The 68,221-nt window shown below is 41.1% G+C and overlaps 2 long non-coding RNA genes across 3 annotated transcripts; one reads left to right on the forward strand and one right to left on the reverse strand.

The window, feature by feature from the left end:
* Nucleotides 1–4,065: 4,065 nt before the first annotated feature.
* Nucleotides 4,066–5,486, forward strand: LOC111272272 (uncharacterized). Of its 2 annotated transcripts, none has more exons than XR_002687418.2 (4): nt 4,066–4,182; nt 4,501–4,620; nt 4,873–5,135; nt 5,260–5,486. It is a non-coding gene; the product is annotated as an uncharacterized LOC111272272 (long non-coding RNA). The 2 variants fall into 2 exon arrangements; XR_002687419.2 differs by having other exon boundaries at nt 4,075–4,225.
* Nucleotides 5,487–10,258: 4,772 nt separating this feature from the next.
* Nucleotides 10,259–18,511, reverse strand: LOC111272271 (uncharacterized). The gene is made up of 3 exons (XR_002687416.2): nt 18,396–18,511; nt 16,759–17,106; nt 10,259–10,538 (listed from the first exon to the last, which is right to left on the reverse strand). It is a non-coding gene; the product is annotated as an uncharacterized LOC111272271 (long non-coding RNA).
* Between the last annotated feature and the right edge of the window lie 49,710 nt (nt 18,512–68,221).

Genomic DNA, 68,221 nt, shown 5'->3' on the forward strand with positions numbered 1-68,221 from the left:
TATATATATATTTTTTTTTTTTTTTTAATAGTTCTTTTATTTATCAGAGAGATAGAATTTGTCTTTAGTGCTCTTTTCTTGCGACTGCATTAAATCACTACACTATAGCAGTAGTTTAGGATGTAGTGTTATCCGTCTAGCCAACTTATAATCTATTTGAGTAATTAACATGCTGGACCAATAATACGATTATTTTATACGTATATAATATTTTCATTTTATGTAAATTTTAGGCAAAATTAGAATCAATAGAATAAAATAGGCGATAAAAAAAGCACTGATTTTACCAAAAAGTCTGTAGAAAACCTAAAAACTACATGGTTACCACGAATTTTAATTTTCTCACAATGCTGGCCTTCACACATACTAGCGTCTGATCTCACTGCAATCGTTCGGTATATTGAACACCCGTCCAACTTGTCTACTCACTGATTTGAATTTTTCGTCTTTTTAAGGCCACCAGATGGAGCAATGACGACGCAGTACGGACAGAAGGCTGCAATTCATTAGCTTTGTCAGCGCATCTCGGTGATGGCTTAAAACTTAAAGGACATTTAAAAGATCTGGGTCCAAATGTGAACATACATTGGTTTGTGTTTGGAGTTAGCCGTATGATAGAATGCCTGGCAGCGGTATCGAATGTAAAACTCAATTGATTTAGCTTTGTCGACGAGAGTTGGCATAAAGGTCATTACGTCACGTCACTACATTATCACGTAATGCATTGTCACCTCTTACGTGGTCTGTCGGATTGACGAAATGAAGTCAGCAAAGGGCTCGGAACGAACTTTAAATTAGTCCTCGAATGTCACAAATCTAAGGTCTAGTGGCAGTTGGGTTGGGAGTCGTTCATGCGTAGCGTTCCTCTACTGCTGTTGCTGCTGCTAGTGAGCTCTTGGTAGCGCCCAAGTGGCGTCGATGCCCAGACGAGATACGGGAGAGCCAGTCTAGAAATCCAAGATAATTCCATTTGACTTTTTTAAGATACCAACAGAAAGCAGGAAACCAAGGCTTGAAACAATGATCGTAGCTTGTGTATTAGACTGAAGAGACTTCTCTACTGGAATGACTGGAGGTGCTAATAAGGCACAAGGTTGCCGCTTGGACCTAGCACGGAGCTTATTAAAACTAGCAGACTGCAGAACCCCTTCCGCCACTTCCCCCGTCACTGGCTCGCGTCGAAGTCGACGAAGAAACGCGCTCTGGCGAACACATCACAGCCCTACGGGAAAAGTTGCTTTTTCCATAGGACATTTTTACTGCTCCTGAAAAGGATATACAGCGGCAGAGCGAACGAGAGTAACGGCTGAGAAAACAAGCTGAGTTGCATATGCATTTCGTTAGCGATTTCTACCAATATAACTACGGGGTAAGAGAGGTTTCGTTAGGTCGTCCGTACCGTCACTGGAGTGGTGGTAAACGATGCTGAGTACGTTTAGCGTATACGAAGACGATGGTAATATTATTTTCATTATAATATAGTGGTTTATGGGTACGCAAAACGAACATTTATGGGAAAAGGATGGGGGAAGGTAAACGATAATTGGTTTTACACTGCTTATTGGTGAGACCGTACGTAAGTACATTAGCATAAGGTATTATTATTATTGTTAATTAATTACTATCCCCTAGCGCCATGTTGTCCTTCGGTCAACACCTTCTGTGCACGTTTAACATGACTTAGTCTTTTCTATCTTTTGTGTGAGTTAATCCTTACTTCATGTCGGAAAAATCTAGGTCCGACCCGGGCACGCAGAGTTCGTTTCGTACTGGGAAGAGCTAGCAAGCTCAATAGCACTTGAGAAACTCGAAACATTAAATATTTAGTAATACTGACACTAACTTAGACTTACTACAGCGTCCCTGTGGGGGCTTTATGGGTATCCGTCATCCCCTCTATAGTTTTGTGGGTAACGCATTTGTCTGCTAGTCCGGATATATAGGCATGCTTCGTTTTGTGCTGGAGCCAACCGTCTAATGGAATTCTATACCAAACATAAAACTGAAAACATTTGCCCTTTGGTGGCGGCAAAGGATTTGGTGTGACTTATATAATAGGATAGGGAATAGGTTTTCTAGTTAAAAAAATGAACATACATTAACAGTGTCTTTTAACGGAACTTTTGTGCAAAGATTTCACGCTGCCTTCATTAACTGTGTTCTGAAATCGACTATAGGGGCAACACAGTCATTAATAACGCAGTTTCAGTGATGAACCATTGAGGGCATCCAGGTACTCTAATATGTCATGTAGTTTTTTTTCTTATTAATTTTGTAGTTTTATTGCAGGCTTCAAGATACCGTGAGGTTCAGCCACATTATTATAAATTTATCAGTTCCCGATATTCAGCAGATATCCAATATTGCATTGGCTCTTCAATCAGTGAACATCTCAACTGGGTGGAATTGTGATACGGTAAGCACTATGGATTGGATGCATCAGTCAATCCGGTATATTTTATCACTATTCTAAATAGGAACCGTTGTCACTTAACACCTTCGAGCAAAAACATCTGCCGAAATCTTTTCCACTTGGTACTGGACAGTGTTTTGACATTTCCGTCCAGAACCGTCGTTTTCGAAATGCCTCTCTCCAAGTTTACCTAAATGACTTAGCGTCAGGCAAGCGATAATAAGATAACGGTACTCATTGGTATCTCAATAGCCGTAGGGAGTACTTATTACTATTATTATCAAATATTCAAATCGGGGTTTCTGAACCTGAAAAAAGCTGTTTTTTTTAAGGAACCTTCAAAGACTCGGTTTTGAAGTAAATGGCTGTTTGAAGCTGCCCAGGCTTCTATTCTGCCCGAGAACGAATAGCCTTTTCTCATATAGTGGCGAGCAGTACTTCCACCATGGTTTATGGAGCATCTAGCATACCGGATTCCGATCCTGGTGCTTTCGACTTGACATTCGACATTATTTAGACATTTTTAACGGAAGCGTTTTCGGTGTAGCGTTAAAGCCAGATAATGATTCGTTACGAACCATCAATTATTCATTCGACATAGCGTCGTGATAAAGACATCAACGGCATATTTGAAACATCCGAAGGTCCTTCGGCTTCTGTAGGTAGAAGTCAAGCTGATTGCATTTGATGGCGACGACGGTACGACTTTTCACACGTTTACTTTCAACGAAACCATTTGTTATTGGATCCTACTTTCGAATCGGGATATTCGCGAAAATGTGTATCTGACGTAGAGCACCGTATCTGATGGAACAGGGTTACGTTTGCACCAGTTCGTCGGCGGCCGGTGCATTTCTTTACGGCGGCGGTTTTTATTTGAGGATTGTAAGACCTAGCTGTTACAACGCGGTGTAATTGTAGAGGGTTGATTATCAGTGATAGTGGCCGATTCGAATAGCATTGATGATTCTCTGACGGATTTTGGTGGTTTTTAATTATTTCGTCTCAGAAATAGAAATCTTTGACTTCTTAGAGTTTATCTAGCAGGTAACCATTCGCAATTTGGTCGCCATCCGATAAATTCTGGTTTCTATATAATTAACTTGATCGTCCTTACTGAACCTATTGTTTGTTTTCGGCAGGTCACGACTGGAACGGAGGTACATCTCTAGAATAGTATGCGCGTTAGTGTGCGCATGTATCGGCGAGGTATCTGTGGTTGTGTATCCTTATATTAAGTCCCACCTAGGTGTAGGCAGTCTGCTATATATATGTATATATATATATTTCATTAACAAGTGTGGACAGACCTATTGTTTGCAGAAGGGGAAACACTTATTTCTTTAGGCCCTCGGACACTAATCGACGAGAGTACAAGTAATTCTACTTTTGTCCCATCTATTGGCCTTGTTCCATCGGCGTCTAAAGAATGTTGACCCGTGATTATTCCATCGTTTCATGGAAATGAAACAACTAGAACCAATTCAGCTTTGAGTAGATTAGTTGATAACAAACGCAATGATTGCTTCGGTTATTAATGACTATTCTCTATGGAACGACGATGAGAGACGAAAACAAATCGTTCACAGCTAAAAACGTCACGAGTAAATAGGATCAGCGTCTTTTATAAATATGAGGTATCTCAGATAGTAGACATAAGCCATCGCCACTATCTCGGTGATGGTTTTGTGCTTTGTGTATGTGTATATATGGATATATATATGTGTGTACTTTTTTGAATGTGATTTAAGGAAAGGTGCACTTGAAAGGTTTGAGTTTGTGCTTCTATGATTTACAACGATGCACACATAGGTGACGATAAATTTTCGTGAAATTATAATCGTTTCAGCCTTCGTAGGAACAGCTCTGCTGTCTCCTTGAGCCCCCCATACTACTATTAGTCCAGTGTTGTCCTAAGGCAACATATTTCTGTTAATTTGCAATGCAACTGGTCTATACAAGTACTAAATTTTTTCTGGAAGTTGGAACACAGTACTTTTGTAGAGGTAATAGGGACAGCTCAAATGAAGTGCTAGAAGTCAAAAAGTAATTTAGATTTTCTCCCCCCCCCCTCTCTCTCTTTTAAGGAAACGGAGTAATGCGACCTGACATTTTGCGATATGCCCTCGTGCTTTTGGTTCTATTGGAGATGATTCTGCCATCCACAATGGGCGCTCTTGAAAGATACCAAAGAGCTCGTCGCCGAGGTACGTTTGATACTTAAAACCCCATCTGTGGCTTTAATAGAAGCTCGACAGAATAAATAAAAAAAAAAAAAAAAAAAAAAAAAGCTATGCTATTCCATTTCTCCATAGAAAGGTCGTTGAGCAACTAGACGGTAGTTAGGCAATACTTTAACTATTATCTAAGTAAAGTTGAAAGTTTGGTGTAAAGGTCTATGGAGCCGTAGATTCTCACCATTCGTTTATTTTCCGATATCGTTCCTGTATTCCTTTCAGGAAAGCGCAAGCGTTCATAAAACAATTGAGGATGCCCTTTTCTTTCGCATGGAATTTTCGGAGAATACTTCCGTGCCTGTTGTTGAAAATTAGGCTGCGGTCCTGTTCTCTACAATCGAATCGTAACGAATACCTTTTGAACAAAATTAGCCCTAAAATGATTGGTAATGCATTAGCAGTGGGGCTGAGCGCAGGGACAGATCTCTTCGTCATTTACATTATATTTAGTGTTAGCGTTCGTTATTGACTCGCGCCGGATTCAAGTAAGTTCTACAACAATATTAGTAACTTTAAGAAGTTATAAACCTACTTTAAAATTCAATTTCAAAAAATTCTATGCCAAATGTCTCGGACTATATAATTATGAAAATGTCCTTACCGTTTCAGATGAATTTGTCGTCTGTGACCGGCCTCTTAATAAAAGACCATTCTCGGCTTAATTTCTTTAGTGAACTGCAACGCCAAAACCGGTCGATGGGTCTGAGTTTCTCTATGAGGGACGTGGAGGTTTCACTCACTTTGGGAACGGCGGGAGGATATGTTTACCTCACCGTTAATGATATGATACTACAAATCGTTTTGGAAATCTATAATAAATAGTGAAATGACAGTTTTAGCAATTTCTTTTATGGAATATATGTATATATATATATATATATATATATATATATATTATGGAAAGCAGGCGTAATACGATCAATGATGAAGACGCGGCATGTTCCTCTTTGTTACGTTATTTTTGAAAAATTTTTATTCTATATTGATCCACATCAACTCTGCACTAAGCTCTCCAGTAAAAACGCCCATATTGCCATTTGAGCAGTATTGGCTTTAATTGAAATAGAATTTAAGATCATCATTCTCTATCGGTATCAGTAGCATTTCAGTGACTCTGCCTTAATATATATATATATATAGTAATGTTAAATGTGTATATATATATATATATAAAACTGAGAGCAGAGCAAACTAATACATGGTTTGGGAAATTGTTTTCTAAAAGGCTGAAACAGTATATATTTTTTCATCAGTATACATAGTGGCAATTACGAAATAATGCAGCCTAGATCTGACTCTATTCTATTGGATAAAATAATGTTAATTTTTTCAGAAATCGAAGAAATTAACAGTGTATTAAATGACATTTCGACGTATAGCCGTTTTTGTACGATTTTACTGTTGATAAAATTTGGCATTTGGAACGAACCAAATTTACCTATCTGACCCAGGCATAAAAGTATTAACGACAAGCTGATTTTCGAAAAAAAAAAAAAAACAAACGAGAATGTTTCATCTGTTGGAATTCAGACGTTCACTCTCGAAGGGGCTACAAAGTAAAGATAGTTCGCGTGAATACCTTTCTCATTGATGGAGTACGTCAAACGGACTCGTGAAAATTTGATTGCTTTGCTAGTATTGGCAGTGTGTGAAAATACCCGCTGAGCTTCGACGTGCTCTGTGATCATAATAACATTAAGCTACGTAAAATTCGCTAGATAAACGATGATAGTCGATCCGATTGGGCGGGCCTGATCCCGATTTGTCGGTCGAACTTTCAGTGAGATTTTTTTCTAACTATCAACGTGAGTTCAGCGTGAAGTTACGTTTGAGCAATGCGAATAAAGCTATACTTTTCTTGTATGCATCCACATCGTGCAAAGAACAATCGATTGTTATCGAACATGTTACTATGGACAGTTTTGGGTACTACGCAGAAAAGGCACGGATCCGATATAAGCGAAAGGACCACTGATTTGCCTAACTAGCAGTTAGGCCAATTGAATTTCTGCTTTCATCTTGCATGCTGTAGCGACTGGTTAACGATGCGTTGATCTGCAATCGCATCTATTCATGGTCAAAGAGCTGCCATGACAACAATTGACCGATAATTTGCATTGCGTTGGTGAAGGACAACGTTGTACGGATCAAAGTAAAATACTAAAGCACTAAGTATCTTATAGTGAATATAATATACAGTAAAGTTACGGATCGATATGATTTGAAAAGGGCCAGACAGTGGATCAGATAGCGAACGACAGCATATTATCCTTCCGTATGAAATACGGTTTTAATACGCTAAACGTTATTTAAGACACGTATTGGTAAAGGAGTTAACGTTTATAGCAATCGACACAAGCCTTTCCTCTTAGACGGTATCGTATATTTTACATCTTGAGGTAGATAGTGCCCTTCAAGAAGCGAACATTTATATCCCAGACTTTATTTTCCGCTGAACTGCGTTCGCGTTACGTCAGGCATAGGTCTCCAGCATTGACACACGTATCTATTCGCACCTAAGATATAGATATACATATATATATAGTGCTGTGTGCACATCCTGAACTTCTTTAGTTAGGTGCAATTTATGTGTCGCAGGCGGGTCTCGAACCAGGGATTCGGTTTCTGATTTTCACCTGATCCATTAGTGGTGCCAAGTTTAGCAGGCCACCGCATTCTTCATGCTGCTACTGTATCAGAGGGATGTCCTCGGACCTGTCGATCAAGGTATCATTCGCCTTGGGGTGTCGTTGACTGTACCGCATATGGCTCAGTGTAGTGGGAAGTGACTTTCTGCTAAGCAGGTCTTCAATGCTATTTATCAACATCATCTGCATGTATAAACGCGTTCAAACAAAGGCCACTGGCACCTATCAACGCAGCAAAATGTCCCATGTTCAAATTCCGCGCTTAGCCTCTACAGGGCTAACGACCAATCATGTTTTTTTACAATGCAATTCATATTAGATGATTTATTGAGAATTATATTATTTCAATTTTCAGATAATTAATTTCTCTCTACCCAGTTTCATTTGAACAAACCCATTCTATACAGAGGTCTCTTTACCGGTTCAATAAAAATAAAAAAAAAAATTGTATTTGTATAGAATTACGGTATCAGACGGCTTCTCGGGCAATTACTAATCATCGAGCAGAATTGAAGTACCCTTGATTCGTATAAATCAAAAAGGCTTTCCATTTAGCTATCGCTATACCTTATTCCCATCGTAAACGATCAAAAAACAAATAAAAGCAATTAATAATTTCCTATAAAATGTCGGTGGTCTATCATCAGGTTGTCCGTAGGATTTGAAGCATGACCCGTACGTATCATACGTCTGTAGACTAGAGCTGACATTTCAATGTCAATAGACCGCTCCAGAATTTCGAAGAAATGCTTGGAGTACGAAACAATGTTCTTCCAAGCGCCATCAAGTGCATAACCATTTGTTGAATTTTCTTAAGCAAGGATATGTTTCGATAAACGTTCAGTGTTAAGCATCAGTCGCCGAATAGATTTAATTAGCCAGATTCAATGGCAAGCCGGATAAAAAAAATCGTGTAACATTGGATCTCACGAACGCATCAATCCTAAAGCCGGTGAGCGGTAAACAAAAATGGATATTCGGAATAAATCTCGCGGTCGACATGCTTTCCTTTTGATACTATCGCACCCGATTACAGATCCCTTCATGCACATATATACACCCATATAGAAATGACAGCGGGGTGAACACTTGAGCTGTCGTCACAGAAAGCAATGACGATAATTGGTTTCCATGCGATTTCTACTTTTCAGAACGCTAACGCGATTCGTTCAGACACTCTTTCCAGCAGCGTATGGCGGGAAGGTTTGAAAATGGAGGAGATTTGGAGGCAGAACGAATGGCAAAAGAAGCCATTTTCTACCTTGGAGTAGATCGACTTTACCATAGTAGAGGGTTGAAGAATACGACATCTGAGCTATACAGTCCTATGCGACGGCTATGTATGACTAATCTTTGGGGATCACAGTTACACCGTACGTCACAATGGTGAGACGGACATACCGACACATCTGGTCCTGTGATGGAGCGGTCTCTTTAAACAGGATAGGTATTATTGATAATTTAAGAGCGCTTCTAATCAGTATAGGCTTTTCCGATGCCCTGCTATTCCCCCCGTCCAAGTCTAACTAGACACGTGTACGTCGACCAATCCTGCACCTTCATTTGTACTGCGCGATGAAACGCATCAACACTGGCTACCAGTTGGCATCTTTCCAGTGTCAACGACAATTTCTAGATTGGACACGTTGTCTGACTCTACGTACATGAATATTTATTATGATGTAATTCTCGCCACGGTATTATCACATGATTATCGTAACGCATCAACCATCATGTCATTAGTCCAGCACCCCTTAGTGTGGTTTGACGTTCGGTTGCCGTGCCCCACGCGGTATTAGCGGCCGGAAGGGAACGGGAGATTATTTCGAGGAAATTGACTTCAGTAGATTGTTATTTCTAGCCATGTAGAATGGAATACATAAGGGCAGTACCTACAACTATGGTAATAAAAAAACGGCAAATGGGTCGAAGTTGGTTTTCACTGCGTTTTGTCGGCCATTTTATTCATTGAGCAGCTTTCTGGCAAATGACCAAGCTTCGTCTCGCTACTTGTTCCACTATGTGCTTACTAATAATTTATCAGTAAATATTACCTGCTTTACGGCACTGCCTCCTGCTGTTACTGCTATTTAATGATTGTCGAACGGCTGCCACCCGGGCTGCCGACTAATATATCTCTGTACGTATGCATTGTACGATATACATACAATCACGTGCACAGATCGACGAGCCATATAGAAAAAACAATATTAGCCTTTCATACAAACTGAGCAGTATCGGATTCGATTACGTGTTCTTGCCTTGAGAAGATCCTTGCTGCTAGGACACTTCTACCGCCCATTGCTAGTTACTTGCGCGATGCCTTCCTGGCAGTGTCTTACTACGTACTAATATGTATGTGTATATACATAGAGATGCGAATACCTGTTCGGCCTTTGGCCTAATGCGAAGTTACGCCGGACCGAGTCGGCAAACCCGACAAGATGGCCCTGTCTGCCCCTATGCAACCATAACGGCTTTCTTCGGTTGTTGAACGTCTGTAGACAGGTAGCGATGTACACAGAGCATGCGTAACGAAGTAGTCCATAGGGGTGGGCAGATTGATGCAATAGTCATGCAGCTGCAGGGTCGAGGTCGACGATAAGTAGTAGAGTCGCTGGAGTTATAAAGAGGGCATGGGTAAGTATGTAGCCGAAGAACATGTCTGATTGACATCAGATGATTGGGAGAAAGGAAGACAACTCAAAAAGTAGTCACATTTTCGATTGCATGCTGTATGTAAACATGCATGATTACGTCGCTTTGTGATTTTCTATCTGTGAAGGATCTAAGGAGCAAGTACGATCGTAATATTAACTGCATGGTGATAAATTAATTTGTCGCTTATGACTACGTGGACCATTAGCTTGCCCTAAGCTTACGAGGCTATAAGCTGGAAATGTTGCAGTAGTGACATAACTACTTATCGGCGTTCTTTTATGACAGTCTACTCCTAAAAATAAAAATCTCTCGACGTGCAGAGTAATTGATTCATCACTCGGTAGATGAATTTATTATTAAACATGTGTTATTATTAAACACTTAACGATTAAGATTCGGGAGGCGGCTCAAAAAGTTACCCGAAATTAACTACTGGCCCTTCGGAAGGAGACCATGTGGCCCAAGAGCAGGTCATAAAGTACAACGTATTTTCATAGTATGACACGTCGACTAAAAAGGCAGCTATGAGATTCGCCTGAGTCACAGCCGGGAGACGCCCAAACACGCTGTTAATTTTACCTGTAAAAGAAAACCAATTAAAAAGAGAGATTTCCAGAAAAATTCAATTTTGGGTGGAAAATAATATTGGCAGAACCAAAATTTCGTGAGACACGATAATATTTGAACATCATTCCGACCTAAGGAAGTAGGGAAACAGGATTAGTCTGAGCCACTATAAGACCTGTAAGTGTTCAAAGCAAAACATTTAGCTTTTTCTATAAATTAGGAAATATTAGCTTTAATTAAGTATGGCTATTGTAAGGTTTAAACCAAAGCTTCCGTTGTGTAATCGATCGTTAAATCGTTGTAAAATATATCGAGTCACTATACACACAAACGGTTTCCTGTAGCTCCACTTGTACGGCCGATTACTGTGAATTGCCATTAGTGAAAAGCAAGAAGACTAAACATTTCAGTACAATCTTGTGGAAGGATCTAATTCTTTGGACTTTTAAACCTAACATCTTGAGCCTGTATAAGATAGGACTTGCGGTCTCTTCTGTACACGTCTAAGATTCCCTTGGCTTATTTTTATTTCGAATTCAATGAACAAGTAACACACGGTGTTATACCGAGCCAAACTGATTGATAGAACTACTATGATGTGCCCTGAAACAGTCAAGGTCAATATCATCAAGTTCCTAAGCCCCGTTGTGAAAGTTCTGACTGAAAACTCTCTCATAATGTATTCAACACGTATAATACGCCAATAAAATACTGTTTTCCTACAGCTCCCATCGCCAATCAGAATTATTCCGTCATATGGGTGCCACCGCCCAATATCAAACGAATACTCGAGGCATTGTATTGTAAGGAACACAGCAAAAAACATATCGGCTGTCCTACACGGAGCAGATTCGAATGCTCTGAAAGAATTTCACCTTAGTTCTTCTGTGAGTGGACGGTTCGCTATGGCCGTCGAATGCCTTGAGCTATACAGGCGAGCCTGAGGTAGTTAAGGCTGATCGCATGCGCTCGATATAACACAGTATATTCCACAGCTGTTCTCGTGGCGTATGTTTCTGTCATCTGCGACCGCTGTCATGTCTCAGATCTCGAGCCGAGTTGAAGGCGTACACCCGATGTTAGTACAACAGACACGATCCATTCGGACCGTCGACCTCATGAATGCAGGGCTCGTTTGAGTGATAGCAGTCTAACGAGTTAAGCGTCAGTAATACGATGTACAATGAAGTCAAGGAAGGAAAATGAGCAAGAAGTTGGATCGAGAAGAAGGCTCCATTCACATACTGCGAACATAATACGATCAGACTAGATAAATATTTCGTGCAGTCCTGAAAGAGGTCATTTGTGATGCATCATAGCAGTGGGCGGCTGTGAAAGGCTGCGACAGATGACAGGGTTAGGCAGGAAAAGAGATTTATGTCCAAGGACATCCAATCGCCCTCCTAGACCATAGATGAGAAATTATTTAATAGGGTAAAGGGTCTATTTAGGAACATCTGTGCCGGCTTATTTTAGATTTGTCGAGAGAGTTTAGCTCCTAAAATATAGGCGACAGTGTTGTCTAGGTGACTTATGCGTATCTCGTTAAATGCGTTTCCATGATAGCCATGAACATGTGACCTTGCTGGCCCAAACTTCAGCGCTGGTAAATGATTACTGTGGCATATTATTTATCATGCCGCTTTATAGGTCTATTGGAAAAAAAAACCTAGGTAAGTCCAATATAACATCTTGCAGGTAGTACCTAACGGCTTAAGTAGCGCGCGTTAAAAAGCTCAAGAACCTCGAAATGTAGATAGCTTTTTCCGAGCTCCAACTAAATTATGAAGTCTTGAAGATCAATTTTACATTTTTCAGCCTTCTAATTATTACAAGGAACCGCAGAAAGAATATTTGCATTTGATTATAAGAAATCAGCCAGAGTCTCGCAAATAAATGATACCTCTTCAAGGTCCAAGTTTCGTTTATATAGTTTATACTATTCCTATACACACTCAACTGCAATACTATGATTTGGTGTTCTCCTTGCAAACAACTGATTACCACGGACCGTCTTTGTATCGAAGCTCTGTTACAACATTTGCGTCGAACCATCACTGATACAACCCTCGCCAAACCAGAGAGCTATTCATAATGTTTTTTTGCATCTCAGGAAGTGTTCCTCATTAGAGTTACGGGTGTGGCCTATTCGGCAACTTGTCCAAATCGCTTCTTCACTGCTTCAAGCTTTTATCTCTGTAAAAGACTTTTTCGCACTTCCTTCGGCCCAGTTTGCCGTTGTTGAATAAAGTCCTATAAAAAAAAACATATTTTGTATGTGTGGGGTGACGACAGGAAATGCGTAGTGTGATAACGGACAGTGAAGCGGATGATTTCATGGTGGGGTTAAATGTCATAGAACCTAAGCGTTGAAAACAGACCGCATGGGACAGTAATTGACTATGGATAGAGGACAAATATCCTCAGTCGGTGGCATCGAAATCAAGGGATAACGCCGAGATACTTTTGACGCGTTGCACGATGATTTTATGTGCGCTATTGCTACCACTTTACAAGCTAGCAACGTAAACTATTCTCTCGTCAATTGATGTGAAGCTATTCGCGTTCATCTCCCTGTCCTATTCTAGGAATAAACGGTTTCAATAATCAGGTCTTGTCACTCGACCCTGCTAGACTGATTCACAGGACAAACTGACTAGAGCACAAAGCAGCCATACTATAAACAGCCTGCAGACTCAAAGGGTCGCTCAGCGTCCATCCCTCAGATCGCTGCGGCTTGTCTTATGGAAACGTTGCTCATAAGTTCATATCCTTCAGGACACTCACCTATGCACTTATGTCTTACCGGTATCTTACATCCCTCAGAACACCCAGCCACTCGACGGTTTCCATCTCTTTGTCTCTATTAGGACTCCTTTCATTCGCGTTTTCTGTTTTACATCTATTCTGGTGTCAAACGATTTTCATTTTGCGTGGCCTATGGGCATCGACGTTTTGTCCAAAATAACTGATACCTGCTGAGACGTTTGCAATTTCGTCTGCTCGCTTCTAGTGGCTGGTGATTTTTACCTCTATCGTGATCAAGGATGTAGAAAAATAAAACAGAAAGGAGGGAGAAAACTAGTAGACATTGTCGAATGCCCAATGCTTGCACAGCCAGCAGCCGACTTCCTGCTAATGGGTTACATCCCCATCGCCAGCTGGAGCTCAAAGACGAACGAAATGAATGTAATGCTAATCTATGAATGATCAAAATCTTGTTTCGAAAACGACATCGTCGCAAGTGACTGACGCTTGTCCACAGTCCTGTTCACGTTTGCGATGTTTCAAACTCATTGAACAGCCTCGTCGAGGTCGTCTCGAGTTCCAGGACATGGTCGGTTGTGCCTGGTCGGCCTTGACCTGGTTCCCTGATCGGGCTTTCGTATTACACTGTGTAGAACGAACTCGTCGTTCGCAGGACAGGAGGAGCGTCTGGAAAGGGATGGATATGATTATGAAAAGCCGATTTTCCCCTGCATTTCTCTGGAAGTTCTGAGCTTGGGTTATATTTAGAGGTGCTACCCCACTTTCTACATGCGGTGAGCCTTTTTCTATATTATGTCTATCTTAAATGTCATGACGTTATTCAGTAACACAACACCTTATAGTGGAGGATAATTTCGAGAAGTCCAGCATATCCAGCAACATCGTCGGTAACCACGCCTTGCTTCCGACAAGAAGAACTTGCTTCGCCAAACCTGTCAGTAGGAAGGAGGCGGAGCATCTGGACGTTGTTTCTGCAATTTTTTGTTGCCCTTCGTCCTGTTTAGAGCGACGCGATTCGTCTTCTATTCGTCGAGTCGCAGAAAAAGAGGTCCTGAAGGGGCTTTGATTCATCGAAATTTGACCGGTTCTTCTTCCGCGCGTCAGGTACCTGACCATTAATTCCACAGAATCTTGACCATACACGATAAACCCTCTTTCGAGACAGTCGTGAACCTCAACAGGAGCACCAGCGGCTCCTTCTGTGTGTCTGACTGGTCTGTCAGGACCTTCCTAAAACTGTTGACTACTTGTAAATTTGTGTTAGTGAAGGAAACAACTAAAAAGAAGACTTCTTGCTACTTGTGTATCATTGTCGCTATTTAAATATTGGTCAATCCATGTGTGTTTAGTAATTAATTTAGAATGTGTGCAATTTTTCAGCGATCTTTTTTAAAACATTTTTCTTTAAATATCTAAAGCCTCTGTACTACTACTTCAAAAGATTGGTATTGACGAATATTTGTTTCATTAGTTAGCCTTGACCAATAGCTAATTAAATAAATACTCCAGAACTTTTCCTTGCAAGACAAGCGGACCTTAATAATCTCGCGTTTATCATCTCTCTACCATGTTCGACGCGCCAATCGCGAATCATTGCTGCAGCAGATCTTGCAACCCTTCAGGAAACAAATTGTCTTCACCGCGCCATTCAATTACAATAGATTATATAGTTTGGTTAGATAGACCAAAGAAAATCGTTCTTGCTTCTAAAAGCGGAATGACGAAATCCTGTTTGAAGAAGTATATGTATGTCTTCTATTGCCCTTAACAATGTTAATTTCACCCGGGCAAACAAACAATCTTTTAGCCCCAGGCTTTACTGCGTTTTGCTTCATGTTTGTCTGTTTTCTTGGTCAAACGCTTTACTTTCTAGCGACGTTTTTCCCACTGGCGTTAACTATTGCTACCGGGCCATCCAACACATTGGATCGACACATTGACTGAAGGTAGGAGTCTCATTGTGAAACTGTGTGCACCAGTGGAATCAAAAAACTGAAATTGTCGGGTCGCCTGAAAAACGAGCTTTCTTTTAAAACTCAAATTCTTATTTTTATTCTATCTGGCTCGTCGTTTTTTTTGGTGGACCCCTTCAAAAGGAAGACAGGAAACGGGCGGATAAATTAGCCAATATCCGATATCAGCAGACAGCAAGCAAAGGAAATGACAAGCGGAATGTCCAGATATGCAGGAAACGACTTTCTTGGCAGGACGGCAGAGATCTCCACTGCCCTGATTTTTCGCTTTTTTCGAGGCCATAAAAGCATCGCCCGCATCTGACCGGGCTCTCAGACTGGCTCAGACCTGAAGCATTTTTGAGCCTCCGTTTTAGAAGACCAAACATGCTCGCACTGGATGCACACCGATGTTCTTAGGAGATAGAGGTCTTCTCGATGACGATTTAAAAAATAAGCGAGGTGACAGGAATTCCGATGTCCACGATACGACTACTTCTATCCAGATTTTCTCTAATTAAGTTCCTGGATAGCTATGACTATTGTTTTCAGTGCCAGTCTGGCCCTACGTTTGGCCTAGGCCATTTACTGCAACATTATAAAAGATTCACATGATTTCTATGCAAGTGGAGCGAGCTAACGGGATTGCACTCACATGTCGTAATGGTGTTGAAACAAATGCATTTAATACTATTCCATCTGTGGCTAAAATATGCAGGTTATTGACGATGCTTGAACCAGCGAACTCTGTCCTCCCCAATTAGAAAATTAGCTGTCAAATCCAACTCTGAATAACGAGGATGCGGATTTACAAACATTTCGGAATAATGTAGCAAGCATGGAAAGAAGATACCGAGAATAAAATTTTAAAAAACAAGCATCAAGCAACCTATTCTAGCTCGAACGGCTGATACCGACTCCATAATATACACCGTTGCATCAATACACTTTTCGTCACCAAATTGCACCAAACTTAAATGACTAATGCTCCATTGTATCAGGTCAGTAGCTAATGTAATCGCCGTTAAGAGCTAATGATTATATTGCCAAATCGATAAAAATTGGAGATGCTATGACGGGCTACGAACGTGTTTTCCCTAATTCTTACTTCATACAACATAAAAGGCCATCAGCGTCCCTGCTTTAGAGCAGTCAATACCATCCAATATTATGTCTGCCTTAAATGAAGGAAACTGACTTAGCTTTACCGTTAGCTGGCAGGAACAGGCGCTTAATGATTATTTGTTTTGTGCTTATATAGCCGTAGACGTATATTTGCTTCTTAATGCATGTTAACTCGGCCGCGCGTTTCCGGCGGGATTTGTTCGTCCTACGGCCAGTACCTTTAAGCGTCTATAAGGTCCGAATTCACGTTGCGCTGGACAAACGTTGTCGTACGAGTCGTGCTTGCCATTCTGTATCGCTCTACCTAGCACGATCGTATTCTAGGTTTTCCAATAGTAGATTCGCAAATCCCCGATCAAGAGAGTAAAAAAAAAAAAACATCATACCTGCTTAATTTTATTCCGCAAATCGGCAAACGCCACAGCGGCGTATGTTCTCACGAGCTTCACTTCGTATCTCCCGGTCTGGAGAAGCGCTGCGATAATCGTTGCTGGTCGTCACATTTTAATGGTGAACCGAAAAGTTATATGAACGTCAGGCTATCACAGCAACGTCGTTTGAGAAACCTCTGCTGTTTTTGGCTTTTTGTACGATAAAGCCATATGCCTCAACGCGATAATTATTTGGTCTCACTATCTCTTCATTAGATTCAAGACGATAGCTATGACGGCACACTGTGACGATGTGTTAAATATTTCGCTAGTCGCACACACCACAGTTGAATACGTATTAATCTGCAAAAATATAAAACAAACGTAAAAATTAACGGAAACGAGCGCACAGATCACACCTAGAAAGCTATTAGCATAACATTAACCGCAATGAAATATTGCATAACGGAAATCGGTATAAGAGTACGCTTATTGTGAAAAGTGGCGTCTGCTGAACCTATGAAAAAGACATTTAGGCCTCGTCCTACAAACGGCCACTCACTGCTCCACCAACAAACTCTTTGCTCTGAGAAATTTTATTTTTGTATAAGTAATCAATGAAAACGATTGTGGCTAAATTAAGCTACCACAAATTTACAGCATATGATAACTATCTCAAAATCCAAGTTGACATGCCCCTCCATACACAGGGTCTGCTTAAATTGAGAAAGGTTTTAGCGTGCTGTCTGTCACTGTTAAAGATGCGTCCATTAACAAATGCGCTATTGTAAAACAAAAGTTTATTTTGAACGGAACATAAATCTGGACATCTCCGCGAGCAGAACACTTTTAAAGGTAACATTGTAAATTTTTTTCTTATCCATGCTACGCAACAAAATGAGAACAAAGATATGCTAGAGGAACTTACATTTGAAAGTAGTATGGCTACAAAGTTAAGCGCGCACTTCACGGCTTCACTAGAAATGTCTTTAGGGACAGACTTCAAAGCTGCCACAAGTTGTAATGAGGCACTGCAGGCTTTTGAAGGTCATCCAAAAAATAGTCATTTTGAGGATATAACCGAAGAGCAAGTGCTGTCCAATATCGTTATGCGGGCTCTGGCTGAGGTCATAAACTTTCGTGACTACTATTAGTTCAACTTATTGTAAATGAGTATGAAACCAACCAGAGGCAGTAGGTTTCTATTATATATATATATATATATATATATATATATATATATAAAAAAAAAAGAAACACCTACGAAAAAAAAAACAGTAGTCGAAACTTTACAGTTTATAGAAAAAATCCAAAAACAATTTTCAATGATGCTTCTGTTCTGATACATGCTTTAGTAAATAAATTGGACGGGACTAAACGTGTTATACAAACTAATGTTTACGAGTGTTTCAGGTACCAGTCCTTTTTCAGAAAAGCCAGATAGGACCTCTTTGAACATGCTGAAGCAAAAAGATTTACTCAATGGCACTTACTTTGATTGCCTCCGTGTTTCCGCGGTACATGCAAAACGTTTTTCATGCGTATATGTGTTTCGATGTACAAGTTAAAATAAAATAGGCAAAATAAAAATTCTCATTTTAAGCAGCCATTGTATATACTGGTTTGCGAATAGGTCATATAAGGTAGTAAACCTCATTGGATAAGGTCTCCTTAAAGGGATGGGCTCATTGTGTAGACAACTTGTCCTCATAGCGTCCCTTGTATCCTGTCGGCGATTCTAACTGTGATACGTTGAACTGGAAGAGAGCTGTCTGAGCGAGAGCGTACTGCAACCACCTCTTATTGCTGGAAACGCCAATGCTTTAGGGAGAGGAGCCGCTGGCGAGGGTTGTGGAAAGAACGGCCGCAGAGAGAGGGAAAGCTCTGACGTCTTCTGGAGAACCCCTGCGTGCGAACGCTGGCCCACGGGGTAGCAGTTCCACGTGGGATCAGTGGTGACTTTAGGAGCATGGACGCCGTTTTATGGCCTGTGTGTTGTCGCTAATCGAACAACTATTCAGAAATGGGCAGGCACAGCCAATGCTAAACTTAGTGTATTGGAATCAGGCTCAACCGCTCAAGTCCTGATCAAAAGCCCTCGGAAGAACTTTCCGCGAAGTGTAGTTATGCTGCAGGTGCTGGCGAAAGCGTCACGTGCTGTCTGGCGGATAGTTATTGCTGTTTTGTACACCACCGTAAATAGCATAGCGTATTATGATCGGAACAGACTAGTAGCAAATCGTTGATGTGAAGATATCAAGTATGGAAAGGAATTTCCTTCAGCTTGATGTAAAGTTTACGATGTACGTTTCCTGTAGTAAGAATCAATTATCACTGTTGCCAAAGCAGCACTAGCCTGGACGATCCATGCACAGACGATCTACAGCTCAAATCTTGATTCGCTTTCTGGCAACAAACCATACGTAATTTGCTCAATCAGCAACTTCAGGGAAAGGCCACACTTTAGCCTAGTCTTCATTAAAGGCAACATAACAACTTTGTTACGGGACCGAGCACGGGCAAAAGTAACAAACTAGAAGTCTACCGATGAGCCCACGTGATTCACTTGATTAATATCCAGAGTGCTTCGGCATGAACGAACAAAGCCTAACTAGCCCAATAAGGAATATAGTCTGTAGAGAGGGCATTTGTTGCGGAAGTGCGCTCAGCGCGCAAAGAATACAGGGCTACGGCAATCCAACAGAGATCTTCTCTATGGACCAATAGCTCCCCTGTTTCGTTGAAGGGTTTCTTGTACGCTCGTAATTGCTCGAGCATTATCAAGCGAGATTATCGGCTCGAGTGCTCGGGAGCAAAGCTTTCTGATTGTACCAACGACTGGACAAAGTGATACATATTGCTTATGCTTAAAGGGCGTACATGCCGCTATAGCAGAAGTGACTGTGATGGGTGTGTAACACGAAGAGCTCTGTTTGGGTGCTAGCAAACGGATATTGTGCTTCATTGTTTGCGTGCTTATTACATTCTGAGTGCATGTTCGACAAATCGATCTCGTATCTTATACTTGGATGAATCTTTAGTGCTGCGCTCCCGTCTTCGAAGTGATTTCTTTTATCGTCTAAGAGGAGTGTGTGATGTTTTGCCATCTGTATATCTATATGTATATACATATAGATTCGGTGACTTTTGGTGACAATCATATTCTTTGCTTAGTTCGTAGCTGTTTTTGATGACTAACTTCGGATAAACGTCAGAGTAATAATGTATACTGCCAATAAAGCGGTGAAGATTCGACGCGACATCAAAGGCGCTTTCAACAAGCTCACAGCCGCCAGTCTCCTTTGCAGAACCTTGACAAATGAATTTTTTTATTTGTTCTTGTTGTCATAGTTCCATCAGTAACGACGGCCATAGAGATTGTTCATCGGCAAGCGTGTTTCGATCTCGACGGAGCCCGACAAAGGCTCAGATTAGGAAAGGAAGCGTCATGCAGTGTCACCGGGTCACATCGCCAATGAAAAGGATGACTTATCGCCTTTTGATGTCGACTTTCGTCGCATGGGGCGTGCCCTGTGGTTTTGGTGTCGTAATGCTTCGCAGAACGCTTAGCGTCTTGTTAATCCTAGCATTAACGTCGATCACTTCATCAATACTGGACGGCGTTCACGCTGCGCTCGTCGAAACAAAAGGTACTACATAACTTGCACAATGATATGGGAAATTCAGGGCTTCGCAACAATTTACCAGAGCGCCAGAAAACATTGACGACATAGGCACTGCCGTACGTAGATTTTTTACGCGAAAACAAAACTGAAGATACGGAATCGAGCGAAATTTACATCAGAGCATCGAGTGCATGGTATCTAGTTGGCTAGAGGACTATCGCGTTATAATTAGATATACTAGAGGGGTGAACATTGGTTCTTAATAGTTGTTTTCGTACGTTTGGCATATCGACAAGTACATGTGTATTTATTTGTGTGCGTGTGTATAATACCGCGCCGAAAGCATGGCTCTAAATGTGAGCATAATCCGTAGTGTTACTTCTGTTTTTTTATGTTATCTAGGATTAACGAGTGTGTTAGAATGAGCTAAAGTGGTAGGGACGTACGCGTCAAACTGTGAAGTTTCTACCATTTAGGAACTACCCCAGTAGTTATGTCGCTCTCTTTATAAATTGTGTTTTTTTTTTGTGGAATAAATCTAGTAATCTACATGTAATAAGAGGTGGCGCCTTTAAACAGCTTTCAAGAAGTTCCTGGCTATACAATGCGTAGGAAGTACTTCCGCCTAATTTAATAAACGCAAAACTTAAAACATTTTCTTTAGGTGGATTTTACACAACGAAAAAAAGTAATGCGTTTAATTTTAAGAGAGTCAGTAAAGGGGAAATATTTTGTTCATTTAGTAAATGCACACAAGGTTCTTAAGAAAAAAAAAAACAAATATAGGATTGTTTGAGGCGCAAAAATATCCCTTTAAACTAGGTTCTATACCAAGGCGCCAAAATGCCTCAATAAACTAAGTCCTCAGCGTGGGCCAGCTGCACTAGTCTAAATTTATATTAAACTGAAAACTCGAAATATTTATTCAGCTTTGTATCCGATGTAATTTTAACGAAGTTATTCACCCCATGTGTGAGACAATACTTTTTTAAAGATCGCAATATTAGGATTTGATAAGTGTAGAAATAGGTTCAACACCAGGACAATTTAAATGCTTCTTATCCCCCTGCTTGTGAGTCGAATCCGGTTAGTTAAGGTTTGTTGTTTTTCATACACAAACTATGGTACTGGATCAGTCAAGCAACGTTTAAGATGGTTGACCAGTATAGAAACCGGCAGGGGTCTTGTCAGAACTGCAAGTACGGCTGATAGATCTAGGTTGAATCCTGTTCGCCCTTTTCGGTCAAAATTATACACGTATATATACGTTTGATATCCCGATCCCTATGCCAATACTTGCTTGCGGCTATAAGCTTTCATCGTTTGTGTCTAATAACGAATAAAAGTATAGAGATATTAGGCTCTGGGTTTTCACCGACCGTTTAACCCACTGTCGACGGTAATCATTAGTCCGGCCAATTCTATTGACCGCGACCACTTCATAATAGCTAATCATTCCATACAAAGACGGCGTGACGAGTTAGTTTGATGGTCACTATAGCCCATGGAGATATGCCATAGACTGAAACTTCTCCGCAAACTCAGCCATGAATTGTAAATTGAAGTGGACTTTGAATTTAGCGTTTAGTTTTGAATAATTGCTTTTTTTTTTTTATTCTGTCTACTTCCTCTTGTACTTTCCGCTGTTCTCCATTAAAATGGCACCCACCCGCGCCAGCCTTTCGAAGCTATTTTTAAACTCCAATTTTAGAACCTCAAAAGCGTTTAGTCTTTTCGGTTGTATAGGACGTCTTGTATATTTCGGGTGCTAATAGATAGATCATTATGTAATATCTGTGTTGAGAATCGATAGCGATGTGTGCTTAGGAAGTGTGATGACCTCAGTTAAACTGACTTTAAATTTTTTTAAAATTGAAGTTAAGAAGTTAATAGTCGAGCACAAATTAAAGTTGTCGAGTTATAATAAATTTAGTCTAACGTCAACGATATTCATATGTACGTAATTGACTGAACTGTTCTCAAAACTTCAATCTTATGCTGTCCAGATAACACCTTATGATTAAATGCTGATATATGACCTGTACATTATTTCAAATCCGTTTGCGTAGGTAGTATCATAACCATACCAGATTGAGCGAGTGGCGAGCATCCATTAGTGAAGCTGGAACCAGAGAAATGCTATTCCAAGCAAAAATCCTTGAAATGGATAGTGATAACACGTTTGCTCGCCAATCGGGCATTTCGAGTTCGAAATTCGTGGCCAAAAATCATTATGGATAAGCTACCCACAGCCCAGGTGATTGGAGTGGATGTTTTGCTTTTTTTGTCTATGTAGTCTTGGACAAATATGTATAGAGGGTTTGACTCCCTACCAACAGCGCATGTCTCAGTTGTCGAAGTTGCCCCTTCAAAGTAACTGCCGCCTGGTTCAATACACGAGTGCGACCGTTTCTTCAAGCCAACAATGCCTCACCGTTCCTGTAGCAGCTTTTAGAGAAGCCCTAGAGCCATAATTTCCGAAGAGCTCCAGGCCAGAGCTTGGCGAAGGAAGATGTTAAGTTATATGTTTTAAGATGGGGGTAGACGGCCAGGCCACTTCCGGAGCCACGGTGGGATCAAGTACATATAAAAGGAAAAAAGGTTTATGTGATAGGCACCCGCGAAGCACAACCTTCCAGGACTGACGCATAATTCTCGATTTTGTGTGTACGCTGCCAGAATCTGCGCTGTTTTTTTGCTAGGACAATTCAGTTCAGTTCTAGAAAACTTTGCTATAGGGTATTATTTAAGATTTAATTAGGGTTCGCCTCGAATTGCGTGTCATTAGAATTAAAAAGAAAGGGTTTGTAGGAAATATGTAAGAAAGGAATCGCTTTCAACAAATGGTAGACCTTTGCATGTGCACTATAATTCAGTATCAGACACTTTCTTTGGAGCGTTTCCCAGATGTCTAACTATTATTTATGTCTACCTAGTCGTATTTGGTTACACAATCCGTTGAATATCTAACTAAAATTCCTTGATCCTGCAAAAATGTTCAGTGGCTTTATCGGAGGAGGCTCGATTTTTCGAGAGAAACAGTGATATAAATGGATGGAAAAAGATGAGCCTGAAGGTCTCGATGGCAAGAGTCGTCGTAATATTGTAGTGTTCAGAGCAACTGGCGCGTCTTTCTACAACTAAAGAAGGCCTAAAGTAAAAAAAAATGCGTGGTAAATAGGGCCACCCGTAGTTGTAGGTCTTTCACTCGAAAAAATGTCCGCTGTCGGATGTAGGGAGGAATAAAAAGTGTTTCCGAGGGCTGTTTCCTTTGGGCTCGCTATGCAAATAAGCAAACAAACGCACTTGAGAAGTTCATCAGCTAAACCGGTTTCTCTGCAGACTTTAGCCGTTTAAGCCCCCCGCCTCCTTAGCCAATAAGTGAGATTAATCCATCGGACAGAAAAGGATCATTAATGCAACTACTGATGTACGAGGGCGGTGGCGAAGAATTGAATCAACTTTAGCTAGCTAAATAGTCTTCCGATCTGGTAACTGCATGCCAACTTATCGTTGTAACCTTGAAGCGAACGTAGCGGCACGATGTCGCTATGGGTTTCGCCTATTCCCTATGATCTCCTTTCCCGTATGGCACTTACTCTAATTTAACTGATTCAGTTTCTATTATTCCTTCACGTCACATTCGCTTCGAGGGTGAGGTGCAGATTGTTCTGCCAAACTATGGTTTATTCAGCAGTTCGAAATATGTTCTAGATACTTCTGGGATTTTCAATATGTTTGTGTGCTAATTGTAGACTGGTTGCAAGAAGAAGACCTAAAGAAACCGGAAGTGCTAGTTCTCCATTGATCAATGTACTCCTATAAAAAGTACACTGTATGTTTAGCAATGAATTTTAGATATACCATTATGCGAGCATAGGTATTAACTAAGTTAAATAATTAACAATAGTAACAATATTTCTATTGGTCCTAAAATGAAAATAGTGCGTACAGAATAACCGTAAAGAATCGTCAGAGTCAGTTGCTATCTTGTTTTAAGCTCTACGTTCGGTATCGCTGTTACACATTATCAGACACGCATGCACGCTTACAAAATAATTCCATATATTGAGCGAATTGGACCATATATGGTTCAATTCACTCAGTATAAAGATCGACGAGGTCTTCGAAGATGTCAATCCGAAATTCAGTTTCGTACAGCTCTGAAACTGAAGCATCGATATAATCAATGATCGAATAAACTGGATTTGTTATATGATTGATATTATAATTTTATTTGAATCACTTAGAGCGTTCATCTTGATGTAACCGTACGATTAAGAAATCCTATGACCAACAACAGCAGCAGCATAGAGGCCCGCTCTGCCAGTACGAGATTTCGGTCTGATCAGGGTCACCGTGTTGGTTACCACCAGCCAACTGGGACTGCCCATAGGGTTTCAAAGGTAGGAAGTTATACGAACAAGACTTTGCGTCTTGACTAACTCATTAGATATCTGCCTGAATACTCACTAGTTTCAACTGGGAATCAATTGATCCGAGCCTTTCAGAGTAGTGAAGTATTTGTTCTATTTCCGAGGAGCGACATTGTTCGGCTGTCGATTACCTTGTTTTGTTTCAAGTCCGTCCGAAATCTTTCTATCAGAAAATAGACCATGGTCTAGGTCGGCGAGTGATATAAATATGGCCCACTGTTCAATTCATCGGTCAGACGTTTTTTAGGCCACGTGCGTTGAGCATCAGCAAATCGGTAGTCCGACGCATGAATAGCATCTAAACCCTGGACGAATTGACTGGTTAAATTTACTTCACTTAAAAAATTATCCGGGGAGGTGGGGGCGTGTGTGGGCAATGCTTTCCCGGTCTTGCCATCAGGTTTGGATACGATGTATGGCACGCGTATACGATGTCAACTAACCTCAAGCTCTCGCGCCGACGCTTCATCTATTGAATTCATAAAATAACGTTAAATCTTTGATTGTATCAGGTAGCTTTTTCCATCACGAAACGTGACGTTTTTGGCAATGTGAATTATTGGAAGACATGACAAAGAAGATTTCTATTTTACTTGGTAAAAATCAACCAGGCTATTATTATTTATTTAAATATAATTTTGTTTATTTCCATCAAACGAAATATTAAATCGAATCTATATACTGTAAACAGTTTGTTACATTTATCTCTATTGTGACGATATTTCTGGTTAGTATTTAATCCATTTCTTGTTTCATCTGCGAATCGCGATATCTATCAAAGTTATCATTGCAACAGTATCCATCTTCAACAGATAACGCTTACGCTTAGTAATTGATGGGTGGAGTACTATCCTCGCATATCTCGGCAAAAACGCTCTATATTATGGCCGTTGCGATCGTGTACCGTCGCACCGTGCTCTAGTGGCATTACTAGTATTAGAGAAACGGTTTTTTTTTTCATGGGTAATTATTAGAATGCCACGCTTCGGCAACGTAAAAATGATACATATAGAATAGACAGTTATGCTCATAAACAAAAATCAGCTGTGACAACGACGAGCAAGCTCTTCAGACTTTACTATCGATTTTGTGTGTAGGAGACCCGAAGATGACACATAAAGATTGATTAAACATCCTAATGCCAGAGAGTAACTTTTAAATTAATTTATCATCGTAAAACTGTCGTTCACTGTGTTGTATATACTACAGCTGTAAGCGCTTTACGTCAAGTTAGATGAACTTGTCAGCCCCACTTTACCCTACGTCTGTATGAGGACAGTTGCTATTTTGCTAACGACCTTCGTTTTATCTGATCCTCGGTGCGATTTCGCTGCCCGCTTTAACTAACGTGGTTCCGCAAAAGATTATTGTTGCCTACACTTAATTAAATCTGCCATTTTTTTTCATATTTTGAGTAACTTAAAAATTCGCAGTTCTTTATTGTAGTTTCGAAACAGTATAAACTTACCCTGTTCAGCTACGTTATTGGTTCGGTCAGATAGGACGTCCGTACTCATATAATAATAATCGGCACTCACACGATAATCGGAATTAGAAGGAACCTGCTACACGCAAGGTCCTAGTTCACGCCGTGCAGAATGCCCCTTCTCACTAATATGCACGTCCAATATGCACCGCATAGCATTCTTCCCTGTACAGTGGCATTTTTTGAGGATCGTCTGTTGCTCTTTTTCTTCTTCTTGGAGCAGACGTCTCTCAGACTCAGTATGGTTAAAGCCAGTCTAACCAATTGCCATTCATGGAGTACAGTCTCAATCTGGTTACCGCGTGCGGAATGCGCTTTAGCTCGCATGTGATAGACGATGGCGTGCCGTCCTACAGGAGTTCCACGCTTCTTGCCAAAAGGCCTTGATCGGCCTCTGTTGTTTGTACAATTTGCGTCATCAGTGAACGGGCACCGTAGGTTTACGGCGCATAGGGTCCAGCATCCGACGAACAACGGGGTAGTGGGATGAAAGCCCAACGCAAAGCTATGCGGTGAAGACGAGGCACACCGGCTGGACGTATATTATGAGAACTCTAATGACGCCACTCGAGAACATTGGCGTTGGGTGAGCGGAGAAAGAGGCACGACATTTCGAGCGTCGCAGAGGGGCGAACGCGCGAGCACGGAGCAGCGCGTGTCACGTTTGGAACGTACCTGGACATCATAAGCATTCGTCATGTGATAGACTAACAATACGACCGATCCGAAATCATAGGTAATAGTAAAGTCAGCTTGGAATCTATATATATATATTGGTTCCAATACCAGCTCTAAGATGGAAATTAAGTGGAATGTTACAATGCTCAGTTTGCTGCGCCTAATTGTAAACGGGGCTATGTTGATGACCGATCTGCTTGGAAATAAATATTTATGACGTTTATTGTTTTCTATTTGCTTAATATATGGTCAAGGTAAGTCTGTCTTAAGTAATGTTTCCCCTTTATTTCATGAACGAACGTTACTTCACATTTACACATCGGGACAGTTGATGTTATTTCGCGAGTATGAACAAGATTCCCTCATTGGTACCCCAGACTTATGTCAACGTTTTCCGACTCTTCGAGTTCGTCAGTTGGATTTACTTTTGGTTTAGCTTTGTTGTTGTTACGCGCTAAATACTGAGTGTATTTAGAAAAAAAAAACGAAGTACTTTGTATAAACTTCTTTTTAACATATGAGAAAATAACAGATAATTTAGAAGGAAGTTGCTGGAACTGCCGTTTGGTGTGTCGTGACTTTGCTGGACGTTTACTAGAAGTCTGCTTTTAGTTTGGCCGGCATCTTGGTGAGCTTTACTGTTAGTTAGAGATGTGTAACGTACGCGCTGTCTAGATCTAGTTATACAATAAATTATATTGAAATTGCTGGAAGTTTTATATTTATATTATTTATAGGAATAGTTTTATGTGAACTCCGATGTAACGGTACCATGACCCCGTATCATTGTATAGCACATGCATCTGCAATGTCCTCAAAGAGGGTTACGCTATTCCTTTCTGAAATTATTATTATTCGGTTTTTGTCACTTCGTCGTTTACGGATAATGCCGTGTGTTCGGTATACGCAGGGGTATTCCAGCGTCGATAGAGAAATGATACATTTATTGGACAGTCATCATTTGTCTATTGTTGTCAATAGCTACTATTTTTGTGTATGGTAGTGATTATCATAATTTTTAGCATGCGCGCCTATGCAACCGGTCCTTCAAAGTCATTTATGAGTCCACGGAACTGATATTAGCAGGACAGAAACAATAGCAGTATCTACTTAGCGCAACTACACCCCTTATTAGACATATGCGCATACACTATTCTATGGCCACGGTCGTGGAACCCGTGAAGAAAACGTTTTGTTTTCAGGTGAAGTTGGCCCGTAGTGTTCAAGATTTTGTTATAAAAATGATTATCGCGGCCCTGTTCATAAAAGGGTGTTTATGGCATTTGCGACACCGATTCCGTGAGCGGAACTTGTTTTCGATGTTATCCCCGAAGCCTTGAAAACTGCTCTCGCTCGTGTTCTATCACGTGTAATCACGTAGACGTATTGTCTACGAGGTCTAACCTGGTAACCAATTTGACCTTATAATTTTTCGGTGTACGAAGCAATAGACAAATGCTACAGTGCTAAGATCAAAGAACCATCGATCACTATGATTGATGACCATTCAATCAGTGCAGTGAGCCATTTCATAGTATGAAAAAGTCCGTCGGATTTCAGATGTGGCACACGATATCATTATGCTTGAATCCGGTGGGCCTACGTGACCAGTCCTGACCTATACGAACACAAACCAATTTCTAATTATCTTGCTTCGGCTTTAGCTTTAGAATTTACTCAGATGTGACCAAAATGGAATGCAACTTAAACTTTATAATAGCTTCTCCGGATAATTATTAGATTGATCTGATGTTTAATAATACTTATTTATGTGACTAGTGTAGGCATTTGCTTTCTTGGTTTATGTGTGAGACACAGGCTTGCATGCCAAGTTCGATTCACTTTTCCACGAATCTTTTATTCTAAATGGCCACGTTCCTGAAAGGCCTAGGGAGAAAAAACAAACGATTGTTTATTTTGACACTGTAGGTGATGGATAGGCGAAACTGTAAAATGTCTTGTCATGGAAGTCAAATTCATTGTCCCCAGGTCGAGTTCTGGAGTGTTATTATGTAAAACTGGCAGGTTCTTTTCGCAACAGAGTGCGTCTGAATCCAATTTTCTTGTGGTTGTTATTAATAGAAATGCATTGTAGTAAATCGAAACGGAAATAAAGTATTATGTATTACCGTAACGATATATATTATTTTGCTGGCAATATTTTCGTTATATGAAAAGGTTACGAAAAGAATATAGCACAACCTTATCAATTTATTTCTTTCCCAACTTTAACTGCGTTCAGCTTTTCATTATAAGCGATCTATTCTCACGATGAGGGGTTATTAAAACCAATCCAGCGTCTCGCTGCTTTTACCGCCATTGAAGAAACATCAACCTTAGCTTCGATGCCATAGCCATGGCGACGTCTGGCAAAACTTCTCACATTTTCGATTATTCTTACTTCATACGTACTGGTACTGGGTATGTGTTGGTAGGGCGAGCTTGATTGCATTAGTTTGTAAAGTAGCCTTACTTGGGCTCATTACTAGGAAAACTCACTTTTCCTTTCAGTTTCCATATCTCACAGATCCGCTTGAGTCGAGTACTCGAACCGAAAACAAATCACCGCCGGAGTGTTGAGTTCGATGGACCATGGTATCGAGCCGGAAGAAGAGCTGTTGGGTCCTTCACTGAAATAAAGAATCACTCTGTTTCTTATGTGGTATTTTACTTTTGACGCTCCTTGTGACCGTCAACAGCACGGTGCGGTTAAAGCGTGAGGCTTTTGCTAGATAGCTAGGTAACGTTGGTATGTTAGGTTCTATTCGGTGACGACCTTGTCTGTCCTAGGCAATATGCCCGCCATTCTAGACACGAGCCGCGAGCGCGAGCCCACAGAATGAATATGGAACGACGGAATCTACCCAACACTCAAGGACATCGCCACCCTGAGGGTTTATCCCAAAGGTTCAGCTTGTATAGGGGGTCTAACAGGGCTTGTCTTTGGGATGTCCACGCTGTGCGCCACTGTGAGAGGTTGCAAGAGTTTGTCTTTAGAGAGTAGCCTAGGAAAAGCGAAGGCTTTCTAGCGTTTATAAGTTCATCTTACATTACGCTAACAACTAACGAAGATGTGAATAAACCTGTGACAACAACAAGACAACAACCTCCGACGCAGCCTTCTACGAGCCCCCTTGCCTTTCATAGCCCAGCGCTTAACCCGAATGTTATTATTGCTGTTATCGCACAAGATATCCCTCCCCTATGGGTTGGAGCTCGAAGACTCCGCTACTTACTTCGATGGTCCAAGTAAAAGGCCGAAACCGTCTTTTAACACAATCTGCAGTGCCTGCCGCACCTCGTATATGACTACACGGGGCGGGTGACGTATAATCGACAGTTAGCTACAATGCCTATCTGGACGGGTATATAAGTGAGTGTCGTTGTGTTGCAGATTGAGTTTCAGCCATGAGAACCTGGAGCAGCTGATGCTGATATTGTGCACAATGGCAGACCCGCTATTGCAGAAGGCCATTCCACTTTAAGCCTTACCATTCAGCTACCCTTTCCTTTGTCGCCTAGATGACTATGTATGGACCGTGCTTCAATTGCTCGTTCTTATAACACCCATTTTATTCTTTGCCCACTAGTCACTACATAACGCTACTCACTGAGTCAGTCAATCACTCAGGGTCTCCCTCTGAAGCAGTTTGTAGTGCGGAAGTCTCGTAGCTCCTAGCTAATTCTAGCCTTGCCTTGGACAAAGCGAAGTCATTATTTGCGTTCTTCTATAGCCAGACTGGTGTACTGAGAGCTGAGCTGTCCGTCGACGTCCAGGCTTGCCGAAGTTATTCGACAGATGGTGTGGCGTACTTTACCTGGTAGGCGCGGGGAATCACGGTTGACTATCGACTGCCCCTAACTCCTATAAGCCAGTAGCATTCGTTGTTTCGCTCTTGAAAAAGCCCAATTCTCGGAGACTCACCTCGGGGTAGCGGGCCTTGGTTGATGCATTGCTACTAATCGCGCCTATTTGGTATGTAAGGGCCTGGTTCCGGCTGCAAAGGAGTAAACTGTCGGCAAGGGGTAATCTGAGGGACGAGGAAAAGGGCTACAAGAACAAAGGACAAAAGCTTGACCTTACCTTGAAAAAGATTCAGGAAATTGTCGATTCACAGCTCCCGACAAGGTAGTAGCGGAGCCGATAAACCCTAAGGTTTCATCTGGAAAAAGACCACCAGCAGCTGGTCGGTAGGTAGGTAGATAGCTCCCGTTATGAGGTTTAACTTGGGTATCGGCATCGAGTGACAAGAAAACGGGAAAGACCACTACCGTTTCTTCATGCTTCGCCCAGTACAATCGGCGGCTTGTACGGCCTAATGCAAACCGTTGCAACCAGGAATTGTACAGTCGAGTGCTTTTCGATGCTATAAGCTTGACAGATGAAAAGGTAAAAGAAGTTCTCGGTAATGGGTCCTCGATGCGGCGGCATGGCAAGAGAATAACCTAGGAGCAGACGTACTAACACCTCTCAAAGCCAGACTAAAGCAAAATAGCCTGAACGCCTTTTAACTCTAAAGGTGTACTTTGCTACCTCGGACCCAGTCGAACATACACATTTCGCCGAATGCTTTGAGTTTTGAAAAACCAAGGAGATCCATACCCTGTAACGATTGCTTAGCTTTTCATTATTATTGGTTATTTAGTATATGTGGAGCGTGTGTAATTTAGAACGTAAACAGTTACCTCGTATATGACACATCTATTAAGTTATAATAACATTTTTAATATATCGGAAACACATATAATGCAAGCAACCTTTTTTGGGTGCCCTTAACCACTATTTAACAACCATTTAGACCGTAACATTTTGTTGAATTTATCTATAATCAGATCAGTTTTACTCTGCTTTACAACTACTAAGCCTCTACTGCAGCAGGCAAGTTTTTTGAAACGTCCTTTCTCATGAAAGTTAACAGTTGCTAAACAGTTTTTCTACGTGTGCATGTGTGTCTGTAGAGAATACGGCCAAACTCCACCTTCAGTTCTTAGGTGTATTATGTATGTTACTTTAACTAATTAAGAATTCGTTGGAATATTGATTAATCGAAACAACGGAAGTCCATAGTGAAACCTTCTACCCTCGTAGAATGGGTTTTGTAGGTTCTTGTGGCCGTGTCTTACAATGTCAATGGCGGCATCGCTCATGCTCTGCTGCCAATAGCTGATAGCAAACTTTGGATTACCCTGTCCCTTTTTCGTATCAAAATTACCGCCCGTACTTTACCGGCGAACGATTAGCACATTCAAATGCTTTAGAAATTGGAAAATTGATCCATTTTAACACCCTTTAGCCCTACGAAACACTGCTAGCCCCGTTCAAAGCGTTGATCTATGCCTTCGCCTTCTGCTGCTGTTGCGTGTACACGTGTCGAACTTGTACAAACTCGCGAACTGAGGGTCTCTTGAGACGTTTTCGCTTGTCACGATTAAAGGCCTCGGTAAACTTGTACCCTGCAGCGAGACCCATAATGATTCGGAGGCAGTGATCTGCATAATAGCAATATATCAAACGAGCACCGGAGTAGGGACAGGTCTTGGCAAAGCACCCGAAGAAAACGAAAGTATGCTTGATAATGTAATAAATGTTGCCACAACACCTAGCTAATTGCGAAATAATCTCGTTTAGACACGGCAGCAGGGAGCGAATGACTATGACAATAAATTATACAGTAATCGCTGTTGCAGTTTCCTACTCTGTATAAAAATGATCTGTTTTGTGTTTATAAATTCGCTGAATGTACACCTTATTCGATGCGGAGTATCCTACAATTTTGTTTCAAAGAAATAAGATACTTTTATATTTTCTATGATTTTCTCTTCATTAGTTTTATCAGCTTCCTGGATAGAGCTTTGCGCGAACCACTTCAGTCTAGCCGAAGATCGGGTTGTCCTTTCTCTTCCTACTCTACAAAACTCAGCTTTTCTATTAATTGTACGGGTCTCATTTCTAGACAAACTGTGCACGTCTTCAATGTACTGAATGCTTGCTTCTACTACCGAAGCCGAACGTTTCTTTTTTCTGGAGTTTGAGCTTCCGAGACGAATGGGTTGCAACAACTTAGAGGTGAAAAACCTCTGTAGGCCGTATAGCTTTGTGCTGCCTTCCCTTCCATCAGCAAAGTCTGCACTTTGCTGCCTAGTACCCAACTGGTATTCTGCCACAGCTACGCCCCAGGTTCGTTTATCTTCAAGAGCGTAAGTCTGGAGAGGCTTTTGTTCGAACACGGGCCCGCAGACCCGGTCCACGGCTCAAGCCAGAAGAATTCATCCTTGCTTCTGGCTCCTACGAATTACCTTTGGAAAACTCTGGGGCCAGACTAAACTTCTGCTTTCCTGCGACGCTTGTATAGTTTTGTTGCAGACTGACGTAAATTGCGGGTATACTTCTCGCTGTTCTGCGAAAGGAGGTAAAAGTGATGGCATCGGTTTACCGAGAAACAACAACGAAGCACGAAGAGTGAAGCTCTGCTCAAAGTTTGTATTTAGCGAATTTCTAGGTTTTGGTTTCGCGGTCCATCGAATTTCTGGAGCTTGCTCCACTGCTTGCTGTTGCCGCTGCCTGGCTGCGACTTTGTGCCGACTATTTTGTGTACGCTACTCACTGTATACTAGCGTATGCAGTTCTATGTAAGACGAAGACGGAGGAGAAGATGGCGAAAAAGGGAGAGAAATAGTAACCTTGTTCGACATTCACTCTTCTGTTCTCCTTTTGCCCCCGTCTCTACTGTTATTTTTAGTTTCTTCCTTCACTTTGTCAATGGACAAACGGCAAACTACTTAAAAGTACGTCAAACGCAGCTCCAGGTAACAGTAATGAGGGGACGCGGCTGCTACGTTAGCAACATGCACGAAGTGGGCAAAATAGGATTGCCCAAACGGCTGGCTGCAATCTACGCCAGCCACTGTCTCCACGAAAGACAAAGTTAAGATTTGACATTCAACTGGAGGTTCGATTCACGCAGACATTCGACTCTCGACCGCATTCGAGATCGGGCTTATAACCCAATCGGCATCCTTAGTCCACTTTCTTTTCTTTTTTTTTCGTACTATGTTTCTCTCTGTGCGTCTTTATTTGGCTATTTTGTCCCAAGTTCTTGTTACTTGAACGTCTCTGTTTACAAATTATCCATGGATAGGGGGGCATCAAGAGTGCCGCCGCTGCTTGCTGTATCTGCTTCTTCGACTGTTGCTGTAGCTACGCATTTGCAGCCGGAAAGCTACAGAAGTTGTCGGATAGCACATCTCAGGCCGTCTGTTTATCTCTCGTTCCAAGCGTTACGACGCTGCGTTTGGGAAAACGGCCATTATAGGGAGCGAATTTGGTTCCGGGAAACTCTTTCGAGGCTTGGCCTTGAGTTGTCCAAATGCATTGAGTTTCGTGGGTTAGCTTTTTGCCTTGTAGACTTGATTGTTCCGATAAAAGCGAACGATGGGCCCGGAATTTCGAGGGTTGTGGTAGTGGTAGCTGATACTAACGGGGGCAAAGATTAGGGACAAAATGGGGTCAGCAGTAGAGGAAGCTGTAACGTATAATCTTGGTTTAGGGTATTGCCGGTCTTCCGTTAGGCCTCGATTCTTCGGCAAGATGTTCAGGTTACTTTCCTCTTTCCATGCCCTATTTACTTTTCCCCACGAACATGTCGTGTGTTTGCCACACCAAAACTGCCGGGCAACATCGATGTAGTTTCGCTGTCTAGCTTTCAACTCAGACTCCTTCTACCGCCGCTGCTTTAGCGCTACATAGCAACGATGTGGTAGACATCGGGGTTTGTTCATTTGTTTTCCTGGGCTGGCGTTAGCCCTTAGATGTCCTGCTGTTCTCCCTGTGTGGAACAAATGGAAGGTTTCGCGCGGTACACAAGAGCGGCTAGCACCGACGGCTCTGGTGCGGGTATACAAAAAAAAACATTGATTGAAGAAATCAACCAACCAGACACGCATAATGGTAGCGCTCAATATATATATATATATATATATATATATATCGCTATGCAGCATGCATTGGTAGAGAACGGAGTAGCCTCCGAGAAAGCCTGCGATTTGCAGCGGGTTCTCTCAAATAAAAAGAATGCAACAGAGCTTGACCACGAGCTATTGGCGGAAAAAGGATAAGCCTAATTTGTTTAGATAATCGTCACGTAGTGTATCTTGCGAATATCGAACGGAAGGTTTCGCCTGATACACAAGAGAAGCTAGCATCTGGCGCGTGTATACAAAAAGAACCGTAATCGAAGGGGTCAACAGGCCAGACACGGATGTATATGCCAGTACATATGTGCTGGGGCCGTAACGGAGGTCGTGTGAACCGACAACTGCATCTGTTTCTATATATATATATATATATATATATAGAAACAGACGCTGAAGTAGATATTGAAGATAGCACTGGCCACCACGCGCTAGTGGAAAGGGTTTAGTTTCCGAGGGCCTACGATTTGGTTGGAGGCAATGGAGCTCGACCACGACCTATTGGCAGTAAAGGATGAGTCTGATCTGTTTAGATAATCGTGAGGCAGTATATCTTGCAGTCAAGATTAACTGCAGAGTCTTGAATATCCCCGTGAAAGGGACAAAGTGCGGGATGTTGATTTATCGACGTTTGATTCGTAATTACTACACAAATTCTTTTACTTTCGAAGGGTACGTTCGTTCATGAAGTTTGCGGCCCCCTTGTTATTAACTTATATATTGGTGCATAGCTGCATACGAGCGTTGTTATGAAAAAGCATTTTTAACGATCCGGCAAAAAGATTCGGTCTCGGCCGTGTCGTCGATGATTTGCGAAAAGATGGCGCTTATGCGCAACACAGCGGGTGTTCAGTTATGTTCTGTGATCGTCAAGGGTTTGAACGTCAATAGTGTGACTACTGAATGAACTAAAAACCCAATTCTAAGACGCGTAAATCTTGTTTATAGAAGTGGCTAAACAAGATGTTGAAACGGAAAGGATATCGAAACTCTAGATTTCACTGGCAGTCCTTAAACTGTTTTACACAAGGAATCATTTTCTGCCATACGAAGTTTCTCAAATACATACGTGCTATTAAAATGCGATGATTAGATTGGCTAAATTAATATGTTGTATAGTTAAAGTATATTTACAGAGTTGTATTTTCAGTACTATCAGATATATTTTTTTAGATACTTTGTCAGTACACTGTGCCGTCAATAGATCTACATCTAAGACGCTATATTACTGGTTGTCAACGTGTGGCCTTCATTTCAGGTCTCACGGGCCGCTAGAGATGTAGATTGTTGATATACCACTTGACCTATGCAACTAGCCTCGAGTTTTTTTCCCATACTGCCGTTGAGACTTACCTCAGTTCATTGCTAACGAATGTAACTGGTCTAGCAAACATGTAATTTGGACGATTACAGTAAACAAATAGAAAAGATCGTCATTGATCTTTTCTTATTCAATGAATTTAATTTTCCCACACAATATTAATATCTGCCTATAATCTTTCGAGCTGTGCCTAACCAAAAACATAAAAATTGTATTAACAACATGAACGACAGGAATATCTGATCATAGGCCCCGGAGTTAAATTCACTGTATTAAACTCTGTAGCACATCTCCGTTTTTACGCTAAATATTAGACTAGGTTACGTTTAGAACTTTGCCATCGGCATCCGCATCAGGCGCCTCATTGCAACTCAGGATGAAATTCGCTAATCCATCATCCAATTAAGGTTCTCAAATGGACCCTTAACATGGGTTTGCCCGCCTAAGCTAGCCCTGCAGACAAAATCGAGCTGAATGCAGCTTGTTTTACAATAGGAGCACCTCACTCAGCTTACACCTCATTTCTAATGCCCCCATCTTAGTGCATCTAGCTCCCCCTGCTTTAAGGCATACTCTTGCCGCTTTCATTCAGAGCACCTTGTTCCCGCTTACTCCTGTGTCCCCTCTTTATCGTAAGCTCGTTATCCTCGAATTCCTGCTGAAAGCCCAATCGGCGTCGTAGCGTACACGTATTCCTTCTTTACGTAAACTCATGCAGATCTCCAGGCAAGCAAGTGAATGCTTCTCGCGACAAATATGTGCACTCAACAGAGAAAAGTTTGTACAGGACTTCGTCAAGAGCGTCTTCCGAAGAAAAGAGAAGGAAATGATCATAAGCTGACTTAAAGGACTTTGACGACGACGTCCTTGCTAGCAAGCGTCTACGTATCATGCAGCAGTTATTGTGCATACGTGCTACTTAGGATTAGCTAGCGTTAGGCAATTTAAAAACAATCTCGCGGAAAGGTAACGAATAACAGCAAAAGGGAACATATAAAGCATTGGCAGCTTTTTATTTTCTACCAATTAAAATGGATGATAGGAAAAGTTCGCTCTACGGGAAAGGATATATAGGAGAAGTATGTTATATTGTTGAATGCCGGCCAGTCGGCACTATGGAGATAGCTGGGAAACTTACAGCATATCCTAGTCCCGAGTCAACGTTGCTGGTAGCATTACGGTGGAGAACCGATAGAGTGCTTGTTTTACTCTAACACAAAGCAGTTTAACCGCACATACTAATCATCTCTGAACACGAGAGGCTAACTTTATCGATCAACAAACACGTTCCAGGCATTGTATTAGCTAGACAGGTCACGTGTGTCATGTGGGAGGCAAATAATATGATGCGTTATAGGTATGGTACTTATAGTTCAAAAGTCCGAACAATATTGCAGTGGTAAGCTGTTCGGTAGATAAACTTACGGACACTTAACTGGATGATCTAAGTTTGAAACTGGGCGTAGACACACTCGAGCCACGCTGAAGGGGCCAACCACCTAAAGTGATGCTTAGTTAGGGCAGTACTGAATGCCAAGCTCGGAATATTTAGGTACCACACTTGTATTTGTGCATGAGAATTAATAGAAGTTTATTTTCACATGCGACCATGGAGGCTTTCATGTAAGTACATCGTACAAAGGCCAAGATCGAGTAAAACCCAGGGTAGGATAAACTTTGTTCTGGGGAGCATTTGTACAGCAATATTATAGAACTAGACAATATGCCAAAGAAAATCCGGACTCATTCTGACATGATATAAACATAACCGTATCCACAAGTAAGCGACTCGTGGAACGAATTACAGGTACTTAGGTTTTAAGATCGTATCGTAATAATTACTAGCATCGGCTTTGAGACACTTCACTTGTTTTCGGAACCCGTATTAGTATTATTCAGTATATAAGCGTATCTGATCGGTCAATCGTCATTAAAGGTAGAATAGGTTATCGTATCCAAATATACGGCATGGGTGTCTTGAGGCTCAAATAGCTACTAGATGCTAAGGATTATTACGAATTAGTTTCAGGTCAACCAATCTACTAAAGTCTAATTCGTTGATACTTCATTCTTGTGCTCCGTGCGTGCATGGCACTGAGCGACACAAATGACCGATCTATTTTCACGGTGGAAGAAATACCATTTTATAGAAACAAATACTCGTCTATGGGTATATAAAGTTGAGATGAGTGCCTGTTGTGCACTTCTTTCTGTCAGCCGAAAATAAACCGAATCAACATTAACACAGCGGTGAAAGACATGCCGAAATACATGGACGTGATGTTTAGCCGTCTGGTTGAACTTGAACGATTGTACGAAGTCGTAGAATCTGACCTTTGATGAACCCTAGTCGAAGAAATGGGCCGCAGAAATTTCGCACCAAGCTAGGCATCGCCGGTAACTGCTATATCAGACGGTACCAGGACTGTGAAGGTCCCTGTGAGGCGCATCTCGTGCTTAATTCGGCCCTCGTAGTATAAGGGAAGGAGCCACATAACCACCAATAGACGCTACGGCTAGAGGGAGGGAGGGAGGGAGGGTGGAAACGTCCCAATGGTTCATATGCTCTAAAGATCATTAGTATATATATGAGGCGGGAGAGTTCGGCTAATTTAGGTAACTTTCTTACAGGACCAAGAATAAATTTCTACACCATATAAGTAGCTGGAAGGATCCGCGTTTATAGGCGACCGGAGAAGAGCTTCACCTTGCCTTTACAAAAGTCCTCTTAGTAAAGACAACACTGTCTGCCATTACTTTGACAAGCGCACACAGTACTCATAGCAAGCATCAATGGTGGGTTAACTAGCCAATCCTCTCTGGCGCCGGTGATAGATGTATTACGGGAAAAGGTCGATGGGTTCATACTCTAAAGAAATGCTCACAATGTAGATCGGGCACGATGAAGTCGAAGGCAGTACTTTAACTAGGACGAAACGAAGAGGAAGTAAAAGAATAAAAGAGCTAGAGAATAAAAGCGAGGATCCAGGCTAGTACGCATACATGAGCCTCATACTGTGACGTAACTCTTGTAAGGTAACAAAGGAGCGAAAAAAAAAAAAAAGAAACATCGGAGCAAGAACAGAGTAGACGGGCGTCGATTTGTCGGGTTACCGCTTCAATGAAATGGGTCACTCTTCGTGACAAACGAAGAGGTATCGGTGCTTCGACACCATGGGGATGTGAAGTTGTGTACCTCAGTTGCTTTACGTAGTCGGAGCTAGCGGCATCCGAAGTTATAGCTGGGTAGAAGGGACAACTGGCCCGAAAGTGATGCATTGCTTTAAACAACACGAAAAACCAGTACTTGTAAGATGAACAAATTTGGTTTGTGGGCATCGCAGAAATGCTGAGTTTTATCAAGAATAAGAAAAATCATATCAATACGTACCCTAATAACGATATTATAGAACGTCTGTTGAACGCCACCTGGTAGTAACTTCAATTAAATCTTATATACATATACTTTCAACTTTCATATACTATACAACTTCAATGATCGATAATGATAATCGAGCATCAACGCCAACTTGTTCTACAAAATAGCGGCAGATTGCGTTGTCAACATAATCGAAGAGAAGGAACCTAAAATCTCATTTCGAGACGACATCATCGGCTTAAGGACGCTGATTTACCGAACCAAAACAAAATAACATACGTACATGCATATGCAGGGGTGGCTTAAGGGTACAACAGTTAGGGGAGATTTGAAGTGCTATTAACAGTCAATACGTTCGACCAGCTTGGGAAATAGAAAGCACGTTTTGTAGATCGTCAGTGTAATCACGATGACTAAAATGATCAAATGTTTCTTATCCGTATCTTCGAATATTTCGACGTCATTGAGAGGCTGTATCACGCAGCTCTGTAAAAGAAACAAATGCCACAGGTAGAGTTTGTATTAACGTTTTTTTGTATGCAATGTAGAACGATTATCGATAAGAGGGCGTGAAGCATTACTCCGGACAGCTGACCTGCAGCATAAAGTGAGGTGTATTTACGTTCGGATTGAGACCTAGACTGCTTGTCGCTGAACTTAGTAAATACACACGATACCTATTAAACTGGGAGAGCTGTATTCATTGATAGTACTTCTTTTTTCTTTATAATGCTTCGTCTGTTGCGTTGTCTTATGATAATTCGTTTGTATTTCAAAAATAAACACAGGTTTTTTGTTCAGTAAAAAAAAAAACAAAAATAATGCATATGACCGGTGTAGGCAGGCATTTATCAATACCGTGTCTTTATATTAAGTGTTAATCAAGGATGACGTTACATTTTAATAACAATAAATAAATGAAGCACGCAGCCTTAAAGAACATTTTGTTGAAAGGATTTAAAAATGTACGATCTGAGCGATTCGGCAAATGAGGCAGTCGTTAGAGACGAATTTGCCAAAAATATCACATAGGCATAAGGCGTAAGGCATCTAACGCTCTATCCAGCTACGGCAAGGTGATGCGGGCCGATCTTTCAATATCCTGTATTGGAAATCAGTGGCTACAGATGACATCACTGCATATGCTGTTAGCCCTCATTCATCCGTTAAATATTCAATCAATCAATCAATCGAATTGGTTTGTTTAGCCCTATCAAACAGGATATCTAAGCTTAATATCTTAGATATTATATTGTATAGACGAGGTGTCAATGAACAGACAAGCAGCTTTTGTGCTATCATTTCTATAGAGTTCCGATCGTTTCTGAGCGCAAAGGCTACGCGCATTAATGTCGTCTGCTTAGGGTGAAAATATCACTTGGTGATTATTTTCATCATCACCAACGGTTAATCGATTGCCATACGATAGTCGATAACCATTAAAGTTATTGAAAAGTCTTACTCACGATATACTTCGCTCCATCCACATGCTTTTTTCACACACTAAATTGATCGTATTCAATTCCAAGAATTCTATGGAACATCTTTTTTCAGATCCCGAAGACTTAGAAAATATATTATGTAAAAACATACCAGGAACCTGGGGCATCAAGCTAAGTTTTAGTGAGCTTACAACACAACGCACCTCAAACAAACAAACAAACAAACAGAATATATATATGTTATTAAAGGCAAATTTTCTGACTTAACAAGGGTGGGGTGCATTATCCATACCTAAAACGCTGTGTTTAAACCGCAATCTACTAGAGCCTGTACTGCCGATGGATGTCTTGAATTGCGTCTATTCTAGTTAGCCGACCGGATCGATTCGGAGCTATCACTGACACAGTTGGTATTTCTTAGTCTTCGAATCCTAATAGTTACCGCCAAAAAGTAGGACAATATTAGAATTTAGGACAAAGTATAACATTAAAGTGTAATTGTAAGGATCATAATATTGCCGTAATATTACCCTAATGTTACTGTCTTACTATAGCCTTTTGACTGCGGTAAAGGGCAAATCAAGTTAGATGTGAGAAATTCATTGCTGAGACATCTATTTTCGTCTCGAAATAAAATACTGTACAACTTACCTATAAAGAAAGTAAATTGAATGAAATTTAGAAATGGATAAACAACGTAAAAGAGAATGGGATATTTGAAAAAGGCAGGTATCAATTTTTTTTTATCAACCTTGTATTATTAGGTAACTTATTAGGTATTATGTATTATTAGGTATTTTGCTGGGTGTCAGCATTGTTTTGTACTCTACTCATAAATAACTGCTACTGACTAGTAGTAGATACTGAGATAAGGGAAACAATGGAACTCGTTAGGTAAACAATTACACAACTGCCCGACAAATAAATGTCTTGCTTTTATCGTTTCTATAACGTGGCCCGTGTCATCACAAACGCTATTTTATTTTTTTCCCGCATTTTATACAATTTTCATTAGACTGTCCGCATAAAACTGAAATGTCGTATTGGTCTATTGGCAAAGACCACGACATCATCCAATGGAAAATGAGATCAAAAGCTCATTCGTGATTAATGAATAGCCGACTTGCATCCTTGACCTGTTCGGAATATTATTTAGCATGGCCCGCTTTGATTTTCCCTATTGTTTTTTGTGTTACTAGATAAGCAGAAGAAGAAGAAGATGTTTTTTCAAGCACGCTCGATGTAGTAAGACACTAGGACTAGAGTGGCGTCTAGTTTAATACATCATATCGTGTTCGCATCTTCTTTCATGAGCTGACGTAGTCGTAAAGACTGTTCGCAGTCTCGCTTATTTAGCTAGCTGTTTCGCGTTATACAGGCAAAAGGCTCTATTTAGCAAAAGGTACATAAAAAGTGGTCCTTACGAGCTGTTATAGAGTGATTTGGTCTGAAATCTAAAAGAGCTAATTTTCCTTTACACAGAAACAATTATTGCTCGAATTGCTCCTGTAGCTGCTTCAACACAACGGACGTAGGTCCGTCAAGCATTCCCACCACAAAAAGCCAACTAGGCGCTGAGGTAGACTCATACGCTCGTAAGCATCCACGTGCCGTGTCAACCCGGTGTGGCAAATACGAAGCAGTTCGTTTGGGATCGATTCAATTTGTCGAAAGAAACAACTCGTCTGTGCAAGGCACGCAAGATACGAGCTATTTGCCCGTCAAATTGAAAGTCGACATCTCATTGATATAAAGAATCGTTTTTTCTTGGATGTTCCTTTTAGTTTGAATCAATAGAAGAGCAAACACAATTCAGCTTAGGCGCACGTATACTAGATTACTAAGGTTCAAATATCGAACTTCTCACCGGGAAATCTTCAAGTGTCAAAGTTAGTCAACACGTCATCTAGCGATATAGAAACGGAGAAACGATAGTTTCATTCATATCCACTGAATTACTGTCGCCTTCGCGACACTAGATGCCCTTCATCTCATACCCTCAAGCTCAGTGGTTAGAGGCAACAACTTTCTTTATAGTGGGTTTATTTTTCCCCATCGACTATTGCTGCAAAATTTCCCTTAAAAAAAGCCACCTTACCACTCTCTTATTCCCGCTTGCCATCCAGGTCCTTAGGCAATATCTGTGCCGAAGGGCACATAATCTCGACCGGTTCTAAGTTTGACTCTTACCCAATAACTAGATTAAGCCTCTTACTAACAGTTTTGACCCGTTCTCCCCTAAACACCTCTTCTAACGACCCAGCAGCTCACGCTGCGTCTTTCCCAACGTTTTCACTTTCAGCTTATACGTCAAATTTGTTCTTTGCTATGTCGATCTCGTACCAATTTTGACGGAATACACAAAAAAATGAGTTGTTACGTCGTGGTTGACCTAGGTTCGTGGACCATTGTACGCAGTACAACGATATGTTATACGCTAAACTCGTTTGCATAGGTCCACTGCAGAACAAGTAATCAGACGAGAAGCTTCCGTACAAGACCAACATGGCGTGTACGTGTTCGTTCTCTTGAAGTGACTGAGAGGAATGGTCGATCGTTTTCTCGACATTAAAAGTTCACCGGAGTAAGGCTTCATCACATTCGCGCTCGAAAAAGCTCAGTACATAGAGCACATAAACGAGGCGTAGGCTCGATAATATATAGCTTCTATGAGAGCGTGACGTTTCTAGCACCACACAGAAGGCCTTTTTTCGGGGTGTCTCGGCTACTGTAGGCCCTCCGAACATTTTTGTCATAGTCTTGATGTCTAAGGGTATTTTAATGTAGAGGCGCACTTGTGACAAAACTGAATAATCAAAAAAGGTGCCATGTATGGGAAACAGCGGAGTCATGGACGTCCTTATGGGGATATACGGGCTTTTTCTTTTTTATCTAGCGCTTTAGAGATAGTTCGCATGATTCCGAACATCAATGTCAGGTCATTGTTGCCGGTGCAATAGTTATAGTCTCCTACAGGGTGAACATAGAGTGACAATGATTGATCATCTCTTGAAGTTTGACTAACAAGTTTAAATTTGTGTCACCGTGAAGTTAAAGTATTTTGATAAAGTATCCTGCTAAAGGCATATATATGTATGTGTGTACATATATGTACAGTTGGTGTGACTCATTCGGTGCAGGACTATTGTAAATGTGATTTTAACAAGTTTGTTTACCATCCCGCTAGGGTACCAGTTAGAATAACTGTCGTGAGCGGCAACGGTCCGTTTTTGACTCATTAGACTCAACTAAAGTTTTAATTCTGCTTTTGATAAGTTTGAAAAAAGAAAATTGGGCTCCGCATGCGATAGTCAATGATCGAAAGGGTGTTAGTCCTGCAGCAGGCACAAATAATTTCTCTGTGCTAGGCCAGACAGAGGGATCCGGAAGCTATGGACTGCTACGTTCGTCTGAGCAAATGATAAAAACAAAATATATAATATTACGCTATACTCTACCTCTGCTTTTACGGATCACTTCTACGCACAGCACAGACAGATCTGCCTATCGATTCTAACCTAGCAGATTCCTTGAGGCGGTAAGCGCAGGTAATGTGTATATTCCGCTGTCTTTTCTGGGATATATGCTAGCGTGCAGCTAATTCATCCTTAAGCAAAAAATCACGGTTCCAAGTTTCAGGGGGCGGGCTGAAGCAACTTCATCAAGTGCAGAATAACATAAAAGAAATAACCAAAAAAAATGCGTTAAGACTATTAACTTTAAGTTACTCTGAGATAGAACATCTGGTCGACACGTGTGTGTTGGGCTTCATGCAACGATTGAATTGCGCTTCTATGAGATAGCGCCAGGCAGAGCTATACGCGCTTAGCCGGATAGAGTCAGGCTTACTCGTTTGAAGGCTTCCGCTTAATAGAAAATATTTATTTGATCTATGTTTGCATTTTTAATGAAAAATATATTGGATAGACTTATCTTGTGTCGGTATTGCTTCCAGTCGGCTTTAACCGTAGTATAACAATAAAGCGTTTAACCTTCAAAGGACAATAGGCTCTGCTAATAAAGCAACTAATATTTACTATAATAGCAAAACCTGCTCAGTCAAAAAAACTAATCATACCCAAAAACCTTCCTTAATACTACAAAGGACCAGGAAAAGATTAGTGAGGTCAAATGCTATCTCAATATTAGCTTCTGTAGTAACTTGGGGCAAAAAAGGTCAGTTACTCGTTTCAGTCACGTCAGTCATCTTACCATCAAGTATTAACAATGGTTTAGCTCAGGAGATATGTACGTGCATTGACTTTCCGCCTTTCACAGACTCCCTGAGGGCGTAAAACTTCGTCCTTAGCTGCGCATCAAAAACATAACTTGAGACTAAGACCTCTTTGTTTAGTATGCTTTTATGTGGCTAATTTATAGGTCGTAGAGTCGCCTTCGAGCCGACCGGCTATACGTATGTTCTCCTCATACGATCAAATCGTTCCCTGTAGCTGGTCGCTAGAGAAAACTAGTAAGGAACGAGCCTGAAATCAATGGTGTGTGTGTTGAATCTTTCGGTTGGTAATTACATGGTCACTATAAATGAATTATGATACTGTTCCAACTCGACAAGCCGCGGTATCGTCGTCAAAAGCTGCTTCAATCACTGCTTGCTTTCGTTGTCATTATCAGTTGTGATTCATTAGACAACTACAGGGGTATTGTACTAATGACAGATACTAAGCGAGAAAGAAAGGCTGTAGCATTCAGAGCGCTCCGACCACGAAGTTAGCTATTGCTACTGCTGTTACAATTATTATGGAATACTGAAGCCTAAAACGTTTCAATAAACACACTCGGCGCAAGAATGTTGATGGGCGATTCTGGACGCCGTTAGTTGTGTTGATATGACCCAAGAAACATGGGAGGCATATACAAGCTTGTATGCTGAAGACATTCCTTGGATAACTGGTTTCATTGTTGGCTTTCGAAAAAAAAAAAAAAAAACTTGAAGACTATGATTAATTGATGCGTAATTTGGCGCTTGATATAAATAGTTTATGGAGTCACAACGAAGTTGTTTGAAGCTGAATCGCTTCGTACAAACTGCTAGACGCTGGTTGCAGATTCGCAGACAGACAATAGACTCGTCTGTCTCAAAATCCTTGCACTTTTTCAATGGATTTTCATTCTGTTCTATTCTATTATAATCAACAAATGACCTTTTTCAGAGTTCTTACGGCCATTGAACTATTACAAGCAAGTTGTCAGGAAAATACGAAATTGAATTTATTTTAATCCTTGACCCCTTACCCAGGAGAACCGTATTGACGCTTCGGGCAGCTCAAAATACGACAGACAGTCTAGAAACGTTTCACGAAATCCTCAGAAGACAACACGACTTTCAGATGTTTGATGCTCGGTCAATTGGAAAATTGAATAGGTTAGGTTGAGGACAAGGTTTGTCTTGTATTATGGGTGGCAATCGTATGTATGTTGAAAAATGTAAGATCTGTGTGTGTGTGTGTGTGTGTGACCAAGGCCGGTTGCATTACCAACCATCCAAGGTCAGAGGATATATGCAGCTGACAAAATGCAATTGGATAAATATATCGATAGCACTACGCCTCATGAGTCGATTTTGTCACCTCCCTTTTTTCCTAGTTTCCCGTTGACAATTTGTACCGCACAAAGACCCAACGTCACCTACAGCCCACCTAAGTATTAAAACATACTATATATAATATACTAATAGATTTAATATTGAACATCGTATAAAAATCGAAAAGTTGGACAGACCCCGCTTCTGGCATAGTATATGTACGTATTCTAGTAATAGCAGTAGTAGTAGTATTGAAAACTAGAGACCATGTGTGCGTCCAGCCTTCTATCTTATATCACCTCATTGCTTCCCTATGTAACGCTATACCAGTGCCGCCTTCTGTTCAGCGGGACTGCTCACGGACGGCAAGGCCTGAGAAGCGCTGAAAATGACAGCAGACGCTATGTCGGGGACAACAGCGCACACTCTACTGTGTGTATTCTTGAAGATACATGCAAACCCTGCCACGAACGTTGGCGTCACTCCAATACTTGGCTTGTTGTTATTGTACCAAGTCGGCCGTCGTCGACGGATGATGACACCACCATAAAGAGTTCCCGTTAAACGCTGAGAGCGCCAGTTGTGACTGTTTTGGCCTGTAGAAGTCCTGTTTCGTCGTTTGCGATGTCCGCCAGCAAGCTAGTGACCGGTGGACAGACCGTTGCTTTATCGCAAAGTGAATAATGCAGTTGAAAAGGGCTGCCTAAAACGCGAGGAAAACGATGGCTTGCACAGACAGTGGAAAAACATGGCTGTATAGCTGACTAGCTTGGCGTTTTGACCTAGACGCGACTAGCTTCTTTCTCAACCTGTTTTATTCTTCACCTCTTCCCCATCTTTCATCCTCTCTCTTTTTACCTTTTTGTTCTTTGAAAACTCACGGCGAGCGAGGACGGCCTGTCCTAGCAGACAGCTGCGTAAACATCACAATTTACGATGGCAATTGCATTCGGACGTCGAGTCAACTGAAAAGCAATACGACGAAACAGAGATAAACCGGGAGAAACTGCCCATCACTACGAACTGCTCTTCGTACTGATGGAGGTTGCCGAAATACTAAAGCTTTGGAATTGTTGCACCGATCTTTCAGGTGCGTGGATTCGCGAAATAGAAGGAATAAAAAGAGAGCAGGGGGTAGGAAAGAAACTGTGGGGATGCACGCGATACATTCTATTCTAGAAGAAATTCTCGTTTTTTGAGAGTCCACTAAACAAAAGCTTCGAGTCCGTGCCCCTATTCCTTTTAGGAGCAATAGACAGTGTTGTAATTTGACAGTGCTGCAAAGAGTATGTCATTGGAAAAAGGATACAATTTGCATTTGTGCATAAATGTGCCTGTTCATATGTGCTAGTGTAGCGCCATGACTAAAAATGGCCTAGGCTTGATTAGAGCAGTCGATATTGTATGCCTGTACCATGTTATGTAGGGCTCGGCTAGCTACATTATCGCAATGACGATAAGCAAGTTGATGCAAATTTGATGAGGGTATGTTGTGGGGGCGCTCCTTCGAGCCTACTGTCGTTCGTCAGGTTAGAAGGTTCAAAAAAGTTCTCATAGGCACTTTTTAAGGTATTTGAACGTCTGTTTTTCAGTATATTGCTGAACAAGTTTATAACGCTGTACCGCTACGAAACTTTTTAAGGCCCAGTAGAAAGCAAACTACAGTCCATCGATTGGTCTATTTGTTCCTACGTTAATTAAGCTATATAATAACGATGGCAGTAGCTTTCGGTCTACAGCTCAGTACTCGGTCTGGCCATAAGTTAGTTCCGTTGTAGAGAGTGGCTGGACTGGGATAAGAAGTCCTTAGAGCAACATGCACCAAACGGTGACAATAGAAGACTCACTAGGGGGCTACATAACACAGAATGCAGTTCAGTACACACAAACACGCCGCAATTTCACCTAGACGATTGTGTCTACAACAGTGATTCCGCTATGGAATTATCTTCAATGATCATTCATAATTTTCCAGCAACCTACAATTCGACTAGCCCGCCCTTCACGATCTGTAACTCAAGGGTATAGCGATGTTCGAGCGTTGGAACTGTGCAAAACAGACTAGAACCAAATGGTCAGTGAACCAATCATAATGACCATTGTGTTCGAGGTCACTGATCAGAAGTGAAATAGACAAATGAATCGTCGGGTTGTCTAATTCGTCTCAATATCTACTGTTAAATAGCAGGTATCTGGGGGGAGGGGGTGGGGTATTTATCATACAGTTGATCTCTTCATTAAGAGAACCCTTTTCAAAGGAACTAACAGCGAAGAATAATTTGCAACAGAGATTTGAGAGCAGGATCGAGAGTCCTTCTGAACAGTCTAAAAATATTGGTTTTGGTTGACCTCGAGAAGGACGAAGAGAAGCCTCTCAGCCAAAATAAGGGCACTTTGCGACAGGCGTGTAGTCGAGTGTGGGGCGCTGTACGCTACAGCTTCTACGTCTCGTCAATCGAAAGTGCCTGTAATTTTACACAAATAAACTGGTTTCTGCCTATTCTGTAGAGGCGACCATATGAAGATAAACTGGTCTAGAGAAGAATCTGCAAGCAGATGTTTCCTGGTGCGTGCGTAGCATAACAGGAATCTTGATAAAGGTCCGATAAACCGGCTCGCTTAAAACAGCAAAACATTCACATAAAAAAACAACTTTAAAGGGTCAATTGAATCCCTGCTAGTGTCTAGGCGTTTTTGAAACCACGTGTCGTTGTTCGCGATCCGCCATCTGCCATAGAACACGGCGACATACTAAATATTGCTTAAGACACGTCTTTCCCGCTTTAAGGGATATCGATATCCTCCCGCAAAGATTTGCCCATTCAGTGCTGCTTGGGCACGTTTTATGATTCGAATAAAATCTTACGGTTTTTCGTTATATGATGCAAGATGTTCACGTTTTCAAATTGTTAGTCATGCAAGATACTTTCGCTCATATATCGAAAATGGTCGTATTACGTTACTGTCGACTACTGTGTGTTACTTAGATTGCAATAATATGTATTATCTTTGTTATTAGATAATGCATAGCTTTTTCCGCTTGAAAAATAGGCTGAGGCAACTAGGCTTAGCGCAATGGCATATGCGTTTGTTAGCGTCGCGAACCGTTCTTCCTTCAACGGGGCTCAAGATGAAAGTCTTTTGATCAACTAGAAAAGAATATCACCTAAGTCAAATAATCTGTTTGAATAGACTAGAGTTCATACTAGCTGGCTGCAACATCCGAGTCAGGCGGTCGTGGGTCGTCGACAAGGTCGAATTTCGATATTGAGAGCGTTCGAGAAAATTGCTTTTTTTTCTTTTTTTTTATCACTAGTCTCAGAACAAACCGAAGTGAGGCATAACAAATAAACCTTATCTCGTTTTTTCGTATAGAGCAGTAGTTTCGAGATACCGATGATTCGGCCTGCAATTCAAGTCGCCAGCGAGTACTCTTTTAATTTACGCCGGACGCGCAGCTTCACTGCGAAGCTTCTGACGTCTCAAATCCCTGCACTATTCGAGAATGACAAACTCGTATTTCTGTAATGTTTCTCCGAACACTAGCGCTCCAGGCATTAGCAGACGGCTGCGACAACTAACGGTCATGGCAAGGACGCCTGACGGTAGCTATAAACAGCACGCGTTCTGTCTCTGTAGATCTGTACTGCCCATAAGCTGGTTTCAGTAACTGACGAACGTACCCGCTGTGTTTACTTTCACTGGCATTTGCGAGATCGTCTACCAATTGAACAGCTTACGCCTAGCGAGGGTCACAGACTCTGCTTACACGACACCGTCGCAGTTGTTTTGCCATCAGCGCGCCACGTTCTGTTTGCTATTAATAGCTTAGTTCCGCCACAGCTTTCGAACTCGTCATGGCTAAAGCCTTCTAACTGCAGTGAATAATAAGAAACCTCGTGCTTGCCTGACTTTTAGCGCTGGTTGGCAGCGTACAAGCGAATACTCGTTTCACTAATTTGACCCACTCAGACCGGTCCGACTTGCTCCCGTTCCGTTCCGATCTTCTCTTCTCATAGGCCTCCGACAGTCTGTATTTGTCTGCAGACTGACATGGACGGGTGTGTGACCGTGTCTGTACATAGCTCGCAACAAAATGAATAGAGAAGTATCATTTTGACGTCATGCTGCATACTCCTACCTGCTGCTACTTTTCCTGAACGAGGTTAGATTCGAGTTGTATTGATACACCTTGGTCGGCACGCGACCGGCCACGGAAAGAAGAGCCCGGTAAAAACCAAACGTTGACGCACGCGGCTGGGGCCCGAGTGATGACAAGAATAAGACGCATTGAAAACGTACGGGTACGGTGATAGAAGCTGATAGCTTTTCATGCTTTTGTTCCAAGTGAATGCAAATAAAAGTCGACAAAGTATGTGCTTGGCAAACATTTGTCTTTATCGGAAACTTTGACTGAAGTAGTGCTCAAGTATGTTGTATCTGGCGAGGCCGTACAAAAGTCGATGTGCTTTAGTGGTTCCTGACCTTTCTAGCCAATCCCTACCTTCTACATAGGCATTGGGTACAAATTCTCATGTTCCATAGTAACTTGAACATTAATAAATATATAGTATGTTAAACATCGGATGCTAGCATGCAGCACTGAAAGAGAATAGAGCTCCTATTCAAGATTCGTATGTTCTTTAGTTTGCGATCTATATAGGTACACGGTGGATATGGATGGTCAGTATCAAAGGACCGATGTGTTGCGCGTGGGTCTGTGAATCAGTGCGTAGCGCATGAATCCGACGGTTAAAGGATTGGTTCCTTACTGAGATGTTGTAATTTTTATGGTCGCAAGCCTAATGTCCGTGCAAACAGTACATTTGACTTTTTTAAATTATGTTGGTGTATATTCTTTAAACAACTTTGTCTTTCAACAGTAACTAGCCACGGTTTCCTAAGAATTCACTTCGTCGTCTCTGACGTACTGAGCATTTCAGGCAATCGCAAGTTGTCATCAAACGGGTCAAATAGGTCGATGATTGGCCGCGTCAAAGCTTTAGTTTGGCTGCAGTACCATCAAATACAATATATGATACACCCTTCTAATTACGGTACCGTCCTTGGTTTACGCTAGCAGACGAATTCATCGGAAATTGATTTTCTTTTTTCCGCTGTCTCCGTTACCGGGCGACAAAGAATTCTGATTATATTTGGTATCCTTATTGTGTTGTATGCGACATTGCAACAAAATGATGACGACTAAGCGGATGATGATGATGATGATGAAGGCGAGGAATCGTCAATGACATCAGCAACTCGATTCAAAAGGAAAAATAGCAGGAGATAAAAGATTCGAACAACTATCTACGCCATAATAAACATACTATCCATAAATCCGATTCTTAGCTATGCTTTTCACACAAAATGTATCTTTTGATCTGTTCCTATTAACTTTTTGTCCTTCTTTCTAAACCGATCTCGAAATAACTGATGCGTCCAGGCTGTACAATCCAGTGTGTAAACGCACTATCTAAACTGCTACTTAACATAACATAATTAAGTCTGATGTTAAATAAAAATACACAAAAAAATATCAAATTAACAGCAAACAGTAATAACAATAATAAGCGACATGTTATTGTATGCTGCTCGATGCAGTCCCCTTCCCTTGTTATTCCAGCATCTTACAAAGTGTTCTTGTTTGCTTTGTCGCCAAAGGACATGGTAAAAGAATCCTGCGCGATTCTTTTCTTTGTTTGTCGTCAGCATTTAGCGTCGTCTACCTATCTTAAATAGCATTAATACTGTCGTTATATACAATTCAGGCTTTCCTATCAAACCTTCCCACAGTGGGAAGATCGCACGCTGGCATACTGAGTGCTCACCGTTATCCATTTTGGCTTTGAAGTTATTCTTTATTTTTTAATCGCTATTTTTTTGGCGTAGCTTTCGTTTTGTGGCATTTTACGCTCGAAATTTCCCCTACTCAGTTCAGAACTCCTTGAAAGACGCCTCCAGACAATGAGTGGCCTTATGGTTACAAAGCTGACTAATTTATAGTTAAGTCCTTAGAGCATTCACGCTATGAAGTAGACATACATCTAAAGGCATATGTAAAGCTCACCCTATACATACCTTCGTATATATAATTTTCCTCTCTTGATGAAAGGGATGCAAAGAATTTGCTGATTTTCAGGTTCAAGATTTCAGACCCAATTACCTTCAGCTGGTGCTAGATGCACACGTAAACCAAAAGAAGCTTAGTGTTGCAGGGAACTACTGCTTCGTTCCAAAGCTCCTATAGCTATCGATATATTCTCGGTTTCCACCGCCGTATACCGTCTACGACTACTCATTGGCATTGCTTCTCGACTAACGGGCGGGCCATCACTACCTGTGCTGGAAATTTTTGAACGATGCCCAGGCCATACCACATAAGACCTGGTAACTCGATCCTGTTCTGACCTGCTCCGGTACGCAGACATCGCTAAACGTCACAAACGAGGGAGCTGGACTCGAAGGAAAATAAAAGGAAAGAGAGAAGTTGATTCGGGAGGTCGCCTGAAAAAAAGCCGAGCGTTCAAATCTGCTCTAGTTCAGACAATAATCAGCAGTAGTCATCGGCTCTTCGCAGTAGCACAGCTAAAGAACGAAAAAAAAACGAAGAGGAGAGACGAGAGAAAATGTGTTATCGTTTGAAAAAATAATGCTCCGAGGTGCAGGGCGAACACCTAAGTAGAAGGCGACTGCGGCGCGTGTGAGGGGCAGATTGGGGCAATTGCTATAAATCCAAATAGCCCACCATAACTATCAGGTTCTAACTGGTAGCCAAAACGGCCTGTCCCGAAAAGTCTACGGGCAGACCGATAACGAACACAGGATGCTGTCCGATCTCGGCTAAACTATAGCGATTGCTGCTACTATTTCTACTCTTACAGCTACCATCACTAGTAGTACTAGTTTTACCTAGAGAATTCTTCATCGGACGGTGGCAATGTGGCCTGATACAATCTCATTTGTGTGTTGTGTAACTATGTGACTTATGCTGGCTTATTAATTAATGCATGCCCACCATGCATGCATGCATGCATGCAGGTGCCATCGGGCGTCTGTTGAAGTGGCGTTAGTTCGCGAAGAACATTAAGCGTTCTATGAAGGAAAAAAAAACTAATTAGACTGTTATAGATCATACAATAGACAGGTGCTGTTTCGAGATATTTAAAATGGCTGTTTGCCATTGGCCTAACAAGCGGAATGGCCTATTTCTAGATCAAAATTTCTATTGACATTGCTCATTGCATAGTCTATAGTGTCTTGACTTCGAACGTGTACTTAAACTGACTTTTCATTCAAACGCCATATAAATCAGCCTGCATCGACGAACACCTGTTGAGCACCTAAGACTCATGACTAGCAAAACAAAATTATATTTGCTCGCAATTTAGCCTTATTCGACGTTCCTACATTTATTAAAACTAAGCGATTAACCGCTTATCATTTTACTGTTTTGTACCTTTGCTTCTGTCATCTGGGTTCTTATGCGTGATACCCCATTTAATGTTGTGGCAAGGATCAAGCCTTTAACTCACGCATACTATAGAATGGCAGTTCTAGTGCTGTTAGACGGCGTGTCAAGGCAGTGACTCCTACTGCCGCTCCGTTTTTCTCGCAAACGCCATTTTTTCAACGAAAGCCCAAATTATGCCGACGACCTTGTTTGCTGACTGTCGTTAATACAGCAGCTTCGTGGTTAATGTTCATTGGGAAAATAAGTCCTCGATGTCGAATCTTCAAATACCGCAAGAATAGATTAGAAACGGCAAACGAAGTAAGATTAGCTTAGCTCGCTGTTTGGGTTTAAACGCTTTCTGAGGTCTCTTTTTGAATTTTGTCAATCTTCACAAGTGTTTGTGTGTGTGTGTGTAAGTGTGTGTACAAATAAAATGAACCGACCATAATGTTGTTATTGTTGTTCCTTCTAAGTAAGCCTTCTTTCCGTAAAAAATTGTCGGTGTATAATCTAATGAAGTATACACATGTGCGCTTGTAAAACGTTAACTGTAACAAACTCGATCATCCATTTTTATTTTTACACTACATATATGTTATTTTGAATGTTAAAATAATCAATACTAAGCACAATTTTATTTAGCAGTCCACAAGTCCAAGAGAGCAGTAAGTTGCGATGTTTATCTATTTCTAGCTTTATGCGCGACTTGCCGTCAAATCTTGTTTTGGTCACTTTTTGGTCTAAACTTTCCCCGTCTTGCTATATTTTGCCCCTTTGTCGTCAACCTGAATACTAACGATACTACTAGAATCCGGTGAGATTCCATACAATGACAGGGTCGGCCATTTGCTCTGGTATTTTTGTAACCCCGTGCGAGGAGTGATCTCTTCCTTGATCCTTGATCCAAATGTGCACGGCGAATCTCCAACGTTTGTAAAGTGGGAAATGAAATCCGTAGTCTGCTATGACCGGTCAACCCACAAGGAGCTCCTGGCGCTTCGGCAAGCTTCTACCTAAATGCCAGCTCGGTCGCTGCCTTCACCACTTCACTCTAGGACCACACTTTTTTTACCTTTTTACCACCACAAGCTTTAAACCCAAGGCGCCAAATGAAGGTCATCTGAGGAAGCTTTTCAGTGACAGCTTAGTGACTATAATCGTCACGGCAACGCGAGACCAGCATCGTTGGTCCACTACACGATATAGGTGTTTCGACCATAGAACTTTCTCTCAAAGAGATCCTTTGCCGCGTCTGCTTCGACTCCTTTCCTGATTTCACTACACCGCGCCGCTATTTTTGGTTTTACTGTAGTTGTGTCGTTTGTAGAAGGCTGTTGGGAACGTCGATGCATGACGGGAAATCAGAGCGATAGTGTTCCGTAAAATAACGCAAGATTTGGTTCTACCGCTAAGCATCCTAAAAAATATAAATAATTATGAAATGTCATTTATGTTATATTGTGCCAAAAATTATAGCATCATAGATTGTCTCACACACGTATTTTTCATTATCTCATCAATAAAATTAAATTTTACGGTATGCCTCCGTTTTGAAAAGTTCTGCCGCAATATACACGAAGCATTCTTTTAACACATTTCTTTGTCCCGTAAAATATTGAAGGTTTTTCGACCGTAATAGCAAAGTTGGCAAGCAGATAAACTATGGTCTTTCTAAATGATGCCGTTCTTTACATCTCTCGTATTTTGAGAAATCGTAAGCATCACTATGTAAGTTTCAATCTGATGTTGATCGAGACAAATGACCACTTACGAAGCTACGTCGATAATTTATTTCCGCCAAACTACCACTTCGACAACCTGTTGTTGTAATATATATATATATTACAACAACAGGTTATATATATATATATATATATATATATATAACTATCGAAACGGTATTCACTGTTCTTCTAGCTAGATGCCCTCAAACTCACATATCTCAGGCAAATATAAATCGTGTCGGGTATACGTAAATGCCATTTGATAGCTGAAATTTGGTAGTAGTAGTAGACGTGCTGGAATCGTTAGAGTACTTTTATTTATACCTAAAATAGACAGCCTTGGAGATAAGCCTAAGTTCTAAGAGAAAAAAAAAACAATTTTATTACAATAAAAGCACAAGTGCTACTCGGGTCCATAAAAAATATGTACTTTATGTTTATGATCAAGATGTGTTATCGGAAGAAACGGCCCAACGATCGTTCTGTCACTTTCGTTCTAGAAATTTCTATGCGAAAGATGCTCCTCTTGCCGGTCGACCAGTTACGAAAAAAGTTGGCGAAATTACTACGAAAGTTAAGCCAGACCAACATGTCAGTAGCCATCATATCGTCAACGACCTCCAAAAAGTTTACAACTATTTGAAGAAAGTTGGCTACAAAAAAAGCTAAATGTTAGCTGCCATACGAATTGTTTTGCAAGATGGTATTACCAGAAAAAAAGCAGAAAGCCATTGATGAAGACAGTGCATACTTAGCTTAATTATATTGCCTTAAGATACTAAGAATATTTACTTCGGTCTGGCTTAATAATGATTAATGATAACTTACTGAAAAACCTTATATATATATACATATATATGTATATATATATATAGAAAAGCGACACGTTCATACGGAACTCTAGTCGTCGTCCCTGATGTAGCGTAGCAGCGTTTTCTTTGCGCAACTCGTTTCGCTTAGCTTCAGCTAGATTCAGCTCATTTTCCGATACCTACAATAGTCACAGCGTACAGTGTACACCGAGCCGTGTCCTGTTGGAGCATCATTGACATTCTAAGGGCATTGTCGGCAGTAGAGAGGCTTTTTCCCGCGGCAGTTCTACCTTCAACTCATTCTTTCGTTCTCGTTTTGTGTCCTTTGTTTGTAGACAATTCAAAACAAATAAATAAATAGACTCAATAAAAAAGGCTGTAGGTGGCTAACATTTTCCGTTGCTTTTTATCGTCTTCTATATCTTTTAGTTTTGCCCCGTAGCCCCACCTTCACCCCATAGCCTTTGTTTTTGCCATATATGCTGTGCCTTGGTGTCAAACTTTTTAGTTGCGTCCATGCTCAAATCAGCTGCTTTCTGCGATGTTGATAGCAGCCACTCAAGGCTAACTAGCTAGTATTTGGTACTATTTCGTACTCTAACCCCAGTATACTGAGAGTATACTGGGGTTCTGTGGATGGGTGTGAATGGCTAGCGCTCAATTGTGGCCGCTGCAGTTAGTTCGCTTCCACTAAGAACAACTTTCTTCGCCGAACTATGTAGATCAACGCGATTCAAGAAACAAGCCACCCACCTAGCCAAGCAGAATAGAGAAAGTACTTTCATTTTACTTGGGACTATTTAGGAATCTATTTTAGGAGTACTGACTCTGGTAGAAGGCCTCTTTGAGTAGCAGAACAGTTAGCAGTGCTAACCGTGTTGAAATCGCAGACCAGACCGGGCGCTATCTCTCTGTACTTTAGCTAGTAGTATACAGCATTGAGTAGGCGGCTATTTTACTCTGCCTTGCTTCAGGCTGCTTCAAAGCCCTTTACACCACTCGTTTTTTATTCCGCCCCCTTTCTAAGCGACAGAGACGGAAACTCTGTCTGGGAGCAGCGTCGGCGACAGTCGGTTTTCCAGGATTCGCCGTGATGGGCTGCAATGGGCAACTTTCCCATATGTGTATCTCTATAGGACGCTCTATTTCTTAACATGCTTTTCTGAGGCGATAACATTCCAAGCCTTTTTGTCCGTCCTTGGTGTTTACCGCATGAGTTCTGATCTCCTAGCTAGCCCTTGCACATGCCCTCGGTTTTTCCCGCATTCGGCTCGCCCTCTGCTAGTTCTGCCTTTCCTCTGATTGCTCTTCTTCCGGTTTCTTTTCGAGCGTTTCACCGTATTCGACGACAACAGTACGCGACCAAACGACATTGCTCCACCTAACAATTACTAATGTGTTCAACATGTGTTAACCTTTTGTTACTAAGCGTTTTGTTCGTTAGGACGCTAGTTAGGTCGGAGATAGGAGTTGGGCGAAGACAGGCGGCAGAAACAGAAGAAGCTTGGACACGGCACTTTTATTCTGCCCCGGCTGCTACCGTTTTGTAAGTACGTGCACGAGTCCTCGCTCAGAAAAGTCAGTGTCCACGCCGCGTCCTGAGCTATGCGCAAAGTCTGAGCGGTCTAAAACAGGTCACTCAAATGCGGCCCGAAATTAAGTTGAGTTCAAGCTAACGAAGCTGGCAGGTGAGCGTTTACGGTTCCGTAAGGATGGATCGGCTACTTTGCAAGAAGCTTAGCTGGGCTTTGTGTCTAATGCAAAGGCGGATCTAAAGCTCAGGGAAGAATAATCCCTGCTACGCAAATACAGCCGTCGCCGGCAAACTGATACCCATAGTAGCAATTCAAGTTTAACGCTATACCTCACCTAATTAAAGGCTAGAAGCCAGCGTCAGGCGGTCAAAATCGGAATACAACCCTCTAAAACCTGTTCAAATGCTGATGGTGACTTTTGAAGGTGCCGTGTGTCAGGTGATGTCCTAAGTATGAATCTGTGGAGTTTTAGTTGGCTTGGTGTTACACGATGGTATATTGTTCTGTTAGAATAGCTTTCTGTGTTATTTTGAAATGAACACGAAGTAACGTCTTTCTCGAAATTGTTATTTGCGAAGTGAAGTTGTATTTGATTTGTCCTCATAAAATATATTGACTATCTATAGCGTGTGTCAAGCAGTGTATTTACTAATTCTTCGTTTGCATCTTGTCTTTGTAATATAGATTGCAAGAGTCTGCGTTTGAAAATCACATCCGTGTTTTGCTTATAATACACAAGACCGTTCCTCACAATCTGCCTTTTATGTCAGTCGTGACGGTATCTAGTATTCAAATTTTGCGCGCAATGTATTATTGTGTCCGACAAAGCCAACCACACACATGCACATATGTACATATTGAAGCGGTATTACTAAATTGATACCCCTGAGGGGGTTCTGTGGAGACTGAAACAGATGTTAGTCGAATAATTCAAAAGCCGTTCTATATGCCTGATGCGGTAACATTTCCCGTCTAAGTTCTGTCTTTTTCTCGGGTAGCTAAGTACATATGTAATACAACATGATTATGGTGACAGGTGGCGCCTCCTCTGTTCACTAGTTTTAGTCAATTTTTTCACTAACGTGTTGTAAACTTGTCGTTAGTAAAACTGCGAATCGATCGTTTTTCTAAGCGTCAGCCGACTGCATTTGATAATACACGATTTTCCCCAGCTCGGCTAATACGTAGCATCGCTTTCTTTGGCACAGAACCTTGTTTGGGCTTTGTAGAGTACATTTTTTTTTTATTTACCCAGCAACTGCTTTAGAAATAGTTGGATGTTGGTGCGTTTCTGTAGAGTGTTTCAAATGGCGATATGATCGAGTAAATGATTTTTTCTTAGAGGCACGCAAACATCGAGTTTTTTTTTGTAGCCAATTTTTTCAAATGGTGTCAACATGTTGGTGATTGGTATTAGGTTCGTCAGTGATATCATAGCTACTCATGTTCGGTCTTCTTTAGCCTTCACAATGATCTTATTCCCCCCACTTTTTTCGTAGTTGGCGGCCTACTACAAGAAGTGTCTTTCGTGTTGAAATTTCAAGAACGAAAATGACAGAATCACTGTCCGGGTCATTTCTTCCAATATAGCATCTTGACTATAAACAACACAATTTTATTTATGGAGTTAAGTAGTGTCCATTCCTTTTTCACCTAAAGTAATGTATAGCGTAGAATGTTCAGAGCGTAAGTAAGTCGGAATAAAGGCATTTCAAAAACCTTTGTTTACTACAAATGATACCAAAACGCAATTCATAGAATCTGAGATGTGTTACGTTTAAGTCATCTAGCTGATACAAACGGTTAAGGCTTCGACAACTCAGTATCTAAATTTGGCGGACTATTCGTCATAGCGGACATGCAAATATTTCATTACTTCTCTAAGAAAATGGACGTCGTCTGTTATAACCGCTGTCGGCAATGGCCTCTAGATTAGGATTGTTCGGCTCCTTCATCTGTCAGCGAAAAAAAAAAGCCAGGTGAGTCAAAGTGTAAGGCTGAGATCAATAGTCAGTCCTGATGCATGTTTCGGCTTTTGCCACGTGCCTAAGCTAGACTTCAAACCTAGACTCCCCACGCGTCCATATATATCGTACGCAAATTCGGTACCACCCCAATGACAGACCCAGTTAGCATAAATGGATATAGCATAACGTGTACATGGGAATTATTCCACTGTTCAAAATGTCTGTGCGGAGCAAAAAACAGTCAAGTCTTTTATTTAGAAATATGACAAGCCTATATTTCATATCCAGGATTTTGTTAGTTATTCTTATAATAAAAATGAGTAGAGCTATCTCCGCCGAAGGCCACTTCAGCCTTAGCTTTCATAGCCCGAACACCCTTGAGCATCGCTGTTTTGTTTTTCGTTTGAGAGCGAAAAACTTCGAGCTTCATTTCTTCTTTTTCTACTACATCTTCACAGAGAAGTGTGGAGTAACAAATTGCATTGATTTATTATTGAGATGCTCTCAGCTATTTGTACTAGCGCTGTGCATGTTAGTGTTGCATTGAATTAGGCACAATACACCCGATGTACATGAAATATGCCAATTATAAAACATTAATGATAAGTCCCGATAGCCCCGTCTTATACGAAACACATTACTTGCATAAATAGATTCTTTAAAACACCACAAAAAGGTTTCTTCAGCAAGCCAATTCCGGTTAGTCTGGCGGAGGCCGGACAAACTCCCTATTGAATATAAAAATGCTATTCTTAGCTAGTATCTTATGATTGTTCTTTTCTTTCGGCGAACACGTTTACTGTAAATAATAAGCAGTTCTCGAGGGCATAGATGCAGTACAGATAGGCCTATTCATATATTTAAATTGTTCTATTTAAATATTTTGACATAACAACTTTGCTATTGAGGCAGCTCTCTGTCAACATAAGATTTTCTATGATCTCTTACAGCCTCTTTACCCTTGAATTTTGTAATACTACCTAGCGTTTCTATAAACACGGAAAAGTTTACTGCCAGACCAGTCTATAACGTCGACAATTGTAACTATTCCAAGCACTCGTTTAAGGGGCTTCGCTAGTCGTTCCACTTAATGAAAACTTTGGTGAAAATGAAGCCTTCTAGAAGGTCACAAATATACTTTATTCGTTCGAGGTTCAACTGCATGGCGTTCGCATTGTGGCATCTAATAGTGACATATCATGTCTACTATCGCCGCTAGGAGGACCTGCAATCCTTGTCTAAGGCTTATGGCATCTTTTGCTGTCAACTGTCGTTAATGCGTCGAACAATGCAAGTGCCAGTACGCATGTAACAGCCACGGGCGCACGCCTCAGAGCTGGCCACTTACCGTGTTCCGTTTCGTTATTTTGTCATCGAAGCGTGACCCTGGAGCGTAGCCAAGCCCTATGTATTCGGCGGCAGTATGCCTCAATGGAACCGAGACAAGTAGGCGCTTTCACCAAATTGCCCGAACGGAAGCGGAACCCTGTAGGAACAAACGTGATGTACTCAGCTACGATGATACGTACCCAGTAATAATAATGATAAGTAATAATGATAATAGATTCCTTCATCCGTGCTAGCGTGTTAACGAAATGCATTATGTCTCAGTAAGAATTTCGTAACTAATCCCTTGAAAGTTCCCAAGTTAATTTTGCGAGCGAAGGGATCAATACCGTGCCCTAAACTTATAGCTGTGGTGTAGTAACAACGACGAGTATTGTGGACTCTTCGTTTTTCCATTCGTGCGACACTTGTATCAATTTTTCAGGCCTCTAAACATGTATACGAACTGTCACATCTCTTATGCTTATCTACTCTTTATTATTTATATTTATTATTTAGATATAAGAATCTAAACCGATTCCTTAGGCACATCTACAACTAGTACTCAATAATTGTAATCTCCACGAACACCTCCAGAATTGTTTGTGTATGCGGCCATGTTTCCTTCCCTAACTAGGCCTTTGCAATTATTCCATATCTTAGGTCATAGTCATCATCCTTGCTGTATAGGTAGACACTTTTTTGTGAAAGAAACCTCTGAAAAACTTCTTGCACGAACGGAAAAGCTCAAATAGGCGTCTTCTGATAAAATGACTTGTAATGCCAGCCTCGTTACCGCTTAGGCCATTACCCGAAGCCATCGCTAGTCAGCCTAACCAGGTCTGTTAACCGTGGCACATCCTAAAACACTCACTAACTGCCATGTACAAATCGACCCAAATACACTCGCAGTATATAAATGCATTCAGAATAGTTTTAGTTAGCTCCCCTTGGAAAACTCTACGGATCTGTAACATAGCATGACCTAACACAGATTGCAGTACATGTAAGAGCATTTTTTCAGCTATAAGCGAGTTAACTGTACCACCCAAACATTACCACATTACCTACTAGGAAAGTTAGCGCGGGAACTAACGCTTGTCCGGCGAGACGATATAACCCACTTCACGCTTTCAATATGTTTGCTATTACCTATTTCACAATATTTGCGCAATAATAGTATAAGCCTGCTATTACATAACTTAGCACTGTGAGCTACTACAAAGGGAATACGTTTTCTTGCCGCCTCCGTAATCGCCGCTCCAACCGCCATAGGTGTAAAATCAACAATAGCGGCGGGCAGGTGTATCTACATCGCGAAATTGCTTCCGCCTACACGTGGCATGTGGATTTTAGTGCTTGTTTTCGCTGCTGCTGCTGCTCTTGTTTCGACAGCCAAAATCCTTTTCTCAGGGAGAAAAATCTGTCCGTAAGACGTATCTCTCTGTTTGCCGGAGTGAATCGCAAAAGATAACGTTGCCTTGCAGATAACGTTAAGGTGTCCTCCTTTACCTCATCTAGTTTTATCATTTTTGTGCTCCAATTCTTCAGCAGTGCCCGAAAGGGTCCTTAACGAATGTATACCTTTGCTTTAGTTCAGCCAGTGGGGTCCAGGTGTTACCGGGTGCAACTTTTTGTCCCAGGTACTTGTATTGGTTTTGAGCATAAAACGACTTATTTCAGGGATCAACGTCAAGATCTGCTTCTAGAAAACACAACAGTGTTCAGGGCAGAATAGCCAAAAAACGAATGCGTGGAAATAATCCAGTCTACTGTTGCTGCTGAGATTAGCTTGTCGCCGGTAGCCGTCTGTAACGAGTACGGCGTTCTGGTAATGATAACTTGTGTGAAACTGCCAAGTCACTGCGCCCTTCTCTATATAAGTTGCCGGACGTTTATAATGATGAGGATAATTTGATACGAGTAGAATAAGCTCTTTCGTATATCTAAGTATGATTTGATTAAAAAGTTGCCTTTTTAGGGCATGGATTATGAATGTTTTCTCCTTCGCGCGTACTCTATATGCACCTTACGTAAAATTTTGTGAATTTTTCTATTATTCCGACTTTTATATTATATGATCATTTTTAATAGGCTATTAGCAGTTCTAGCGCTGCATCAACTATAATAGCAGGAAATCTGGCTAAGATTACACCTAAATGGCGAAAATCTGTCGGAAATTGGACGGCTTCAGATATTTTCGAGATTTTGTTACTAGGCCCCTTTTTGCAGCAAGCGAGCCTGCCAGAGTCGCGCTAGGAAGGCACCGCTGTTTCGGCATCATCCCATGCTCATCATTGTATAAAACACATTTACACAGACGAAGAAGTTTTGAAAGCATTATTTAGCTTCCCTTCATTTTCCTCACTTCTGCCAGGCTTTCCTTTATCACCCTGGCATGTTATTATTGTTGTGTTGATACTTTATGCAAGAAAAAACCAGTGACTTACAGATTAATGCAAGTACGAAGTTGAGAGCGTGGAGAAACGTGCATAAGGACAGTGAACGTAACGATTGCGTCGCACAGAAGATATGGTAGGAACCAGTGCTTCCTTTTAAAGCCGGGACGTCAGTGAAATGAAGATGGTTCAATGGAAAATAGCCATTACACATAATTAGAACTAAACAGTTCGGAAATATACACCAAATCATCAATTAAGCTGATTTTGTGCTGTAGACTCAGGCATTGGACTAATAATTTTCTGATACAATTGGGAGAAACGATCCGGAGGCTACATTGAGCCTACCTCATATTTAGCATAGTATTGTCTTCGTGGTGCGGCGGGAACGTGTACCTACTGGATATGAGAACACCTCTGTATGTGGTATACGTAGGTTCGAAACCAAACTTGGATACGCGTTGTTCTGTACTAAAAAGGCCTGTATGAAGCAATTCCGTTGATGATATATATAGTCAGTGCACTTATATGTGGTAATTTTACTTTTTCTGATTTTTTTTTCTCATATAAGAAAATTTTACTGTTGATACATTTAGACGATGGTACTGTATTCAATCTATAGTTGTTATTATATGTGACAATTCTGAGTGGTATATTGATAATAGCTTTATCTTTATATAGCTTTAGTAGGGTGGCAAATTATTAAGTTAAATACCGCAATAGACATGGTCTAATTTCTGTGAACACGATCAGTTGATTTAGTTAGGTAAAATATTTCGATTATGAGACACAGCTGCACTGCAGAAACGTATATGCAGAATATATACTAAATAGCACGTGCGGTATGTTGAGATAAACCCATGGAATAACGTATTTTTTGCAGCCGGTAAGTTCCAGGCTATTGAGACAGGGTTGATTTTCTTGGCTCCCAGTTGAACTCTGAGATTTCCGTTAACTTAAAAATAAATCGAAAAAAAAAAAGAAACTTCCATTAAAACTGCAAATAACTTGATATTTTGGAATTGCCCTTGCGAATGAAAGATCACAGATAGACACACGAATTAGCTTGCCTATCCGAACAAAGCTGCCTGCGACCAATGTTGTGACCTGTGTTGGTCTCACAAGGCATCAGTGAATACATGTCTGTAATACGGGGTGGGATTGGCGGTGTGCCAATGCCGGGATCCCCACCACGGCGTTGGCGGCTTTTTATTTAAATGAAAGCTCCTCACGGTTAAAGTAGGTTTTCTATAAAGAAAGTACGTGCAGGTGGGTACCATAAATGGAGTCACTTAGTTTTAATTTTATCATATGTCGTGGAGAAAAGTGGCAGCCTATTCGAGTATTTCTGTAGTGGTCAGGCGAACGTTACCTAATTGGAAATGATTAGAGTGGAGTATACGTATAGTGCGCTGGATCTATTAGAATTATAGCTATTTACAGTAATAACTACTCATATGTTGCTATGGTTATAATTCACCTGCTATAGATTTTCAGTTTCGCTGTTTTTGTTTGTTTTAAAAACGCTTAACAATTTTTGCTAGTAAGAAGTTTTCTAAGGTACTGCACTACATAAATAGCGGGAGATGGCAGCGGCATTAATACAGCTCCTTAGTAAACGCACATATTACCATGATTCGAATGGGGGAACCATGTGGCTAGTAAGGGCCGCTAGGGACTTGAACACTTTGCCACGTTCTGTATTAAAACAAGTCAAACGAAATAGTAGACTTTTGATAAACTCATTCCAGCAATCTAATGAGACACGATGCACTGGAAAAAAAAACAGACACGTTCCGACACTCGTTGCGTCGTTTGAATAACGAGGAAATCTATCGAGGTAGTATATATATAATACTGGCACCGTTGCTGTGCATTTCGACCTGAGAATTGCATTTGTTTCAGGTAAGCGAATACAATGACCTACAACAGCCTTAAGAAGACCTAGTTCAGAAAAATGTAAAACATTTAGCTTTCCTATCTACGGCTATTGACCTGGATAATCTGCCAAGTTGTCGTGGGCTTTCAATGAAGCATGGCTCTTCAAACTTCGATGGTTATCTAGTTAGTTATACCTACTACATTGTTTAAAATAATAGCAGTGTATGTCTTCCCGTTCAGAAAAAGACACTTAATTCTAATCGATATCTTGTCTGATTTTTGGCAAATCAAAACTCGGGGCCGTGTGTTAATACTTTACGATGCTCTGAATGACTCGAACACTCTAGACACAAAAAGAAAGTATCGGCATTTAAGGTTGCTCCACACAGACAATACACCATAGTGCCTTGCATAGCTTGCCTTTGTCTGTCCTTGTTCCAAGCAGCGTTCTTTCTATTAAAACGTTACCTAGATCCATACGACAATTCCGTGCTGACAGACGGTAAATCTTCCCTCCGAATATGACCTGACATACGGAGAATTCTCGCTTTAGCGCCTTAACATGCTACTGCCACTCACCCGTCTACCATAACGTGATAACAGCCCAGCAAAACAGCTAGACAAGCAAGATGCCTTTCTCTTTGCAACCCGGAAAGGTTTCGGGTTCTAGCCCATAATGATACCAGCGAATAATACCAGTAGCGCTCCGATTATGACACTCTCATATAAAAAAACATGGCGGGTGATACGCCTGTAAGGCTTACGCGCGCGATTTGAAACCTCGAATATCAATAGGCTGTCTGAGTTTGTAGTTGCGACGATATTGTGAAATGACAGCGCACTAATTAACTGGCTTCCTTTCACCTGAGGTTTAAATTCGTTTTGGTGCACATAAAGAATTTTATTGTTAATCTTCAACACAAAAGTAACAGCCATTAGTCGAGGTCACGTGTTGAAGACCAAGCTGACGCTGGACGTGTACCCCAGAAGTGTTGGCCTACATGCTGCATTATAGCCCAGCATATGGGTTCACTAAATGTAGATACCGGAACACTTTCTTCCGTTCTCAGAAGATGAATTTAATACTTGTTTTAAAGGGGAAATTTGTCAGTAACATCTGAGCGTGTATAAGGTCCAAACTTGCCGTCGAGTACAAATAACGAAAACGATGATTGAAACCAATCGAGGTTTGACCGTTGAGTTGTGGGTTATTTAATTCTGGCCGTGACTAAATATGTTTTTCTGTATCGACACTTTGCTGTTATAGGAATGCTGTGCATGCTTACATATAAACCCACAATATGTGATATCGATTGCAAGGTCGAATTTAGATGATGAACTTATAAATTCATCCAGATGATATTTGCCTATGACAAATATATCTCCATACGTTATTAGTTTAGTGTTAATAGTACAGTTTATTGTTGTTTTTATTGTTAATAGTGGACACAACGAATGCAGTACCAGTTTCCAAGGTTAGAGATTAGGCCGCCGAGTTAGGTCTAAACATTTTCTAAAATAAGTAGAGGTCGTACATTTTACCGCAGTGCTCTTTCTCGAGAATGCTGGGTCCTTTTTTTTCTATGCGTTTCGAATCTAAATTGAGTCGTTGTGCTTTCAATGTTATGACTATTGCGCCTGATTTCATTGGCTTAGTCAAGCGCTGTTGTATGGTATATGTGTATGTATATATATATATATATATATATATATATATGCTTTTTCCCAGAAAGAAAAACGTTGATTTTAAATTTTAATAATATTCAAAAGCATTCCAGATGCGTACGGACCAAAATTTAGTGCAATTGGCTTTACTAGTTTTTTGTTTCCTAAATTCAATAAATGGGCCTATATGAAACAGCGAAGTGTTCCACTCGCACTTCGTTGAACTATAAATAGCGGCGAAAGAACCATTTGGTTTTTCTACCACAGATTTGCCTGTCCCAAGGCAGCATTTCCACATCCAAACTGAACCATGAAATTTTATCTGCCTGATTTGGCAATAGACGACTATCAAGTATCAGTTATTTATTATTATTATTATTATTATTATTATTATATATTATCATAATTATAGCCCTTTTTCAGAAGGGAAACATTTTTTTAATTTCTTCGATCTACCTTCAGCTCTAGCTAGCTAATGACATAGGCGTCTTCAGTTAGTACTCCCTCAAAAATCAACGCAGTCCATTTCGACCACGAAATAGCAGGGCCTTTGACGAATATACTGATTCATTTTTTATCCCTTAAGGTAATACTAGAGGTTTTCAACAAAATTTCAGCTCATCTCACCCCATTCTCCCCTTCGTATATAGCGAAAAGGCTAACATCAATTTGGAGTTCTTAATAAAACAGGTTGGCTTTCGAAGACAGATAAGAAAGCAAATACATGCAATTGGTTACATAAATCCTTTCATATACAATTTAGGTGGAAGTACGTGATGCAAATTTAGAACTGATTCCTATTCTACACTTACTTATACCGCTGCTATATATA

This window comes from Varroa jacobsoni, unplaced genomic scaffold, assembly GCF_002532875.2.
Source record: "Varroa jacobsoni isolate VJ856 unplaced genomic scaffold, vjacob_1.0 contig01897, whole genome shotgun sequence".
Lineage (NCBI taxonomy): Eukaryota > Metazoa > Arthropoda > Arachnida > Mesostigmata > Varroidae > Varroa > Varroa jacobsoni.